The sequence below is a fragment of the Sipha flava genome, unplaced genomic scaffold (assembly GCF_003268045.1).
Source record: "Sipha flava isolate LNK unplaced genomic scaffold, YSA_version1 86_pilon_pilon, whole genome shotgun sequence".
Lineage (NCBI taxonomy): Eukaryota > Metazoa > Arthropoda > Insecta > Hemiptera > Aphididae > Sipha > Sipha flava.
Genome location: NW_020273628.1, coordinates 458,124 through 530,212, shown reverse-complemented (window position 1 = coordinate 530,212; position 72,089 = coordinate 458,124). Strand labels below are relative to the sequence as shown.

Sequence of the window (72,089 nt, the reverse complement as noted above, 5' to 3'; positions counted from 1 at the left end):
AAGCTCGTATACCGTACACATACTAACTGCAGGCTCGGTGCGCGTGTTAATCGCGCATTGTACACGTGATGCGCGCGTCGTGTACGCGTATATTATACGTATATAAATTAGTAAAACTATGGCAGAGCGCACAATAATTAACAAAGTTTTTCTGCTGTGCGATTAATCAGCGCGTATACGCTTTCGAGCGCAACGGTAACCGTGGTGTGCAATACAAACTCGACGGTAAACGTACACGATATACCGCGGCGAACCGGGGGGTTTCAGAGTATCATATAATAGAGGTCATCCGGTCGGTCGTGTCCGGGTACACTTATATCGAAGACCATTGCGGCGCATTTTTTTTTTTTTTTTTTTAAGAGCGCGGGCCACTGCATCAGCGACTGACGCGGGCACCGCGAGTATTCGAAACAGTCACGGGGATGAAAGGGTGAGCCACTCGTCTCGGCAATGTCTTACGCCACGACACCAACCCTCCTTCCCCTCCCCAGCGGATGTTGATGCGTCTAACGTTAATTTTTTGGAAAACCATCACTTACAAATGGATGGTTTTTCGTGCAGGTTGGCGAAAACCCGGGCTTCATAAAAAATACCCCAAAACACCCCAAAAACCCGATCGGTTTTATTGTAAAATATTAATGGCCGGTCTTATCGGGTTTTTTTAAAGAAAAACCCGTCCGAAAAAATCGGAATTTTTTTTCCATGTACTAACTGCACTGTTTTTTAATTCTTCCCTTATCGCGTTATCTCCATAAGCCCTTACTTACACTTACTGACTGACCTCGCCAAAACTATATGATGATATTATATAAGATATTGATATTCTGAACTTTTCCTAATAGCCAATTGTTAATTGTTAATTTTCATTGACGCCAATGGCTTTATTCAGTTTTTTGTTTTGTTGAATTGTTATTAAACCGTTGATTTATTGATCATGTCAGCCACCAGTCCCTGGTTAGTCCGGATTTTATGGGTTTAACGCGGAAAAGCGGCCCGGGTTTTTTCGAGCCGGGCTTTTTCGTGCTAACCCAGTTTTCGTCTGAAAAATGTATTTCGTTCGACCAACTCTTTAGGAAAATTATTTTTAATTATTTCCTCCCACTCGCACAGTAAATGTTATCGTCCAGTAAAAGTATGACGTTATATACACACACCGAATATCGTATTTTATCGGGTTTTTCGCCGTACGGGTTCGATTTACGCATCATTATTATTAATTATCGTCGTCGTCATCATCATCAACGCCGACGCACAGTGATCGGAAACGTAATCTAGCTTGCCTAAATGGAAATTTAAGATTATGTCATATACCACTTATGACATAAAATCATTATCGACTTTATATTTATTAGAGCTAAAATGAAGCTTATGATAAATTTAGATACTTCTAACCTTGCTGAATTCCCAGATAAGCGTATACAATATATAAATTTGAAGGTAAGTGTTATCATTGCGTTCTCTTTATTGTATCACGTGGTACTAATTGCACACGTTTTAGATTTGATTTTTTTTTTCTTTTGATATACATTATGGATACTGCGAAACAAGGAAAGTACATTTTTAGACGTTTTAAAAATGTTTTTATAGTATTTTTTTATTTACAACCTTGAAAAATTCCGATTTTTCAATATTTTTAAATTTAAAAGGGTGGTTTTAAAAATGTATTCGTTTTTACAATTTAACAATACATACAAATTATAGTTTAACTAATGGGCTACACAGACCAAAAAAAAAAAAAAAAAAAAAGCGTCTATTTGTGTTTACACCTTAAATGTATTTCTTTCTAGGTACTAGTAATGGAGAGTGACATAATAAATTTTACATTTCACGATCTATTTAAATTGTTCCAGATAAAAAGATCATTAAATCCTACTAATGTAGAGCCCAGGCTTTATTTATATGAGTTTATTAATAAGGAATGCAACGTAAAGGGATATAATACAGATAACGAAAAGGAAATAAAAAATAAATTATTAAATTTCATTATAATTTTAAATAAAAAGTGGAATAAATATTACAGAAATTATAGTAAAATTTCTCAAAAAACAATACCAATGGCTTAAAACTGTTTTTAATTTTTCGTCTAAAATAAAAACTGATAATGTTGGTCGTCCTACTAAAATATTTAGTGAATGTTCTAAATGTACGAAGAAAAAAAAAGGTACAAGCTTTATTAAAATCTTATAGAATATCTTATAAAATTTTCCATAATTTGAATACATACCTATATTTTTTTAATTAAATAAAAAAATAAGGTAATAAAATGGTTTGAAAAGGTGTAAAGATAGAGAATTGGTTGTGAAACATCTAATGACAATCCCGGTTCTAGTATCTGAACAAAAATAAAAAAAATTTAAAAACATTTTAAAAAAAATAAAATAAATAATAAAAGGGCAAATTATTCAAAATTTCCTAAGAATTAAATTTCATAAAGGTGTTTTTTTTTTATTTTCAAATTGACCTCTGTATACAGATTATTGCAAAAGAAACAGCATTCAAAAATATTGATTTTCTTCAGAGATATTAATTTAGGCAAGCTAGATTACGTGTTCGACCACTGTGCGGTGGTTATTTCGCGTTTATGTACCGTAATATACCAATTATGTATACTCGTTTACAGCGAGATTTGGTACATCAGGTTTTCAGGAGGTCGTACGCCAAAAAATATAAATACACACTCACGATACGGCGGTGCGCGTATAAAGAACCGTTTATCGAGAAACGGCTCTGCGTCGCCGTTAAAGCTCGAAGTAAAATCAATCTTATCGTTTGTACAATATACAGGGTGTTCCAAAATGATTCATTCTATTTCAAAAAATTACGTTTATTGAACAATTTTATTAATCGGGTTAAAATAAATTTTACATTTCAAATAAGTATTTTAAGTTTTAGGTACAATGCTTATAAATGTTCAATGTGCCCCCCCCCTAAACTTACACGACACACCTCTAAGCGACATTAAAATTCTTCATAAACCTGTTGAAGCATATCGACTGTAAGCAAATTGATGGCGTCTGTTATTCGACTTTTCAATTCGTCAAGATCTTTTATAAGAGGAGGTATATAACCAATGCTTTTTATGTAACTCCTGAGAGAAAAAATTACAGATTGTAAGATCCGGCGATGGACAAAACGTAGCGTCATTAGCGCACAAAACGCCTTTTGTTGCTCGGTTGACATTTCGATAACAAATAATTAAGTTACGTCACATGACTAAACTGCACATTATCGCCAACTTATCGGTAATCGATAAAAACTAGATAAACCCACCTTTCAAACGGTTGGTGCGTCGTTTACCTCAAATTACAGGAACAATATTTATAGACTACTAAAATCGGATGAAACATTTTGAAACACACTCAGGGATGCCGCGAGGGGGTGAGCCATAGGGGCAGTTGCCTAGGACCCCGCGCCCTATATTATAATTATTATAATTAAGGCCCCGCGGTTCTAATTTAACTAAACTTAAAATATTTTATTAATATAAATTATAAGACCCAACATTTATTTTGCCCAGGGCCACGCAAACTCTAGCACCGTCACTGAACACACTGTATAATAAATAAGCTCGTATGATTTATTGCTGCGAACTGCACGGGCGCGGGTAAATTTTCTCTCGTCCCGTATTACATACAATCTCCGCGTGCATACGCGTGCATGCAGTGCACGTGGAAAAGCTACGAAAGCCTCGGATTTAAAATATTACATTATTACTCTTTTGATTGTAAACGTGAGTCGCTCTTACGTACGCGGCTGTATGTAAACTGCGGCGAAAAAAAAAAATTAAGATTGCCTATACAATCTGCGACAAAATCGATAAGATACATTGTACAAACTACGGCAATTTATTTTATATACATACCTTCTATATATACTATTTATTATAGTACCTAAATCATATATACCTACCTATGGATATCTATGCACTTAAATCGTTTAATTAATTATGAAATGTTGCGGCTTGCGTGGTAAAGTAAATTCAAATGTATTTTTGGGCGAACACAAGTTCCTACACGAATGAAAAAGATACATAATCTGTACATTACGTGTTATGTAAGTTCCTACACTGTAAAAACTAGGTAAAACAAATAGTATACATAACATTCTCGATCGTTGTGAATGATATATACGGATATGTACGGACACACGGATGATTCGAACAATACTAACAATACTTTTAAGGTAGATGTACATTTTACGGTGCATGCATAAGCGGAAATTTGGTGAAATTTGTGGGGGGGGCTGAAAATTATTTGCTTATTACAGTGAAACCTCGGTATCTTGAAGTCATAAGGGACCAAAAAAAAAATTCGACATATCGAAACTTCGAGTTAGAGAGGGAATTTAAAACAAAAATAAAATTTGAAATAAAAATGTTTAATTATTGGGAAAAATGTATATTTATAATATAGAATGTATTTTTACATTGAATACATATTATGTATTAGTATTCATCATTTGGATAAGTATACATTATTTTCTATGAAAGTAGAAAATCTGACATTTTTGTTTGTTTTTGTTTAGTATTAGAAGTATTTTCAATAAAACTACCTAAAATATTAAGTGCAGAAAAAATATTGTCAGAAACTCCTGACTGTTGTTGAACGTATCTTCGAAGTTCATGTATATAGTTTTCAGCTAGGGCACCACGTATGAAAGGTTTAACAACAACAATTTCTTCCTCGTCGATTGCTTCATCGGCAGAATCTGTCTCTGGCTCACTGAGAAAATCAGATGTTTTAAAAATTTCCGCATCGGTTAAACTTTCTGATGTGCTCAAAGTAGAATCAATATCCAAAAATGATTACATACAACGTTGTGTGTATAAGCTTTGTCATTTAATCTTATATTAAATAGTCTGGGCATTTTATACGTTATCTAATCTGTCATATATTCGAGTTAGTGAATCATAATAGGTGGTAGGTACCGGATAATGATTTCGACTTATAGAAATATTCGGCATATGGAAATTCGATATAAGGAAATAACTGAGTACGTAAATCCAATACTGAATGATCGGGACTGAAAAAAAAATTCGACCAACAGAAACTTCGAGATACCGGAGTTCGAGATACCGAGGTTTCACTGTATATCTATAGATACCACTGTGCGCAATTATTTATTTCAACAAAGCAATTTACGAAGTTTGATAATTTGACATTTTTAATCAACAATTTAAACAAAAAAACTATTAGGTGCCTTATCTTAAACTTTTTTGGAGTAGGTATTCTAAACAAAAATTATTAATTAATTAACTTAAACAACCTTATACGGGTATTATTATATATATATTATTAATATTACATTAATTGCGATCGTTCCAAGTCATGACCAGAAGTTTGTAAAATCTTACAAATTTGATTTAATTTTTATCACTGAATATTTTTTTTTAATTCAGTTATTAAAAATGCATTTTAAAATTATAATAATTATTGTATTTTTAGTCACTTAACAAATTTTAGGGCTAGGGAGGCTAAGACATGTACTTTATATTTTTGGGAGGCTTAGTCCCCTCAAGCTCCCCCCCCCCCGATTTCCACCTATGGGTGTATGGTTATAACATATTATGATATTATCAAACCAAAATCAAGTTCTGTATCATTTTTATCCGTAATGAAAACATGGGAATGCATTAAAAAAACATGCAAGGCAAAATTGGTTTTCACAAGGAAAAAACTTTATTACAAGAAAAATCAATTTTGGATCATAGTCATGAATCGGATTCTACAATTGAACGTCAAGCAGTAAGTAATAACATCAAACAAAAAATATATATATAGTATATATAATAAATTGCCGATGTTTGTATAATGTATCTTATCGGATTTGTCGCAGATTATATAATCTTAATTTTTTTTTTTGCCGCAGTTTACATATCGACTTTTAGAAAAAGATTAATTTTGCTGCAGTTTACCAACCTTCCACGTACGCGAATAAACGAGTTATTGTTATAAATAATTATAACACAATATGAATTCAAACGTTCACTGTGTTTTGCTTTAAGATTTGGTAATTGTTTCGTCATAAATTCAAAAACGTATGAAATCCAACGTTTGATCAAATAACATTTTTACTGGAAGTGTTTAATCTCATTTTTAGGATTTAAAACCATGTTCATCCGTCAAGATGGTCGAAAGATTAACGCGGTTTTATTAGGGTTTTGATTCGACCGAACCGTGCGATTTATTCCCGTTGCCAGTGCAGTCGTCATATAATACCGATCAATTTCGGTTAAATGACCTTTCGCGGACCACTTGACCGTTGGGATTGAATTATAATATGTAATAAATTTCGGATGTGTAAAACTGTTCATCGTGATGTATACTAATATCGCACTGTTGCATGATTTACGGTGTTTAGACTTTAGTTTTATCATTTCCATAACCATAATCCACACGGAACACTCGAAAACCCCAAAAATACACGCGTTCGTTAACGTACGTTAGTTCTAGTCGAAAACTATACTTCAACCTTCATATATTGTATCCAATCGAGGACTGTGTACATAAATAGACTTGAAATACGTGCTTTGCAATTAATTTTTGTTTTACAATCGAGTAATTGTACATATTTTACAATATTATCTTCACTTCCGCACGACCACAGTTGTAAAACATTGCAGTTTAGGTCGATAAAATAGCGTTTTCAAGTGCACCTGTGTGTTTTAATCGAACATGTGTGTGCGTGCGTATTACATTAAATTATACATGCGTTGCGTTAACACGATTATTCTACAGATAAGTTTCTAAAAAAGCGGTATACTTTTAAAGCAATAAATTAAAAACACATTGAAATTATGGAACTGTATCCCGAACTTTGTGCAGTTGTATACATATAAATAGCGTAACCAAAAAGTCTTGCTGCGAGTTCTTGGGCCCGATCAAGTTTCCCGATGAGCGAAACTCCGCGAGAAATAATGTATTAAATCGACGGATGTTTCGCGCTCAAACAATATAATAATTGTTGCTCGAGATGGAAAATGAGTCACTGTGTGATATACATAAATATATATTATATATTTGTTCGCCACTGTATAACGGCGATCAATTCGGATAGATCTATTTGAGTACGGGGTCGGGATAAAAATACACGATTTTACAGTCGCAGTTTATGTGGCATGTTCATTGATATTATTCGAATACTAAATATATTACAATCATAGAAGTAAATTATTTTAGTACTCAAATTTTATTAGATTATTTATCAAAATATATATGTATTCTGATGAGTTTCCTGGGCATAGGTGTGTGCGCCTATACACGTAAATACCGCATGGTACACATATCGCATACTCAAGGGTGACTAGAACTTTTAAGGGGCCCTTTACTTAAACTTGCTTGGTCAAGATATACATACTTTGTCGCAGTAAAAATATTTAAATTTGCATCTTATGTTACGGCGAATGACAAAAATAATTGAGACGACGGGCCCCGGGGCTCCATCCTTCCTTGTCCCACTGGTTCTGCACATACTTACACACAACCATCATTCTGTATACCCAGCATTTACACACATTAGAAAGTAAACAAAAACGTTATATAATAATTGTCAGCCGATAATGAATTAAAATCGTCAAAGTAATTGCGGAAATCACATAGCATAAAACGATAGACAAGTGACGTGATCTATAATATCGCGTTGCGATACGTGTAGTTTTACACACCAGCGGCACAGACGACCAGTGTTGATCAAATTAATAACATAAATAAACTCCATATTACTTTCATTTTAATATTATTACGTGCGTGCGCGTTTGTGTGTGTGTGTGTGTGTGTGTGTGTTCGTGTTTATACGTATCATAGCAGTATTTATTTAAAGTTTGCACATGAAAATTGTAGTTATAATTTGTTTTATTTATAAGAGAAAAAAATTAAATCACATAAACGTGTAATGAAAGAAACCCAGTGGTGTATTTCACCTAGGACTATAGGAGCCATAAGTTTAAAACATGTCCTGGGACGGCAGGCTGCGAATGGCGGCAATTGCCGGCGCTTTTTCTTATAACCTATTAATCATAAGAGAATTTTGCTTTTTTTCCGTTAATTTATGGGGCGGCAAACCTATTGGCCCAGAGCTTAACATTTTAAAATACGCCTCTGAGAAAATTACTCATTAGTAACAACCTCTAACTTATAAACTGTAACATCGAAGTGCCGTTTAACCAAACGAAACTACGTTTAAATAAATATTTTCGCCAATCGTGATCGAAATCGATCTTACACTATTACATACAGGATATCTGTGTACCTCGCGCGCGGTCATTTTTGTCGTTTAAACCGTATCCGGTCGCACCGATTTCCGCTACACGCACAAGCCAAGGCGTCCATAAGCATATTATATAATTTCCGGTGTTCGTATTTTAACATGGTAATATTATTTACGGACACATTTCTTGTGTGAAAACTATAGCCGAATTAGAGACAATTCACGTATACAGATTCAAGGTGTACGCTACGCTATTTCCCGTCCGACACGCGGCTACGATTCTCGCGAGCACAACGATATTGTACCGTGTATCCGTTATAAGGACGATGGTCGGTTATATTTTTTTATTTGGGATTCCACAAACCGATAATACTACAGAACTGATTAAATAGCTTATTTTAATAGGTAATATTCAGCAAGAGCTTGCTATTATTTTGACAAATATTTTTTTTTTTTTTATTCATACACTAGTGTTTTATTATGTTTTTTTTTTCGGGCAACTTTTGATTTATTACATCGAGTACTTTTGCAGACGTATTATTATTTGTCTATGGTTTCAGAGATAGTCGTGTTCTGATATCGTATAATGGGTTTTTCGAGTTTTCGGAATTTCGTTTTGAATAACAATCATTTTTTTTTCATCAATTGTTTAACCAATAATTTGTTCGTTTTTAATTTTTATTTAAATATTTTCTTTACCGGTTGAACGATTATTGGTAATTTTTAAACGTTTAACAAGAAATAAAAACGAAAATAAAATAAAAGAGTTTCAGGTTAACCTAAAGCAAGTATTCTTATCGACGTAACAATCTAACGATACTAAATTTACATCCACAAACGAACATAAATTACAAAACCGAAGACCATATCTATTTTCTATAAACGATGTACTCGTATACTGGTTATGAATAGAATAAATACATAAATATATATATCACTTTAATATATGATAAAAGTATGGTCCGCACGATATTAAAAACGTACAGCGAAATAATTAATACTCAAACACGAGCGTAAAATCGATATGAAAAAAATCGAGAAACTCGAAATCTCGGAATTCTGTATAGGTACTATACGGAAGTTTAATTTAAACTTGTACGAATTTTAAACTGAACGCTTTTTTGCCCCGGGAGTCGATGGAATTTAGATTGAAAGAATCGATGTGCAAATCCGTGCCTATTTATACTTATATATATATAACAGCATTTATGGCAGTGGTCACTGAACGTGCGCAACATGCACGTGAAGACACGCGGTCGGCATTCGAGTGATGTATTTATACACACGGTGTATACTTGGTATTTGGTCAGACGTGGTATAACGGTACGGTAGTACGACGGCGGCGTGTCTTTGTATATTTTCACCGTGCGCATGCATGTGTGTACGTATTTATATACAAATAGGTATGCGAGGGGAAAGGAAAAGCGGTACGGAAAAAAAAAAAAAAAAACCCCTACTGAAAAAACGATTCGCAAACATGGCGTGCGACCCTCGTCGATCGGTTTAACTTTTCGCGAGCCGACTGTCTGCAACAGTGCGTGACCACCGGTTGTGCGCGCGTAGTGCAAGGACTTTGATATCGTACACGGTCGGCCGGCAATAACGTAATATCTATCGGGTCGTTTCGACTTTCGAAGACGATATATTATAAACAGACGGTGTCATCGATATACACGCACGTACTTTACATACGCGTACGACTATGCTATATTGTTCGTTGAACTTTTCGCCTTTGTGCTGCCGTCGTCGTCGTCGTCGGTTTTACTGCCTCGCGATGCGCGCAGCAGTTTTTCTCCGTTCCCCGTGCAATCGCGTATAAAACTTCCTCGCTTTTATCGGAGTCGCGTGTTCCGTATCTCTCGATCCTCCCCTGTTCACCGTCAACAAAACTTGTTTCCTCCCGTTCCGCCGTCGTCGTACTCGTGCTTCTACTCCTGTGCTGCTCTCGTCGTCACGAGAATTATAATTTTTTTTTTTCGCCAACGCTTCCCGAACCCCGCCCCCCGCCGTCTCGCCTACGCGTCGTCACCGTTCGTCGTCCCCTCGGTCTAACAACGGTTGTATTATCGTCGACGGAGAACAAAAACCGAGAGATAAAGAGCTGCGGTACCGCGGCTGCTGCTGGTGCTGCCACTACCGCGAGGGGAGAAAAAAAAAAAAATTGCAGATAAGATCGAGAGTGAGATGTCAGACTCGGCCGCCGAGGCGGCAGTACGTGTGTGCGTGTGAGAGTTCATGGTGCTGTGGGAGAAACGGCGGCGGCGGCAGTGGAAAGGCGTTTGAAAAATGGTCAAAGTGGCAATCTCGCAAAAGGGTCGAATTAATGGCTGTTTGGGGTTGCACGACCCCATGCCATAAACAGCGCACCTATACCCTGGCCTCAACCGCCGCCAGTCGAAAGTCGAAAGGGGTTGTACGCCGAGAGAAGCCGCCACCGCCGCCGCCGAGATTTCTGCTCTCTCTCCTTCACCGCTAACAGTCATCGGCAGGCGGCGATGGCGCGGTGACGACGACAATTGTCTTGGAAGGTAATTGTTGCCAAAACCGCACGCGCATAAAATATTATCATCGTTGCGCTACACACCGCAAAAACGACTTGTTGACTGCCGGCAATTACGTGTAGAGGAGTCGTCGACGAGAATAATTCGTACGGGTGAATAACGTGCAGTAGGTGTACCCGCCGACGGTGGGATCGTGATCGAGCGCGATTCTCTTGTGCGCACGGTAAACGCGCGTCTTGCACATTTATCATTTATACCGAGTACGAGCGAAATATGTATACGGCGCGCGAGTACGAGCCTTTCGGGATTTCGCGGTGTAACGGCAACAGCCCCGGCCGAGAGACGACGACGAAAACGCTCCCGCGTAACTCCTCGTCGTATTTCACATCGTATCTCAGATTATTTATTTTTTTTTTTTTATATAAAGTTTCGATACGGTAATCGGTATACAATAATAACGACGACGACGGTTACGAGCACGCTGTGCTCCGACGTGAATGTTTTATCGATATTATCGCGCGTTATTACGTAAATATATGTATACGTATTATAATAAGCCGTACACACGTACACAGACACTACCCTGCGTGACCTACACGAACGGTATTTGGTGGGTGAACTTTTTTATCCGCATAATTTATATTATTATAATATAGCCGTATTCGAATCGTGGTCGTTACCGCGAAAAGTTTATCGACTGTATAATAGACATGGAAAAAAAATAATAATAATAATAATTAATTTTTCGTCGTTTTGTTACCTAGTTCCGTGGTACGTTTACATGCAACGGGTATTATACGTAAATATATATTGTGTAATGGTTTCGGATGGTTATGATTCGCGACTCCAATTTAACTCTATATAGAGTAACATCGCATTGAAAAAAAGTACGGCCAAGTCATTCGGTTTCGATGCAACGGGGGAGGAAAAAAAAATTCATTAATAACGTCAACACATTTTAATGAATCATTTTATTACGAGTTAACTCACTGGAAAACGATGTAAAAAATATGATTTATACACACGATTCGTAATGATGTACGAAATAATTTGAAAATATTTTTACGCGCGTACGTACAGATGTAAGTAATTATGCATAAATTGTTCACGTTATAATGTATATAACTTTATTTCCTTTCAACACGTGTATATATATATATATATTTTTATATTAATTCAACGTATACGCCAAAATAGTACGCTGATCATAATATATATTTTTATAAATGTTTTGCGAGTGTACGCGTTTGCTGTAATGTGCTTTTGTAAACACAAACACGATGGTTTAGTCAGTTTCATAAATGTTGAAGTGCGCGGTTGTATAACCGAAAAGGATTAGCGCACTTCGCGGGATTCTTTGTTTGTAGTCGGTCTCTGCGAGATTATGACGCACTCTGTAACATGTCAATCCACTTTGGGGCCTCGTTGTAACATTTAATTGTACAGATGTTGACTTTATACACAAAGCACACCCAAAATTAATAGCTCAATAGCTGGCCGTTTCGAAGACATTTACAATACGAATTAGACATTTAATCACTTCAGCGGTGCCGATAATTTACCAACGCCCATTATTCTCGTCTTCACTAGCGTATGTTTATCTCTACTGAACAATAACAGTTACATTCAAATATCAATTTAAATTACAAAACACAATTAATACACAAACAGAGCAAAATGTAGAAACTGGATTTCACGAACACTCGTTCCGCTATGTTAATTTTATTCCGTTCGAATTAGAAAATCACTTTTGGAAGTAAAACGAAACGCGATCGATTCGTAAATTCAAGATTAGGTTTTGTGTCAGTCAAAGATCCGGAACATCCTGAAAATGTACTACCAAAACATCAAATCCGGAAATGTTAATACGTCGTAATAGCCGTATTATAAATTATATCGATTTCGTTGCGCATTATCGTCGATAAAATCCTATTACATGAAAATTGTGTACGGTTTATTTTCGTAACAGAAATATATATATGAACGTGACATAATGTATTCTACATATATTAATTATTATTACAGCAGATACATTCTAATGAAGACAATAATATAATTATAAGTGGTGAGACGAGTCAAAGGGTAATCAATAGTTAAATAAAATATTCATGAGAGAGAATATCTACACTATACGTACCAATCGCATCGTGATGTTACAAAGTAAAACGGTAATAGTAAACGAAATAATGGCGTAATGAGTGCTCTTCTGTATGTATACGTATGAGTATAGCTTACATTATACAGTAGTATACACGCTCGGGGGAACGACTACAAATTTCTATAACAATATGCAACAAAAGGATCTATTTGATGTTTGCATAATAAACTGCAACACGTAGAACGCGGGTGCATCGGTGCACACCCGTGGATAGACGGCGAATATTTAACGATTTGGGTATTGCCTGCAGTGGCTACAGTAAACAGTAATAACTTATAAACGAATGGATAGGTACTCGAGAAAATTATTTAGTACTTTTAGTACTCGTGCGCGCTAATAAATTAGCATTTTCAGTGTAGCAAGCAGAAAAATGTATGAGCTTAACATGTACATTTTAAAACTGTCAGCTGCATGTCTTTAGAAAAACAATTCAATGATTTGAGAACCAATGAAGGAATTGGACTTTGGTAATAACTTGACGATCTCGACTACGACATGAATATTCATAAGTATTTGGTATGTTACACAAAATTTAATCTAGTAGGTTAGTTGTCGGGTACCGTTTACGCGTAAACAAACACACGTTCCAAGATTCTAAAACACAATTCGTTTTTAAAAGTATTTTAACGCTTGGGGCGGTTTTCGTTGAATCCTCAGAATACAGTACGATATTGTGTACGTGCGTATTTACGAATTTCTTTTTGTTTTTCTCGAGTTTTTCGAACATTAGCACTCTTGGGTGAATTAATGTTGTACCTAATGAAAATCTGATTACAACCGAGATCTACACTGCACAGCCGAGTTATGCGCCCGTAAGTACCTTTCAAAATAATACCGAGAGTTATAGACAACGGTGTAACGTAATTTTATGCACACATACATTGGGACGGTATGAACACGAAAACTAATCGCTAGGACTGGAATTTCGAAGCACTATGCATTTTTTTCCAACGGTATACGATGGTCGTACTGTCACGAATTCGTTTAACATTCTGTTGAATAAGCTATAAGAAATGGAATTTTTTTTTTATCATTTTCTTCATTCATTTTAGAGAAGCGTGGTGTTTCCTAGGGAATTTTTCGTGATATTTCAGAGCATCGAGATGCCGGTTCTTAAACGTCACACACAGACGGTACGCCGCAAATCATCGATCGGACGAGTCGCACGTATCTATATCGATCGTTTTCGATAGACGGACAGAGTTTCGCACACGAGGAACGTTCGATCATCACGACTGAAACGTTGAACTCGAGCACGTATAAATGCAATATTAATATATTTATCCGTGTATACGAGTACATCCACGCGTGCACGCGTACACGGACACTCGGCGGCTCACGGAGCGTTGACGGCTTAAGTGGCCTTGGGCCGACTTCCTTCCGGCCCGCAATGCCCGCGCGGCCCCGTTTCGGTGCACTACTTATAATGGCGCGGTCGCGTGTGTCACAACGCACGTGCTAGGTTTCTTCCTGTGCACGGTGGCGCGCGCGCACGCACATGCCGCCTGTTGTCCGGCGTCGTTTCCTCTATCGCAGGACATTCGATACACCGGTGGCGGGCTGATCGATGACACAACGCGCGCGAGCCATAACACCACCGCCGTTTTTCGAAGGGGGAGGGGGAAGGAGGAATGGAGGGAAAGAAATCGAGATTTTGTTTTAAAACGCGACGGCGTATATACGGTGCACGCGTGTGCGGCCACTACTGTACTTGTCGATACGGTTTTCGGATAAAGTTTTATTTTTATTTTTTCCCCCCTCTTCAAAAACACGTGAATCCCCGCAACCTTGACTCGTCCTCGCCAGGCGATCAAATCGCCATCTCCCAGCCGCGTCGAGCGGCTTCAACGCTTTTATCCTTGAATACGCGCGCGCGTAGATAATATTTACTGTAGAAAGAGACGGGATTCGGTCCGATTTCAATAATCATACGGACGGCGATGCAACGGCGCGAACACGTTTACAACGCGCGCGCAAAACAATACCGCACTCGATTCGCGTTTTGAGGACCGAGTAGGTGCGCGTGTTTTTTACCGTTCGATAACGATCGTGTCCGCGAAGGAAACACCGTCGTCGGTTTCAACGTGCGTCGTGCGAACGCGTATTGAATTATAAGGTTCGGATCGGTGGCATACCTGTGGGGTGGGCAACAGGGGCATTTGCCCCCCCCCCCCCGAGAAGTTTTTTGATGCCATAATGCAAATTAATTGTTTAGCTTAAATAATGTAAATTATAAATATTTTTAATTTTCACTGATTATAATCGTGTTTGATATCATAAGTTTTTGATATCACTTATCAATGTAATATAAAATATCAATATTCGACCGAATTGGGATTAGGAGTGATGGTCACATATAGTCACTATTTTATAATGTGGTTATCATTGATATCAAGTGATCAACATGAGTTTTAAGTATTTAGTAATAATTTATAATTAAGTTTCAGATTATAATATAATCATAAAAAATTGTGCAATTAATTTATGCCCCCCCCCTCCAAAAAAAAAAGTTTCACAGGTACGCCACTGGTTCGGATGATGAGGCCGGTGCGTCGACGCGTAACGCCACCGCTGTGCTTTCCGATCGGTGCAGTAGATACTAACTGCGATCGTGTTGTTGTTAATATTTTTTTTATGAAAACAAACCCTCGACAGCAATGGCCATCGAGTGGTATTAATATTAGTGAGAGGTTATTGCTGAATTACATGTAGTATGCTTACAGATAATATTGAGACTAGGTAGTTTAATGTACGTGTTTAAGGTAATGGGAATTCGAACTTGAGACGGTCTGATTGTATTTCGTTTGTTAAGGCCAGTGATGTATGTTTTGTTTTGTATCGTCGAGTTTGGTGGACTTGGACGTCTATTGTTGGTGCCATGTGTATTTTTTTTTTCATTAGATTTAATACATCGACGCGAGGAGATAATTTGAAGGGGCGACGGTTGTGCGGATGTGGTAGCGTTTTTGGCAGCTTGGTCGAGCAGTCCGTTCCCACAGAACGTCCGGGGATCCAGAAAATTTCAATTTTGAATATTTTATTTTGTCGTTGCCGGTACCGTTATTTCTATTCGAACGCGAACGTTGCGTTTTACAACACGAACACATAATCCATGGCGTGCACACCGAACGTATTAATCGTTCGATCCGATAAAAAAAAAAAAAAAATTAACCAAATATTAAAAACGCCGGTGATTCTAACCGGGACGACGAAAATCTCATTATTGTAAATTACCGGCGTTGACGACGATAATACGAAAAGTAATAAAGTAAGTTTACCTACACACACGGTCTCGCGTACACGCAAACGGCGCAGCCGTCGATCGACCGATCACACGTACACAGTGGCAGTCGATAAACGTGCCGTCGTAATACCTATATTTCCGCCCCTACATCGTATAATGACATTATTCGTACTGTAGGCCGGTGGTTTATTAATTTTTTATTTTTTATTTTTTTTCGTACAAAGGTTAACCTCGTGCACGTTCGTAACGATATCATTACAAAACTAGGCTAACGGTGCCAGTGTATCCCGTATGCGCGTAACGGTGTCGAAACGAAATAATTTTTTGAAACTACATATTCTAGTGAAAACGAATACGCGCCAAAGCGTTGTTTCGTTACGACGGGAACGCAGAACTTTTAACGGAAATCAGTAGGTCCACACACGTCAGCTCCGAGGGACGAGGATACGGTTATTTGTCGGGTTTATGGCTTTGTAACGTAACGTGTGGAGCTGTGTGCACCCCATCAATGTATACTTTCGACTTGGTGCAACATATTTATCAAATTCGTATTGATTTATACATTTTTTTTTTTTTTAACTCGTACGTTAACCGGGAAATGTTTTTGTTTTTTTTAAACGTGTTGATTTTAATGGTAATTAATTGATGTATATATATATATATATATATATATACATTAATTAATTAGGAATGTTCCGTGAATCCGCATTGTCTGCAGATTAAAAAAAAAAATCCAAATTTCGGATATTTATTATAAGTCTGTATTGCACGATACAAAATAAAACTCTAGTTGTGATTAGCTGAATCGTATAAACTTATTTACAAATAAACAATTAAACGCGTTTATTTAATCCCGATAAATTTGTAGTTATTATTATGACTTAATTGTAACTAACGCATAAAAGGATCTTAATTCAAAATTTCAAAATCCAAAATTAGAGCTTAGAGCAAAATTAGAATTTTAGAACCCAAAATCCGGATTTTTTCCGTTACTACATTTAATATTAAAAGTATTTATTATAATGTATTATAATAGTAACAAATATCATTAAAATATACGGTGGTTGTGCGTGTTTTTCAATCTTCAATTTTTTTTTTTTTTTACACCAAAATAGTAATTCCTTCAATTTAAATTAGTAAAATAACTTCCGGGCAAGGCCGAGTAATTCAGCTGATATACAATATTCGTACTTATATACATAAATTAAGTGATTAGCAACTTGATAACATATTTTCATATTCTTATTCACATTGTAAAAATTAATTATATAGTTCGAAGCATACAACATTAAATGTATTAAGATATAAATTATCGTAATAATAGTTCGCAATATGTAGCAGTATGTCTATAAATTACATTGAGTCAGGATGGATGGATGATTTTTATTGAGAATTATTTGTATGCGAGTAACAACTATGTCATTAAGGACGTTGACGAAGTTACAAATTGTTTGTTCAACACTTTGGGGTAATAAGTATTTAAAAATAGTTATATTGTACAAGAAAATTGTATAAAATATAATCTACAAGTCTAATTCAATCAAATATTAAATAACCATATTTACGTATAGTAAATGTTATTATTTTTGATTATTAAGTATTCATAGTAATAATATACCAGTATATTCAGCACTTATTTTATTAATGCGTAGGTAGTTTTTATTATTTCAAACATATTAATCATCAATCGTCAGAGTTGAATTTAGGTTATAGAGTGCACATATAAAATATAAATTATGAAGAGAGAAAAGTAAAAAAAAACCAAAGTCCAAAAAAGTAACAAAATATAATAAGTAAATTTGTGTTATAATAATTGAATAAATAAATAAATAAATCGATAGACTATTTATCATCATTGTTATTAAACACGTATTAAACTATTTAGTAATTATATTAGTATTTACAATGTTGATTTTATTTTTGTACGAGTATATCAAAATCCGAGTAACCTACTGCAAAAATATCGACCTCGGTGACTACACCCATTGCATTTCCAGTAAATCTAGTCGCTAATGTTATGGATTTGTTGGACACCATTTTAAGCATTTTACTATTGTATGTTGCGCATACAGTTATCTGGATGTGCTTGCTTAGAAATTCGACCCGGGATAAAACATATAATTAAACCCATAATAAAAAAAAAAAAAAAATTAAAAATCCGTAAGTTTATGACGTTTGAAAATTTGTTCCGGCCAGATAATTTACACGTTATGTAATCACACTTAAATCGTAATTATACTCGTATAAATTATGGTCTGCAGTTATACATTTTAGCGAACCATTACTAAGTGTAATAATTGTTGATATAATATTACTTTTTTCACAATATGCGTGGTATATGTTATAATATACGTCGTTTATGGTGTGGACATATTTTTGGAGAGTTAGGGGAGGGTGAAACATCGGTAGACAAATGCTCGAGGCGAAAGCGGACAATTTTTTAATACGTTTTTTTTTTTCGCTAATATTGTAATGCACATTGATAATGGATATAATATTATGATGCAGCTATATATTATGCGTATATTGGACATTAGCAAAAAATGATAGGGAAGTATAGAAGGATGGCATAAATTTGTAGCCCAGGGACGCCGAAACTCTAAGTGTGGTAACTAATTATGTAATAAGGATACAATAGGTTACTAATGTATTCCATAAATTTTTTATCGAGAGAACGGGATTGGTCGAAACTTGAAAGTACTTAAGACTAAACAGTGTGTGTATTATAAATATACTAGTTTGAAATAAAAAGTTACATTCTTTTAATTACTGCTCGTAGTATGTTATACACACGCAATCATAATATAAAATTACGAATATTATATTAGGTTTGCCATAATCATAAAGAATGTATGGAGCTCCGGCTGTCGCGATTCTTCGTTCAGTCGTCTCAAAAATAAACAACCTTATTATACCCCGGTAATACGTTAAAACAATATAAAAAGGCGATTGTATATTTAATCTTGAGGTAATATCATAATACACACATATATCTCTTCGGAAAAAGGCGTGTTAACTTTTTAATAACCGTATGTATTATCATTACAAATATACAAATTATAGCTAGGGAACGGATTTATATGTAAATGCATATTTTTATTAAAACGAGATATTTAAGATTCGATAAGAAACGTTTATGATTTAAAACATTCCTATTAAAATTATGATACTTTTATTTTACATATTTTTACATATTTTGGTATAATTACATATTTTTACAGATTTCACTAATTTTTAAATATTTTTAAACATATTTTTATCATTTCATCATTCATACGTCTTCTTCGTACGAAAATACAAGAAATTATTTCAAAATTAGATCCAGAAACTTTTATCGCTATTGGAAAAGCTCAAAATATTAAGCAAAATGAAACATTGAAAATAATTTAATTTTAATTAAAAATAATTTAACAAAATTATTAATAAAAAATATGTCCCCAAATGATAGTATGCAAATTGTTGAATCAGCGATTAAAACTCGTAAGCAGACCAATAGATGTCGTAAAAAAGAAAATTCATGCTGTTACAGAAAAAAATTCCAGGCAATATTGATTTTAAAACAATCAATGACATAATGCATGGCAGACAACCTTTTAAAAATTTGGAATTATCGCCTTCTGATAGTATGCACTTGAAATATGTTTTTAATACATCGGTTGATGTGAAACGATAATTTAGCCGTTTTAAAAATATTTTGATACCTAATAGGCGACATTTAACATTTGATAATTTACAAGATATTGTAATAATACAATGCAACAAATCTTTTTGATAATTTAATAATAATAATCATTTTTTTTTTAAATTTTTTTTCCCCACATATTTGGATGTTTTTAGCACATATTTTATATATTATACTTACATATATATGTACATATTTCTGTATTTTTATTACATATAAATCCGTTCCCTAATTATAACTATTGGAGCGTGATAACCAGCATATAATCGTGTACTTAAACTGCAAAACCGCAAGTATACGAGTATAATTGGAACAAAAAAAAAACCCCCCGAAATGTTTATTTAAATATGTTGTATAATTTTTTAGAAAAATATTGTCTTCCGATCGGCTACCTCGCCTTATTTTACTGATAAAAAAATAAAAAAAAAACAAACCCCATAACAATTTCAAGTCTTTATTCGAGTTCCTTCGCATAATAAATAATAATAAGTTCTACACAATGCGCACGGACTGAGGTAGAAGTGGTGCGCATATATGGGTTAGTGTGGAAAATCGAATCGAGAAAAAAAAATCAAAGGTCATTCGTTTTTCTTTGAGTAGCTCATTTTGACAGTCGCAAAGAACTGATTTTTAGGACAAACGCGCGCACAAGCTTTGAAGTGATTAATGAGGAGCCAACCCACCAACAGTGTTAACTATAATCGATCGTTATCAAATCACAATCGATCGTGAGAATCCGTACAGCGTGGAAACGTATCGGAAACATCACCGGGGACAATAACGATCAGTGGCGTGTTGAACTAATTTTTGGTGAAGAGCAAAAATGTATACACCATAAGGTACCCCTTATTCATCCTAATGGCATTTCCACCACTGAAAAACATATACAATTTAAAAAATATACGTAAATTAGACTGATTTGTATAATCAGTTGTGCTTACTTAATTATCTAGTAAATTTATTACACTCATTAATTATCTTGTATCTTGATCTATGCAGTGTATGTGAATTTTGAATAATGTTTTTAACATTGGTATTGCAATTAGTTAGTACTAATTGTTTCTAGTGTAGCGGATCATGTACAGTATATTTGCGCGCTAAATATTTACTATGAATTAAAACATTTAATATGATGTTATGTTATATATCTATATTATTTTTATACTTATTGTTAAGTATTTTTTGGCAGGGGGACCATCCACCTACCGAACATTTTGAAGGAGCAATTGCTCCAAAATAATATCAACACCACGCCACTGATAACGATCGTATACCAATGGAACATTTGACACTGCAAACGGTACGAACGTATTTTGAAATGCGCATCTCCGACTGAAGTTAGACGACGGTGGTGGTGGTGCAACTGAAGCGCGTCCGTCCACCGCCGACGCGTTGTACTGCTCGATCGATATGCGAAGTTACTTCGACCGTTCGGACTCGTCATTCGGTTCCCGGCGAACCGGTTGCAATATCACGCGGCTCCTCGCAGGTTTCGCAAGGGACCCGGGACGGTATTGCGATTCGGGTCGGTCAACATTCGCATGAACGTTCAATGATCGGCGGGCGGACAATAACGGAATCTTGATACGAAAACGAACACGTCGATTTATACCGCGTTGCAGTGGTATCGGTACCGATGCAAAATCATGTAATCCGCTGTGCTAACCCACCTCGACGTTATCCGGAACGATTTTCAATTTTGAGCCGTCGCAAAAGTGTTTGGAAATATTTTTATCTCTACAACATATACGTGTGTTATTTTATACGCGCGAGCCGTTGGCCCGTTCGCCGCGCCCTCGGCACTGTACCTGTAGCGACCCGAGAGAGAGGGAGAACTTTTTTCGACAGTTCTTTGTTGCCTTTAACGTATTTGCAGGACTCCGCCCAAGTCCACGTTACGATTAACTCGACACCAAAGTGTCCGGAAGCAGGCGATTCCGTCCGCGGGGCCGAAGTAGACGAAAAAACTCTCGCGCACAACCGTTTTTACCGTACAAGTTTAGAAACACGATTTCTGATTTCCCGTCTCTAGTCTTTCGCGGGGACAGACAGTTCGATATCGGTAACAGCGGCCCCCCCCCCTCACAGGCGTACCAGGGACACGGACGGCAATCCTGTCCGAGCGTCTGTAATTATGGAACGACACAGTGACGCGCTAGCAACTCTTTTGAAACATTCGTTTCTCGCGTCAGGTCTACAGCGAGTCGTAAAAATGTATGTATATACTTACGGTCTTGGCTACGGTACGAGAAAAAATCGCACGAAAAAGTAAAAAAAAACCTTCGGCGGCCGCAAACTTGAAGGCCGCGGTGGATTTGTTCGTTTTGTATTTTTCTCTCCGTGCGTTCGAGGGTGTTACCGTTCGAGGCGCGCGCGAAAATCCGCGGAATCCGGCTGCACTGCGCGGCGTGGTTGATTTTTCGAGGTTCGGGTCGTAAAACGACGTCGCCGTCCGCGCACTGATAACCGTAATCGTCGCCGACCGTATTCAAACGTCGGCCGCTCGAACACGGCCGTGATGTCGACCGTCCTCTGCTGCTTCGATTGACCCGACCGTCAGACAAGTCCGTCGAACCGTATCTTCGCAGCGGCAGCAACTCGGCCGCGATGACGAAACCCAGACGTTCGACGGGACCGGCCGTCAAGTACCGGTCGTGCGACGCTTGCCGGTCCACGATGTACTTCACCGACTTGGAGGCCCATTTCTCGGGCCCGTGTCCGCCGACCCCAGGTCGCTGGACGCACGCGCACGTCAACGACCGCCGTCTCTACTCGTTCGCGAAGCTGTACACGAAAGGTTCGCTTGTTGTTATTATCTGTTTTGCATTCATAACGCGGCGGTCGCCTAATACCGTCGTCTGCAACGCCGCAGCTTGGAAACCGTTTATTTTTTTCAACGTTACCGTATTACAGACGACGAGTACTTGGTGGGCAACGACAACGTGGTCGTCCCTGTTGCTGCGATTCAGCTGTGCGGCTTTGTGCTCGGCGAACCGGTCATCGTCAGGAGCGGCTCTAAAACTCTCATCAAACACGTCTGGCCGTCGGACGATTTGCCGTTGTCGAATGTATATTTCTCCAAAGAAGGTTTGTTTTTCATTGTTTCGTAGGTTTCTTTCTATGACCGTAAAGTGATTCCACTTCTAATTTGTTTACAGTATTGATGGACGAGTTGGAACAGTTGGAGCACGTTTCAGTCGAGCGTTTTACAGTTCTTCCCAGTGAAGCGCATGACATAGAAATACGCTTGAAGGACAGTGATCAGCTTCCAGATGGTGAATTCGAAAGGCATCTGTTAACTCACATTTCTAATAAATACGAAGGACGAATTATTAAACAGACTGATTTTTTATGTTTTGAGTTCTATGGACGTAGTCTCTTCATTGAAATTACTAAAATTAATACTTTTCCTAATATTGAACTTAATCATAAAATGCAAAGTATGAGTATAAATAATGAACAGTTTTTTCATATTTCATCTTCTACCACATGGAGTATACAAAATAATCATAGTAACAATGATAAAAACATGTACCCTTTTTCTAATGTTGGTGGATTATCAAATATCTATGAAAGAATAATGAACACAATACAAAGTACAAAGTATCAAAGTAAACAATTGAATATAAATATTAAAATATTTTTTTCTGAGTTATGTTTCTAATGTACATTTTTGTTTTAGATGTATGTGGCATTCTTTTACATGGTATTTCGGGAACTGGAAAAACATTATTAGCAAAAACAATAGCATATTCATTAAATAGACATGTGATCGAAATTAAAGGTTGGGAAATTTTAAACAAGATATATGGACAGACAGAAGCAAAGTTAAAAGTATTTTTTGAAGAAGCAATAATCAATTCTCCTAGTATTATCCTAATCGATAAACTTGAAACATTAAGTAAATCAAATGATTCTTCTGATCTAGAAAGAAGGATTTTAAATACATTACAGACACTTTTTGATTTCTTAAAATCTTCAAATCATAATGGAGTAGCTGTATTGGGTACTACTAGTGATTTGAGTTCTGTAGATAGCAATTTGCGCAGACCTGGAAGGTATGTTTAACTACTAGTATGCTTAAATTATCTTACAAAAAATGTAATTGTTTACTTTGATTTCAGATTTGATTATGAGATTGAATTACCTATTCCTAATGAATTACAACGTAAAGATATTTTAACTAAACAATTGTCTTCCATTCAACAAAAGAAAGAAATTGGAGAAACAGAAATTACTTCTATTGCACATCAAGCTCAAGGATTTGTAGGTGCCGATTTATTAGCTGTAGTAAACCGTGCATTTACAGAAGCAGCGGTGAGTGATGAAGATATTACTTATAAACATCTGTGCACCGCTCTGACTCAAGTGAAACCTTCAGCCATCAAAGAAGTTATAGTTCAAGTACCAAACGTAAGGTTTTTCCTATAAATAATAACTATGTGATAGTTCAATAGCTTTTAGCTTATTTGATTATTTCAATAGGTCAAATGGACAGATATAGGCGGTCAAGATGATATAAAATTAAAACTAAAGCAAGTTGTGGAATGGCCACTTAAACACCCAGAAGCTTTCAAACGCATGGGTATTACTCCTCCTCGTGGAGTATTGTTATATGGACCTCCCGGTTGTTCTAAAACAATGATTGCCAAAGCTGTGGCAACAGAGAGTCACTTCAATTTTATCTCAGTTAAGGGACCTGAACTGTTCAATAAGTATGTTGGAGAATCTGAACGTGCTGTTCGTGAAACCTTCATGAGAGCTAGGAGTGTGGCTCCTTGTGTTGTGTTTTTTGATGAGTTGGATGGCCTAGCAGGTGAAAGAGGCGTAGGAGACAGTGGTTCTAGTGGAGTTCATTCAAGAGTCTTAGCTCAGTTATTAACTGAATTGGATGGTGTTCAACCTCTAGGAAATGTCACAATTTTGGCTGCAACTAACAGGCCAGATCTTATTGATTCTGTAATTATTGCATACACTATTTATTTAAGCATAAAATAATAACTGAAAAAATTACATTTTTCTAGGCTCTTCTGAGACCAGGAAGATTAGATCGTAAAGTTTATGTTCCATTGCCTGATAAAATTACCCGGTTTGAGATATTAAGATTAAAACTTTCAAAAATGCCAATATCATCAAATGTAGATATTAATAAATTGGTTGAATTTACTGAAAACTATTCTGGCGCAGAAGTAAAGTTTAAAATATTTATATCTTAATATTAAAAAATACGTTTTGAATATTGTTCTTAAAGGTAATTTCAATCTGTCATGAAGCCTCATTAAAAGCTATGGAAGAAGATATAAATGCAGATCAAGTTGAAATGCGCCACTTCGAAGCATCGCTTCAATCATTATCACCCCAGACTCCATTATGGTTATTAAAAATATATGAAAAATTTTCTGGTATCAAAAAGTAAGAAAATACTTTTTATTTGTTTAAAACTGATTTTTATAGAAATAATTTATTCATACTTATATAATTAACATAACAATTCATGACATGCTGGGACTTAGAGCAAAGGCATATGAGAGATGAAAATCTAGACTAAATTAATGGAATGTCCTTCACTATGGTAGTGAATCACATATTTTCAGTCAAATTTGTCTCTCAGTTTTGCTTTGAATAGTACAGGTAGTAATGACAGGCTAGCAAATGTTGCCAAGAGTAGTACGGAAGACCAAGACCATGAGCTTGTGGTTGAAGTAAGTTCATGTAGAGTTTGTCCAGCTTGTACAGCTAATACAGATGGCACTGCAACTCCTATATGATTAAAAATAAATGTCTATAAGATTACTTATTACTTAATCAGAAGATAAATTTTAATTTAGATTATTTTTAGTTAATTATAAACATGGGCTACCATATGTGTTATGAGGAGGAGTAAAGCTTTTTTTTTCAAAATGTTATAAAAAATATTCTGTGGTCATAAAAATTATATTTACCTAATCATAAGAGGATAAATCATGTATTTTTATACTTATTTCATATGGTCACATAGGCAGCACTTGGCTCTTATTGTCCAGAGGGGAGATGAATCATAATTTAATAGCCAATTTTAAAATCTACTCACATTCGACTTATGTATATATTATACGTTTTTACTTATGTGTATGATAACTGATAAGACGATAAGTATATCAATTAATACCAATGTAATATGTTATGTTTTAAAAGTGTTGATTAAAGCATTGATTAAATATACTGCATTATATATATTCAATATACATTAATGCATTAATTTATGGTAATATTGATCTGTCTTAACATGGGGAATAATTTTCTTATATAATTATACAAACGTAATTTTAACATAAATATTTTATAAAAATTAAAAATTGTTTAAATAATATTTGACTTAAGAAGGAAGGGGGCTAAAATAATAAGTTTGCCCCTTCGTGCTCCCCTATCAAATGCTACATATGTATGGTGATATCTAAATATTATAAATAATAATATTTATTAAATTACAATTTTTTTTTATTTTTCTAGAGGGACTGGGTTAATTGGCGTTCATCATTGTTAATATAATTCATGGCATGAAATTATATATCCAAACAATAATAAATTTTATTAAAAAAAAAAATGTATAACATGCTTTTTTACTTTTATTTTGTTTAAATAATTTTAATGTTAAATTAATTGGAAATATAGTAAAATTTGTTCGAAAAAAAAGAAAATATTTTAATTTTACAAGTTTAAATAATTTAAATAATTACCAAAAAATGTTCCCAACCAAAATGGTATAATTGGAACGTCAACTAAAGGTGCACACACATTTATAAACCAATTAGGCAAAAATGGAGTTATTCGCAGAAACATAATGTAACTGAACATGTTGTCATTGTGTTTTTTCACCTAAAAAAAATATAACATTGTGTGATATAATTCAGCTAATAGTATACAGACATCCACTTACTAGTTTTGCATATGACTTGATTCTATCAGGAAAATATCTGTAAGCTAATCGTCTTCCGATTGTCATGGATAATAGGTAACAAAATGAAGCACCCATCGCTGAACATAAGCATATGATTGTTAATGCTAATAAAAATGGGTACAGAAATCCACATAATATTGATAATGAAATTGAACCAGGTATTGCAAATGTTTGCAAACTAATTAAATTATTGGTCAAGGTAAAAATATTAATAATTAAATGTAAATTTGAAATTAATTTTAAATGTATTCAAAGGATACAATATATAGCAGAAAAAAATTGACATGAACACTTGAGTATAATAAGTATCCTTGTAATGTTCCAAAACTTTACCTAAATTTTGGGCATCTTTGATATTAAATGGGAGCTTAATATATTGTTTTTCCTCCCTTAAAAAAATTAATAATATTTATAAACACTACATTGAATTAGTCAAGATTCTATTACTCACTCTGTCATGTGTGGGAAACTATAATACAAATAACCTAAAATCAATAATGACGATATAAATATAGCCACCAGTATGAATACTGCTTTTGTAGTGGACATTGTTTGATCGTATTCAAACTTTGTTTCTATTATTGACTCCGGACTGTCCATTATAGATTCTGTAATATAACCACAACATAATAATTTTTTTTTTTTTTTTTCAGATGAAATTAGTTCTGATATCAAACGAAAACTATTCTACGATATTATTCAAAAAGAATCAGTTGTTATTGTTGTTAAGTTCAAATATTGTTGATGTATGTTAATTTAGTACTATATATTACCAGATTTATTTTGCACATCTTGGTCCACCACAGCCATGTCTTAACTATTTTTTTATAATTTTTTTTCCCCAAATTTTATTCTCTTTCTATTTGATCCAGTATTAAAATAGATCTATTGAAAAATCTGTTGAAGAAAGAAAACAATTATTTGTAAACGGATGACATAACGTCGTCGTTCCATGAAACGAGTGTCGACTCTTCACGTAACATATTTGATTTATTAGCTTTTTTTCGTAGCCAGAATCAAAGATTTAATGATAACAAATATTGTAATGATTAAACAAAATAGTAACGATGACGTTATCATAACCGACGCGTTCTCGCACGATCTGCAGATGAAAACCGCTCGTTGGGCGGATCAAATACGCTTCGCACCACTGTCGAGACTCCGCAGTCTCGCATAACTGTCCGCTTCTATCACAGAATAAATCCGCTGTTATCATTTGCCGTTATCACGTCGCGAATTGTAATAAATTTTCCACGGCGGTCTGCGGCGTTTTTCTCATTTTCGTTGTGTCTTCTGGTTTGTTGTCCTCCACATGTCCGTGATGCAAAAGTGCGTCATGATTCGGCGGACAGCAAACGCTATACCGATCAATTACTACCAGAGGACTTGGTGTTCGACCAAAGCAGCAGCGCCGACAGGTGAGCTATAGCAAACCATCTCGGCCAGTTTTGCTTTGACCGGAGATGCATCAGAAACGGTTTGCGAACCGATGCAATTTCATCGTTCAATACGATCCGCAGCGGTTAATGAGTCGACAAATACAATAACATTTATCGAGTTTATTGGACATCTTTTTAAAAATGCAAACGTTTAAATATGCCTCTTTTTTTGCCTTCATTTCTTCTAGTCTTCCTATACTGTTTAATTTGTTGCCGTCAAACTCATCTGATATTCTAATTTAACTTGTATCCGTAAAAGCTGGAACGGATACAATACTGGATACTTTCATTTTTTTTTTTTTTAATAAATGTCTGATCAGGATTTTGGGCATGGAAGCTCTAATAAAACTTACATGCATTTAACCGTACAACATTTTATCACTACTATTCACAATAAATGAGATATCAACATTTTCAGATGAATTTCGTGTTTTGAACTTGAAGAAAAAATTTGTTCCTCCACAATCCAAAAAGAAATATACCAAAACCTTATTGTTACCTCCTAGGTGAGTATGATTTATTCTTTGTATTACATAATTTTAACCTTTAAATTATATAAATAGTAAAAATGATTATAATGTAAAAGTATTTTCAATCATCATTCATTTAGAACTCCCTTCATACTTGATTTTTAATCTCTAATTCAGTTGATTTATATAAAACAAATTTTGCCAATACTAACATAATTGTTGTTATGAAACATTATCAAATGTATAGTTTTTAATTGACCTATGTATATTAAATGTGTATTATTAGCATATATTTATAATCAAGTGCATACATAAGGGAGGTTTAGGGATTCAACTCCCTTCCCCCTAAATTCAAGGAAATTATTAAATATGTTTTTATTTTGGGAGTGTTTTAGATTATATGAGAATGAAAGGGTACAACCTCAAACTTCCCATACAAATTTTTTGTATTCACGCCTGTTTATGATTGATTTAAGTGTTAACTTATTATAATGTATTATATGTCAATTCGTTTAAAATTAATTTAATAACTTACTTGATTTAGTAGACTTCCTAGATTCTTGTTACATATTTCGATTATGTATAAATATCATGTGATGTGGTATTTTATCATTTGACTAAATTATGTGATTGATGAGAATAGAAATAAATGATGTCATAAGTGAGTTGGAGATTATTTTAATATAATAATTACCATTAAATCTATAAGTTTTTAATTGTTAGGCTCATTAAGAAATTATATTTCCTTTTATGATTCAGTATTTTAAATAGTTATATTATAAATTGTAAAAATAAATATATATTTATATATATAAAGAAATAGACGAGTGAGATTATGTTTTGATGTTGAGTGTGGTTCAAAATTCAAATACTTGAAAAATTTGATTACCTACCAATCTGTATAAAATGTCATTATCATGATGATAAAATATCAAAGCAATAACAACCTATTGTTATTAATTTAAACCATCAAACTTTCTAGGATTTCCTATCGTAAATATTTGGATCTCAGTTATTTTTCAATAAAGTAGTGAAATAAACACGAGGACTTGATAAAAATCTAATATTTGATTAAAGCCAAATAAATACTTGATTAAAGTCGAGTACTCGTATTTACGAATACAATTATTTTTGTCTAGTCTCGACTTACTCAACTCATAAAATTTTACATGTCGAGTACTCGTTCAACTCTTATATATAATATTTGTTAAATTTTGTGTTATTAATTTGTTAAATATGTTTATATTTGGTTTTAAATAATTAATCATTTCAAATTGATTAGAAAATATTAGTGTTACCTTATGTTTTATAATATTTTAAGAGAAACAGCGATGCCTGTTGATCAAGATTGGACTAATGTATGGCCAGGTCCAAAAACATTTCATCCAGCCTCAGTGCCTTTGGCTCTACGACAAGGGTATGATCAGAAAAGAGCACCACCAGGCAAATATGGTAATGCTGAGCTAATGAAAATTCCTAATTTCCTTCATCTTACACCACCGGCTGTGAAAAAACATTGTAGTGCTATAAAAAAGTTTTGTACTGAATGGCCGAAAGGGTTAGAAACAGATGAAGATTTCGATAAACATTTTCCTATGACAATAATAACAACCGATTACTGTCATTCATCGCCAACTATTAAAGATCCAAAAGCCAGAATAGTTACTATAAAAGTTAGCAATCATAAGAAAATAGTTATTTTTTTTTTTATATCAAAAATATTGTTTTTTTTTTTTTTTTTTTGTTAAATAGGTAAAATTGAGCGCATTCGATTTAGACAAACACGCTAGAGATAAAATGATTAGATTAGTTGGGGAAAGATATGATGAAGAAACTGATATACTTACTATTGTCACCGATCGATGCCCTACAAGGAAACAAAATTATGACTATGGAATATACGTTCTCACAGCTTTATACCATGAATCTAATGTTTGTATTACAGCAATTTAGAATAGCATTAATGAAGACTGCTAATTTTGTTATTAATTTGTTTTATAGACCTTTGAAGAATGGGAAAAAGAGAAACAGGAAGCAGATATGGAGCACTACATCTGGGACAATAATGTCTCCAAAAAAGCATATGTTGCATTAGTTGAATGGCCAAAGAAAGTTTCTGACGATGATGTTAAATCGTTTTCTATTGAAAACGATTTGGTGGGACAAAAGTACAAAGATGCTGTAACAGAATTATTAAACAATGGTAAAATAAATGTTTATTAAACAAAATTGTTGTCACTAGCATTAATATAAAATATTATATGTTTAGGAGAAGATACATATACATTGAACAAATACAAAGAAGCAGTAGTTGGCATGTTATTACCTCAAAATGCCCAGGCATAACTAGTTTAAAATTAGATATTTATGTTTAAATCATTATTTTGTACAATAATATTAAATTTATTCAGACTCGACCTCTTCTTTGATTTTTATTGGTAATCTATCGCCCCATTTACTCGATCGTGCACACCAATAAGGAATTCTGTAACATAAGAATTTAATATTGAATGATTATTTTTAATGTAAATCGATCTGATTATGTAAAATGCCATGCCCATAAACCATCATGTTAGCTAATGTATACCAATTATGCAGAATTTTTGAACTTCTTATTATTTTTTAAAAAGAAACAATTTTTTTAATTGTATATTTATACAATCGTTACATATAAATCGATGGGATATAAATATTTAAATCAGGGTATTAAAAACTCTTATTTTTAAAATACCAACATATGTTCATAGCATCAGCACCTAGTTCTTAAATATAAATATTATATGATTATAATTTTCAACAATAAAATTAATTTCCGTTCAGTTTAAATCATTTTAAACATAATAATTGACCAGTTATAACTTAAAATACGTACTTTCCATTTCTAGCAGCAGTGAATATTATTTCTTGCAATTTACCACTACTAGTACACATTCGACAAATGGAATGTTTAGAACGTACTAACACTGGTCGCACTATTCTGGGCCACTGTTCATCTGTTTCTGGTCTCTCTCCTGTAATAAAATTGTGAATAAAAATAAATCAATGTTAAATATGAACTAAGATCAATTAAAATTTACTAGCCTTTTTTAATCACTATGTAAGAAAAATGTTCTTTTTTGATAGTAGATTGTTGACTTATTTTCGGTGTATAATAAGTTACTATAAAATTACAGGGCGTGTCATCAGTATCGTAACGGGGACAAGAGTATTCGTGGGCACACTGTAAAAAAAATGTTAAAATGAAATTACTACACAGGTTAAACTAAAAACATTAAAAGTGGTTTTTAAAAATGTTACCGGTGAAAACACATGACTTTTTATGTTGTTTTGAGAAGATATTTCAAGGAGAAGATCCCTGGCTTCATTTATCAAGTTGAATCCTGCTCTTGTTCCCATTTCAACGAGTATGATATACTGTTTCGTTTTATTCCACAAATTCAGTATGGTTTCAAAACGATTTTTAATGTCTGGCAGCTCAAACAATGAGTATGCAGAAACGACGAGATCAAACTTCAACTGAGCAGTATACAAATAATTATTAAGAATTGTTTTTACATATCCATTTTATCGAAAAGTGTGTGTGTTGCATACATTTGGCGATGCCGGTAAAAATTGTCTATAAAATAAACCTTTGGGCAAGATTTGATTGTTATTTGGATTTCCTTCTTGCAAGAGAAGCTTGGACAAATCATTCATAGTTGATGACGTGTCTACACAATAATATTCTTTTAATGAATTGCCCCAGAATTTTATAGCGTTCCTGAAAACATTTTAACTGTCAATAGAGAATTATTAGAATCGTGTAACAATTAAAATGTTGAGTATTTTATGATAATAATGTATATTTTAGTTTTTTAAAATTATTGACAAATTACAAGACTATGTATGTAATTTATACGTTTAGTTGTTGAAAACTATTGTTAATGTAGGTTAAATTTATTTTATATTATAGTCAAATCAAAATTAACTATTATTAAAAGCTATCCATTCATAGTTGGTCAGGACTTTTTCAAATTTCACAAATAAATCATTTTAATTTAAAACCACATTCAATATAAACATAATGATGAATCATATTGATTTATCAAAAAGGAATATTAAGATTAAAAAATAATTATAAGTAAAATTAATACAATTTTACATTTTTAATTTCCAACACCAGTAATTTTTCACACCATCAGATACAACACTTTAATTGCAATGTACAACTGAATAATATAAACATACATGGTGACTGTACCAATACCAGAGCCGAAATCAAACAGGCTTTCAGGTGAAAAATTTGGATCTCTCTGTTGTATTTCATTAAATATCATTTGTATTGTATTATACTCCGGAGCAATACGAGACAGCAGATATTGATGACATACGTGTTTGTTATTGAAATCAATTGGTTTCCAATTGTATGTTCTTTGTGCTATAAGTTTTTCAGCTCGGTTGTTAATAAACTTCTCCAACCTGATTTCTTGCTCAGCGGTGAGATTTTCTTTTTTATCTGAAAATTCCTTATAGTTTTATTTATAAATAAAAAATTAAAATAGTTTTTTCAGGGGCTTGAATAAACTTGAAATGTTTGAGTAAACAAGCTGAAAAATCGTGCATATAATAATATGTTGTACATACATTTATCTTCCAATTCGGCTTGATGAAATTTCTTTTTTTCAATTTTTTCACTAGCTTCAACTGGGCTGTGCCTGCTATGCATATAGTTGACCAATAGCTGGCTGTCGGTCATCAAGGATTTCAATTGAACGTCTACAACAACATTATTATTACAATCGGTAAGAGCCGAGATAATGTTGTCGACCCGGACACTTTGTAAGTGCTAATCGTTTTGTTCCTGACCTTTAAGGGTTTTAACAATGGAAGCGATCAAACTGTCGGGCAACGGATTGGCGATCACGGTGCACCTGCCGGGATGTCTGCGCGCTTTGATTTCTTCGCGCAACACCATCTGATGTACATCTTCGTTGAAGACCGTCGTCAGTTTCGTTTTGGTCACGTACTAAATTTGCAGAGAACAAGAACGGACGATCAGAAAACGGAAACCCTGTACCGTGATGGCGGGGGACGAATACTCACGGATCTCTTCAGGAAACCCGCCCGAGCACAGTTCATCGTGGTCGTAAGCGGGCAGAGGCGAGTGTTCGCAGCAACGCTGGTGTTTCAAATATTGTTGTTTTCTCGCGTCCGTTATCACACGTGGGCACTACCATTATCATTACCGTTATCTTTTATCTGTGGTTGTCGTCCCGACCGGCGTGCGATACGCGCTCAGAACATATACCAGTACATTTTTGGACAATAGAATGATACCTAAATTCATAGACGTATAAAGAATTGTGTGCATTGTTATTAAGGGCCGGATTTATGTGCACAAAAAAATCCTCAAAATATGCTTCTAGATATGCTGTAATATGCTATAAAATATGCATTTATTTTTAAATATGTACTTAAATATTCACTTAAAATGTTGTTTAAAATTATGTACAAACATGTGAAATGTATTGTAAATATAAAAATAATCATTAATTAATACGGTATTAAAAAAAAGTATAAAAAAGCTTTTAAAATATTTTGTCGTCTTTGTCGCCATTTAACATTATTATCTTATATATTATCTTATTATTATATTATATTATATTATATCTTATTATTATTATCTTCAATCTATAAAGTATAAATACCCACATTAATAAAAAGTGAAAACAAAAATTGAATTCATATTTTACCTTATTACATTGGATGTGATATGAGTATGTAATCTTATCTTTGGAAATGAACACCGGTCGCAATTTTATCGATATTGTGTGGCAGTGATCGTGAAAATTCGACGAAAACGAATATATGTGCTATAAATAATATAATAATGTGTATTATAAAACTATAAATATGCATTGAATATGCATTTAATAGGTAAAAACGTTGAAATATGCAAATTAAGCAAAATAAAATTAGTTTTATTTTTTAATAAGAAAGATCTGAATCGGGGACAATGCTCATCAGATTTCAAAAAGCTTATTCCAGTACATATATGCATTTGCATATAAATCCGGTCCCTAATTATAATTATGTCCGTGCTATGAATATATTACTCAATTACCTATGGATACGCGTTTTCTTATCGTCCAAGGCTTATATCACGGTATTCGCAGTGGTCGAAATGGCTCGAGATAAGTGAAGGGATGCCTTATAATTCACATTTCCTGATATCATCATAACATTCTTCACACCTTGTGTACCTGTAACATTTTTATTTTTTTCTATAGTTCACATAAAGTATATTATCTTAGTCCGTGGCTCTAAATACGGGTATAATACGAGTTGCGAAACGGCTTATACTAAACAACACGATAAGCCGGGCGCCCGGCCCTGAAAGTTAAAAACAATTATTTTCACTGAAAAAAAAAAAAAATGTCTTATATATAAATATAAAAATGATAAGTATATCATTTTAAAATACAAGTCTTAGGAGGAATGCGTTATTCTAGACAAAACAAGTAGAGGGATGAAAAATGTAAATACAAAAAAGTAGAGGGATGCCATCTCACCGTATCCTCCCCACTTCGAGCACTGGGTATTAAAGATAATGCTTGGAATAACAGTTTTAAAAATCCTAATGCGGTTTTTATAGAAAACAACATGTTGACCAAAACCGTACCTGTTAAACTGCGAATTCGTGTCCATCATTCGAGGTATTTCCACGTTAAACGCGTATTGACCAAAGAAACACAAAGATATCTTATATAAGATATCTTTATATGTCTATGACATAAAACTTGCTTATCAACGAACGGTGCTTCGCAGAGGAGCGTCTAAACACAGGAATGCACCTTGTGCAGTATGCATGAACAAATTTGTCACCATTATGTTTGGCTGTTATTAATATACCATATCAAATGGTCCATTTAGGTCCATTGCCGCAACAACCAACTGCCTCCATCTATCTCTATCATGAGCTACTTCTTTTCCGTCGTTTGCTCCCAATTTCGATACATCTTTTATAATCCTGTCTTTCCACCGCTGTCTGGGTCGTCCTTCTTGTGTTCGGCTTCCAGCTCGTGGCCAATCCTATAGGGCCTTCGGACCTTCACACATGTCAAGCCTATCCCAGTCTACTACTCTTAAGGACTCCAATTATATTTGTTTCACCATATAGTTCTTTTACTTCTCGGTTTATTCTTAATTTGAAGTTCCCTAGAGTGTTTCTTTTTGGCCCAAATATCCTTCTAAGAACATTTCGTTCAAACGTAGCTAGTCTATTTTCATCCGTCTTTGTTATTGTCTATGCGCCACAGTCGTATAGTGCTACCGGTCTATCAGAAATAACCTGCCCTAACCTCAAATTATACTGATTCCTCTCCTCCATACTTAACTTTACATTTCGACCTATTCACACCATAGATAATAGAATCTTCTATTATCCATGATCACATATGCTCGAATAATTCTGATTATCTTTCTTGGTATCCCCAATTGCTCCATTACTTTCCATAGTCTGTCTCCTTTTCACTGAATCGTATACCACGTTGAAGTCCACAAACAGTAAATGGACATCTTCGTCAAACTCATGGCTTTCGATTATCTGTTTGACAACATGGATTTGGTCCAGAGTCGATTTTACATTTTCACACACAATATTCTCCAATATTTATGGGGAAACATTATTGTAAGTATTATGTGTTAAATTTAATTGTATAATACAGCGGTTCTTAACCTTTTGTAGATCACGGACCCCAGATGAAAGATTTTTAGAAATAGCGGACCTCCTTTTTTTTTATTTTAACTAATTTGACTAATTTTTTTCAAATACTTTTTTTTACAAAACACCTCATGTTATTAAAATCAAAATTATAATAATTATTTAATTACATTAATAGACATAACAAAACATAGATATTTATAATTAATTTTATTTCATTTACTTTTTAAGTTAACTTGAATTTAATTATCTTAGTTTTAATTTCTTTTTTCAATATTCTTAAAATTTAATTTATATTAGCTTAATACAATGGTCGAGACACAAGTTTTATATTATCGTATAATGATAAATCTATCTATTATATAATAAAAAATATATGAAAAAAAAAAAATAATAATATTAATCCAACAATATTATAACAATGCACTCATGGCATGTATTGATGTACATATGTAATGTGTTAGGGCTGCCGCGGACCCTAGAGGGCTACGGACCACGGGTTAAGAACCACTGATATAATACAAATAATTTCCAGGAATAAGCGCTACGATCGTAGATCTAGATGTGATAAGAAAATTGATCGTACAAAAATTTTTTCTGCCAAGAACCGTTCGTTGCTTATCACCGTCCCGCGCTCTTCAACCACTCGCCACGTGTATAGAACCGCGTCTTCTCTTCCATGCCTCGTCCGTCGTTGTCCACCCGATAAGGTGGCCACCGTCGGCCGTCTATTGGTCGGTTTACACTCGTTTCAGGGGAGGGGGAGGTTTTTTTTTTATCAGTCAACAGCGCTCGCGTGCGCCCGCAGCGGCAGCTGCTCGTCCACTCGTATCGATTGGAGTTCGTGGTTCGCAAACGGCGGGCAATTTGAGCGCCTTCTGGCCATCGACCGTTGTACGCTGACTGTTGGTTGTTGACGCGGCAACGAGCAGCACCACTACTCGGACCCGAAAAAGGATATAAAGAATTAAAATGAAATTTGCCGAGCATTTGGCCGCGCACATCACTCCCGAGTGGAGAAAACAGTACATCAGCTACGAAGTAGGTCATGTCAGGCTCTGCAATGTTCACTTTTTCCCCGTGTCGTTCCCTCCGTGGTCATGTCGACGGGATAAACGTCTTTGGTTTTTGTGTGTTGCAGGAGATGAAGGAAATGCTGTACGCTGCTGTCGAACAGGTGCCAGCGCCTGACCAAGTCGATCCGGATTCGCTGTCGCGTTACTATGCCAAATTCGACGAAAAGTTTTTCAGCTTTTGCGACAAAGAACTCGCTAAAATCAACACTTTCTATTCAGGTTTCGAACTGCATTTACGATTTTGTTTGATATCTACAAGCGTATGTTTCTTCGCGTTCCTGTATTATTGCTCAACACCGTTCTCACCTAGTGTTGTACTTATCACGTCTTGTGCATGTTACGGCCGCATGAATGTTACAATATACCACTTGTGCATATCCAATAAACAAAAACTATTCACACAACATTTTTCCATTTTTTTTTCCTGACTTTTTGTCTAACACTATTGCCGATTCAACTATCTGATGGTTTTGAATACAAATATTTAAGATTTATAAAGAAAACAATACTTCTAGTAAAGAAGCTCATGGTTTTTCCTATTAAGAATGGGCTGTGAAGAATTAAATTTGTTTATTAGTTTTTATTTTATTGCTATAACTAACAAATGGAATACCATTTTATTTTCCAGCTGACTTGGTCGTTTATCATACCATTTTTTTAAATGTTAAAAGTAGACCAACATTTTAGAATTTTTGATTAACAATAATTAGACCTCTTGTAAATTAAAATCTTATTTATTTAATTCAATTTATATAAACTAAATAAAATTAAGAAACTTATCTAAACATTATTTTAATTTTAGTGCGGTGTATTGACTTATTAATAGAGGTGCCTCAGTATCATATTTCAAGTTATTTAAAAATATGTGGTGTTAAATAATATGATGAAAGTTTTAAATGAATGAGACTCTGAGACTCAAAATAAATATCATATATTAAAAAAAAAAAAAAAAAGAAAATGCTTATTATATTTTTTGGCAAATCATTCATTTACTTTAGACTAGAAATTTATTTTAAACAAACCATTTGCAAAAAAACTTATTTTTACCAACACCATTTTATTATTGTATTCAATATTAAACATCCAATGAATAATGTAATGATATAATTTCAATTTCTATATAAAATACACATTTAATTTGCTATAGTAATTTACGTTTAGCAAAAATATTTATATTCGAGTGCTCATGGAACAATACCTAATAAGTATATATGGCATTAATAACTTACTTGTTGAAAATTATTTGTTACTTTTTAACAGTTGAAAAAAAAGTACTTACCTTACATAAACGTTGAAATATGGTGATTGCCCATGAAAAACAATGTATACTAAATCACATTAAATGCACACAATAGTATTCTATTTGTTTTCATAAATACATAATATGATGCAACTGTTTTTAAAAGTCAATATGTTTTGTAACATTTAATGACCATTGGTTTTTGGTTTTTTTTATAAACAAGGACAAAAATTTAAAATTGAAGGCCCAAATAATTTTTATATTCAAAAAAAAATTAGAGTTATTACTATAAAACATGTGTAGTTCCACTTTCTCAATTTTTCACCTTGACTGGTATTAATCGACCTTATTGGTTTTTATTTATATAATTTAAAAATTGAACAAGGTATATTTATACGCATTATTTTATTATAATAGTCAAATTTGCACCTCAGTATTTTAATATACGCAAAAGAAAAAAAATGTCCATTACAATAATAATATAGTTAACTTGTAAATTCTTTATGATGAAGTGTTCAGTAAAGTATGTATTTATTAAATCAAATTACAATTCACAAAAGCTTCAGACAATTTAAAATGTTGATACTGACAAAGGAAGTGAATAAAAGCAAAGTAGTTAGTTAAAAAAATTAATATTTCCCAGTGGATTAATCAGTTTCAAGTTTAAATAAATATTTATTTACAAAATGATTAATAGTAAATATTATATTTTTTTTTATTTTATATTATATTACATTGAGGGCTAATGCCCAAGGTGCAGATATAAGAACAATAAACTGACATATATTAAATAATATAATTAAGTATTATTACACAAAGACTAGAGAAGTTCTCGTTTGCTGGTCACATACAAGAAAATGAATAAGAAAATGTATAAAAGTAAAGTGTACTTAAATTGACTGTCATTGAGGTCAACTGTATATATAGGTATATATGAATTTACTAATATCTATACTTAAACTGTGGATTCAAAAATATATGACATTAATTTAAATATGTTATCTACTTATCAAACCATTGATAGTAATTATTCTAGATACTTGGTAAAAATTCAATGTGAATATTATAAGAATTGGCAATAATTATAAATGTTTAAAGTCAATTAAATTTCATACTCGTTTCTCCTCATTATAAGACTTACTTTGATTGTTGTGTTGATAATAATTACTATTTAACTTTATACTATTTTATATCAAAGGTATAATAGGTACATACAAATGTAATTGATTTACATATAATTGTAGTATAGTTTATAATTAAAAAATAATTGTTTTTATAGTTGTATTGAAACTAATATTATTTTTCATTATAATATACTGATTAATATGTTAAAGGCTAAAGGACGTCACGCGAAGATATAAAATGTTTAATAATACAATTAGTGTATCCCTATTAAAACAAATATAAATCTTCATTTTATTTCTCTTGCAGACTTTAAATTGTGCTAATGCCGATTTATTAAATTAAAACGAAGAACATGTTCCTTCTAACAAAACATAAAATTAATAGTTTTCTTAAGCAAAATCATAACCGTTCTTAATTAATTCTACTTCATTAAGTAAGACCTTAACTGTAAGAGGGATAAAGTTGTGTTATTATTGGACTATTCGAAATTTGTTCTAGATCAGGTACAGCCAAAGGCGCTCATCAAGAATTAAATTTGTTTTCGCTTACCGCTGTATAGTCCACTGGAATCGAATAGGAAAAAAAAAAACGAAAAGAAAAGTCTTTTACAATTTTTATTTTAATTATTTCCTAAGTTATTGAAATCAGCTTACAGCTAATTTAGTATATTCATTTACATCCACATGTTACATATACAAAAACGATGTATGAAAATAAAAATGAATATCTACTGATGAACTTAAGTTTCAAATCCAATCAAGTACTTTTATTACGTAGTAGCAGAGAGCATTATTTTCTACGAATAGAAAAACATTCAGTTAATCAAAATGTTCTCAATGCGAATGTATTTTACGACTGTACATATATTCTTTATATATTGACCTTTTTTTTTATTTACCATATGTATCTAATAATATTTTATTATGCTGTTTGAATCACTAAATTTACTCTTTAAATGAGCCCGCGTGTATAATAATAATAATAACAACGATTCGTGAAACGTTTTTAATGCCAGATTCTGTTAAGTAACTGGCGAGATATATTTTCGTTTCTTTTTAGAGACTATAATCGTTGGCAGCAATCGCCCATACGTACGTACTCATGTACGGTATACATATACACATTTAAATAGAAAACACAAATTCGGAAAAAGATTTATTAATAAAATACTGTATTAAATTTGTCGACCATAGCAATTATGTTATTTACCATCTTACCTCGGCCAAATTTTCAATACGTCTTATCCGCCTATTCAAATAGATCTTGACATATTTTTCTAGTAAAATATGTTACCGTATGTTAGAAATATGATGTGTATTTATGTACTATCCGATTTCCATATCAAAACACATTTTTGAGAAACTACGGTTATTTCGTTTACCCATAAACCTTGCATTATTATTAATTAGTTTACCGTAATTATTATTGTTTTACAAATGGAATATATATGTTTTGATGTTTAGAGTTTGATTTTGTTTCATACAATTATACCAATATCAATTTACAAGTGATCGAAGAAACTCGACTTAATTTATATACAGTATAATCCGCTTATAACAATCTTCAAGGGCCCTCAAGAATCAGATCGTTACATCCGAAATGCATTGTACCCGGTTGCCAAAAACATTACCAACGTGAGATATAAAACCAACAAAAATCATGGCTAAGAATCGTTTTATCCGGAATATCGGAATATATACAGCACCGTAATAAGCGGATTACACTGTAAAATTATTACGTGTGTATATGAGTACAGAGAAAAACAACATCAAAAGAATTTATAGGGTTTAGAAAAAAAAAAATCGCAAGTGAAGTAATTTTTAGTTTAAAACTATATTTGTTTTCATTTTTTGTCGAAGCAAAAGACTTGGATAGCGGTTCTCCTATGTTTTCTTATTATGGGGCCATGATGATTGTCATCGATCTCTTATATGCTTTGTTTTGCAGGTCGAATAATTGTTTACTTAGATCAAAAAAAAAAAAAGAAATCAAATATAAATTACAATTTGTTTAAATTACTAGATTTCAGTATACTACTGAAAAATGTATAAACCGGTTGGAGTAGTCAAGTTAGTTCCTAAAATTAATAAAATAATAATAGTAGGTGATTATACTTAGTAAGTAATCTATACTTATACTAATTGAGTTGAAAATCGGTCGTTAAAATATATTGAGATAATTTTATTTTATATAAAATACTAAAAGTTATGCGACAGTAAAATAGTTTTATGTTGTATCTAGTCTAAAACAACGAAAAACGAATCTTATAACTAGTGATGTAGTCCTAAAAAAAGTCTTGAGTATATGCCAATTGTTAGTAAAATGGGTAAGTGAAGTTAATTCCTATCCTTCCACACATTTTTTATCCATGAGCAATAAGATTAGCTAAACAAATAAAGATCCGAATTTTAATTTTAATAAAAACAATTTAAGACTATTAAAGCAACTTGTAGTAATGTAACGGCTTTTTAAACTATATTTCCGTGCAATAAAATTAAAAATAATAACTGTTCCTAATAAACGTAGTAAAAAGGAAATGTGGTTAGTATTTTTGATTTTGGTAGAAAAAAAAAAAATCAAAATTCGTTAATACTCTATAGCAGGGGTGGCCAAATTGCGGCTCGCGAGCCTCATGCGGCCCTCGTCATAGTCGTATGCGGCTCGCGGTCTTATTTACAAAAACCAAAATATTTTAATTTTTTTATATACATTTATAAAAAAAAAATAAATTTTTTAGAATAATAAATTAAAAATTAAACATAAAGTTAAATTTGTTTGCGTGGTATTTTTTTCATTTCTACTTTTGTAGTAAGCTTCTTAAGATCTGGTTGAATTGATGTAAGAGTAGTTCTTAGTAATTCTGTGAGATAATCATTAGTCAAATTTTAACGATATTTTGACTTAATTATTTATATATATATATATATGTTTATCGACTGTTAGCTTTCTTAATTACTTTTGTAGTATAAAAGTATCGATTAGATAGTTTGACTCTTAATATAATCTTATTAATACATGTGACTCGTGTACATAGTCATGTTGGCCACCCCTGCTCTATAGGTATAAAAATTTTAGTAAAACTGGTCGTATACGTCCGTATCACAAATTATATTATAAGTATATATTGTAAGTCGTCGTATGCGGTATACCCGCGCATATGCTCCACTATTTATAACTTAATACAACGATCATTAACTATAAAAGTAGTCGACCGTAATTAAAAGTGTATGGTAATATTATATTGAGTGAAAATAAGACCACTTCGAAATCGTCTGAAATCGACCTAGTTACTTCTAACTAGCTGTTGTTCAGAAGTATTGATTTATTTTTTAAGTATGTTCTTACCCATTTTGCATTTTTATAAAACCTTTTTTATCTAAATAAAATCTAGAACATAGTATTAATTCATTTAGTTACAGTATAGGAAATACTAATTTGTAAGAACTAACCGAAAAAATAACTAATTTTCAAAATTTTGACAATTTTTATCTTAACTTTTTATTGTTATTTTTCGAATAAGAATGTGTAAATTTCGTGCAAAAAAAAACTGTATTCAAATAATATAAACGTATATTTATTTCGACGTGCGATGAAAAAAAGTCATGCGTTTGGCCCTTAAGAATTTCGATATGTTGAACTCTGTAAAACCAATGTTAACTTCAGGGGGTTACTAGAGGAGGGTATTATCCCTTAAAGAAAAATCTTTACCTTTCACTCGAAAAAATGTATTAATTTATTAATTATTTACTTCTGTGGCAATCCGCATACCATATACTCTCCCGAAAACGTACGACAGACGGGATAGATCTAATCCTGGATAGACGACTTGAAGTAAACACTACTGTAAAATTATGAAAATTATATCTGTAAACGTGAAAACTGGTGATGGGAACAATCGAATGATTAGTTGTCAAATAGTCGAAATACAATAATCGATTGATTAGTTCTTACTCCAAATAAAGATAGGTAATCAAATGTGTAACCGATTAAATCATTTTAATGCATTACGATTAACATTATTTGAACTAGCTAATGGTTATATAAATAATCGAATGATAATCTACATTCTAACTATTAATATTGCGAAATACTGAAATTCCTTTTCAATACAATAAATTATATTATGATTTAATATTTCTTCTGAGTTTTAAGTATTAACTATTAGGTATAGTTTATAAAATTCAATATTATAATTTATAAATTATAAATCAAACTATTAACTATAAACTATTGTAATGTCACATTTATTTGCATTCAATTGTTTTATCATTCGAATTTTGACAAATTATTAATTTAATTCGGTTCGATTATTTTATTATTCTAATGATTTTTAAGTAATCGAATTAAATCAGTTCTTCGAAAAATCGAATAATTCGATTATTTCATTCGACTATTCCCATCACTTGTGAAAATATGAATACATACATATAGATTTTATGGTATAACAGAACACAATATTAATAATAAAAAGTTATTCATTTTCGTTTGTAACTATAACTAAAAATCGTACGTAATATATTACATAAAATATAAACATACGTAGAAGATAAAAATATGTACATACGGATAATACAGTCATTAGTAGGGAACGGATTTATATGTAATAAAAATACATAAATATGTACATATGTATGTAAGTATAATTTATAAAATATGTACTAAAACCATCCAAATATGTAGGAAAAAAATGTAAAAAAAAAAAAAATTATAATTATTAAATTATCAAAATGATTTGTTGCATTGAATTATTACAATATATTTTAAATTATCAAATATTAAATGTCGCCTATTAAATCTGAAAATATTTTTAAAACGGCTAAATGATCGTTCCACATCAACCTACATCGGTTGATTTAAGCATATTTGAAGGGCATAATATTAGAAGGCGATAATTCCAAATTTTTAGAAGGGTGTCTGCCACTAATTATGTCATTAATTGATTTAAAATCAATATGGCCTGAAATTTTTTCTGTAAAAACATGAATTTTCTTTTTTACTACTTCTCCTATTGGTCCGTTTACGAGTTTTCATTTTGCAATCGTTGATTCGACAATTTGCATACTTTCATTCAAGGACATATTTTTGTTTCTAATTTTGTAATTGTATGTGCAATAAAACTAAAATTCACTAAGATGAAAATTAAATTTGTTTTCAATGTTTCATTTTGCATAATATTTTGAGCTTTTCTAATAGCGATAAAAGTTCTGGATCTAAATTTGAAATAATTTTTTGTATTTTTGTACGAAGAAGACGTATGAATGATGAAATAATAAAATATGTTTAAAAATATTTACAAATTAGTGAAATATGTAAAAATATGTAATTATACCAAAATATGTAAAAATATTTAAAATAAAAGTAGCATCATATTAATAGGAATGATTTAAATCATGAACATTTCTTATCAAATTTTAAATATCTCGTTTTAATAAAAATATGTGTTTACATATAAATCCGTTCCCTAGTCATTAGTAATAGTCAGGTATACACTCATGTTTAATAATAAATTGATCTTAAACCACTAGGTAGCATAAAACATTTATTGAAATGTGTAGGTACCTTATTGCACAAAATGCAATCTGCATGCATATAGTAATTAATTACTTTATTATGAATTGCGTACTGTAAGTGTTATTTTAGTACTGATATTGAATATGCATTATAATTTATACGAGTAATATCGTTGTGATAGATTTTTGTACATTTTTAAGTATAAAATACCTACGTATGTATCGGTATGTATTAATCATGGATACACACGGGGCTCACGTTTACATAAAATATAATCGAATTTAAAAATAGGTACGTTTCGCGGTCTAAAAATACGATTCAATCGAATATTAAAGTAGGTACACGCGTACTAGTCAGCTGCGGTACTTATGATCTGGCAATGTAACTAACGGACGTAATATTGTAGCTGTGCATGATCTTGTGTCCAACAGTAGCCATATGTGTTAGATAATGTACTGCATGGAGAATACCCGTACCGATTCGCAGTTGATGCATTTTATAATGATTTATTTTTTCCTATTCCGATTTTCTCAAATATTATCGGGCAAATCGAAGAGATCGAGTAAAAGGTGTTATCGTTTTTCTGCATTAATAAAACATTTTTCAGATGTCACAATGAATTAGGCAGGTAGGTATTATAGTACATAGCGAAGACATTAAATTGTATGCTTTGTGGAATAAAACCAATAATACGTCGTTCTTTTGATGTCCTCCTTAATAACACATTGACTTTTATACATATTCCCGAATGATATAATAATATCCAACAATAAATACCCGTGTAACTTTTAATATTTTCTGTATTTTCTTTTTAAAGGTCTCTCTTCGGCTTGTAAACCGAGAATAAAGCGTTGTATAAATTGCTATACTGCTGGTTATAATTGATAATATCGCCGCGAAGATCACCGTTGCCTTGTTGACTTTCTAAAAGTTCGATCGATCCATGTTTAATTACTTCCACTCAATAATATAATACACTATATTATTGCATAATTATAATATCGAATAACAAAATATGTGTGTTATTACGTAATACGTAGTTGGATCACAATTAAACAAAATCCTATATAATAGTAATATTAATAACAATACAGCATATTTTTCATTGATATTCTAATTTTAACTTTCGGTCTTAATATTTAATCAATTTGATTTAAACTATCACGGTTACGTATTATATGCGTATAATATAAACATTTAAATTTTTAGTGTTATGAATATTTTCATTAATTTATTTTTTCATCGTAGAAAAATTGGCGGAAGCGACTAGAAAATTTGCTAACCTCCAAAGTGACCTGAGAGAGTCGCAAGATGATAAAATCAAACCCAAAGATTCCAGTGGGAACTTGAAGCCGGTAAAACGGAAAATACTCAGGAAGAACACAACGACGCGTAAGACGCAAGAACTAAAATTGGCTTTCAGCGAGTTCTATTTGAGTTTGATTCTGCTGCAAAACTATCAGAATTTAAATTACACGGGATTTCGGAAGATTATGAAAAAACATGACAAGGTACGTACATAACATTACTGTTACGCGATTGGTGCATTTACGTAGTTAATTAAATTACAATATTGAAATTTTCCATATTCGTGAATTTTTATCCAGTTCGAATACAATATTAGTACAACTTTTGAACTTTTTTATTAGTCCTACGTTATTTGAGTCATTTCAAATTAATATTAAAAAAAAAAACTCTACATATTTCTAAAAATACATACTCTGAGAATAATACTTACTAAAAAAATGTTTTTTCATCCTATAGCCAGTAGAAATTTGCATGTATTCTATATGATTTTTCATAATTTTTCGCTAGTCTTTCAATCGTATTGTTTGAAATTTGAAGTATTACATTTATAGATATCGGACCGTGAACGAAATAATTGCTTAGCGAATATTAATATCACAACCGTAAAACTGAAATATAGTTTAAATACTACCAAGGATTAGGTATAAAGGAATCATGCTTCCTGCCGAATTCGACGTGTATATATAAATTATATTAATCCGCTGTCTTATGCGCAGCCCGCGAGTGTAGTTACGATCATGTATATATCCTGTATTTAAGTTGCTGGGTTCCGAAGGCGGTTCGGGTGGCCGTTGGAGATCGGAAGTAGTGGAAAACGCTCATTTCTACTGCAACAAAGATATTGACAGACTGATCAGCGAGACTGAGGCTACGGTCACGCAGGGACTGGAAGGAGGAGACCGACAAAGGGCTATGAAAAGGCTACGGGTACCGCCTCTGGGCGAACAACAATCACCGTGGATCACTTTCAAAGTCGGCTTGTTTTCTGGCGCTTTTGTTGTTATGTTGTTGGCAGTCATCATCACCGGTTAGTAACCTCACAGAATCCGCTCATTTTTTTTCAACTACTTAACCTTCGACTTACATGTATATATTTACAACATTCTACGCGAGTTCCTACATAAATTCTACGGCCGTTTTGAAAATCTGCCGTTCTTCTTCAAAACCATGGGATTTGATCATAAACGAGCTCAAATAACTTATTTTTATGTTTTTTTTTTTTTTTTTGGTTTTAGGTAATTTTTTATTCTTTCGAGATCATTTTTTTAAGTTCAAGTGTGTTTTTTTCAACGCTTTTACGAAACCTCGGTACCGTTTTCGTTGCATTACTTACATTTGACGGGCGATCGTTGCAACGAGTTGTGACAGAAAAACCATCGCAATTAACTTTTATTAAGATTAGGCGCGCGAGATAGAGTAGTAACCCAATGGTTTGTAATAAACACCCGTTGCAGGTCCGCTCCGATCGATTCGATAGAACCGCTTAGGGCGCGCGAAACAATAATGCTCGATAAATGATCGACGACTACCTCCTACCGACTGACCGATTGTTGTGTTATTGTGTGCAACCGCTCGCAGGCATCGCTCACGGGGACAGGAACACCGACTGGCGGGTCATGGTCAGGCTGTACCGGGGCCCGCTGCTGCTGGTCATATTCCTGTTCCTCATGGGCATCAACGTGTACTGCTGGCGGTCGTCCGGCGTCAACCACGTGCTCATCTTCGAGCTGGACCCTCGGAACCATCTCACCGAGCAGCACATCATGGAGCTGGCCACCGTTTTCGGTCTGGTGTGGGCCGGCTCGGCGCTGATATTCCTGTACAGCGAGGCGCTGCACATACCGCCGTACATCAACCCGCTCATCCTGGCCGTGCTCATGATCGCGTTCCTGTTCAACCCGACGAAAACTTTGCGGCACGACGCTCGTTTCTGGGTGCTGCGCGTCGCGGTAAGGATCACTCGACTAATATTTGCGACGCGCGCGCGTTTCGTTCGATTTATTCTTCCCCGAGCGTTTTCGCTTTTCGTATTGTTTTTTACGTTGCACACGACTGCGCAACTAGTGCTACGTACTAGTGCTCTGCACCACGGTCCGTTATTTTAAAGACCAGACCGGACTTCAAATTTTACCATGGGACCGAAGTCGGACCGGACCGCACGCAAACGTTAATCAAAGATCACCATTGGACCGAACCGACGTCTTCATATTATTTTAGACCGGATCGGACCAGTAATTAAATAACATTTAATAAAATAGACCGGACTGTCGGTCCGATCTTAAAACATTTTGGACCGTTTACGGACCGGTCCGTAAGGTTCAGTCTGTATTAGCCCAGGCCGTATCATATGATGCGTTTAGTATTACACTGGACTGGACTGCCCGACTTGCCCGACTTTATAAATAAAAAATATATAACTAAATTTGCAGGTTTTTTTCGTTTTATTTGTTTACGTAACAATATCTGTATTTAGATTTTAAGTACCATGATTGGGACCGGACTGAAAATAATGCGTTTGATCTAAGGACTAGACCGAACTACTCCTAAAAATTATTTAACCGGACCAAACCGACGATTCGATATTTTTTGTATGTTAGGACCGTAATAGACCGGAATACTAGACTGCTCCGGATCGGATTGATTAAAACCGGACCATGGAGAGCACTACTACGTACGTACCGAGGCACGATGGTGAACGATTTGTTCGATTGCAATTGTAATTTTTCTCGTTTCAATGTGGTAACGATTTTAGTTACGTCTGTACATACACAAGAGGGACACGTTTTGGTTATACCTAATAGACATAGAACGAGGTCGAAATTCTTAAACCTACAGTCGACGAGAATGATTATTTTAAAAATTTCGCACTAAATTTGAATACATTTAATTCGTAAACGGAATCTTCGCGAAAGCATAAGGATCTTCGGGCCCGACCAGATAACTTTCTTAGTGAACGCGAAGAGGAACGTCACCGTCGCCTCCGATCCTTTCTTATCTTTGATACAATCGTCTTCGGCCATGTAGGCGATTCATAATGGCGTACTCTTGTGTTTTAGGTACGCATACTGTTCGCCCCGTTTTTCTACGTGGGCTTCGCCGACTTTTGGTTGGCCGACCAACTGACCAGTCTGGTTCCCGCGTTGCTGGACTTTCAATATCTCGTGTGCTTCTACCTGACCAACGACCAGTGGATGACCAATAAAAGTAAAATCGCGTATATTATATCCGCGTAGTAGAAGTTGGTAAACGCGAGGCCCCCGGCATATTTTTCTCGCGACTCGTCTGACAAAACACCGATTCGATAACGTATTACGCGGTTCGGTGTCTGTTGACACAAAACGCGCAACCTAATAAACCTCTCGACCGACTTCGTCGTGACGGCATGATCACCGCGGCGCATGTATCACACGAATTCCACCGCTATAAATGTATTGTTTTTTTTTTCGGTTTTTTATTTTTTTTTTAACCGCTGAGCTGCAGTAGACTAGTGTTTTCCCGTCGGCCAGGTGTATGCGTTGTAGGGTTCATGACGTGTAATACGACGACGAACCGGCATAAACTGTTCGTCCCTGTACGTTGCAGCCATCGACATCGACGGTTCGAAGTGCGTGGAGCGCGTGTGGCTTCTGCGGCCGTTCGTCGCGTGCCTGCCCGCGTGGTTCCGGTTCATGCAGTGCCTGAGGCGGTACAGGGACTCGCGGGAAGCGTTCCCTCATTTGGCCAACGCCGCCAAGTACGCCACCACCTTCTTCGTGATCACGTTCTCGTTCCTGAACCTCCAGTACGCAAGTAAGACGAAACCGTCCGGCCCGTGTCTGTGTGCCCGCGCGCTAATAATACGCCTCGTCCGCCCGTTGTTTTGTGCGCACAGAGAAACACCCCAAGGAGGACTCGAACGTGTTCTTCTACCTGTGGATATCCGCGTCCGTGTTCAGCTCGCTGTACTCGTACGTCTGGGACATAAAAATGGACTGGGGACTTTTCGACCGGAACGCCGGGGAGAACAGGTTCCTCCGCGAAGAGATCGTGTACTCGTCGACGGTGAGTAACGCTTAAACACCCGCGAAACACGAACAGTTGCCGGATTAGGAACGACTGACGTCCCCGAATCGCGACTAGTGGACCGCGCGGATCTATGTGCATTAAAAACTAACTGAATTCGCGGTGAAAAATCTTAAATATGCACTGAAATGTGCGCTCAAAGTTTAGCAAAAAAAAAAATATTTATTTTTTGCTCATTTAATTAAAACAATACTTAATAAAGTATATTTAAAATTGGAAGTACTTTTCTTTCTTTTTAAGCAATTTATTTACCAAAATCATTTTGTAAGTAGTTTTAATCTATAAGAAAAAAAAAAGGAATTGATTCATATCAAAAATATGTCACTAAAGATTGCATTGTATGACGATAGTTTTAAACATATTTTCAAAAAACCATTGAGAGGTGTGTCAGTCAACAAATTGTTATACCTTAAAAATCATCTTTCTTCGTCTACACAATAAGAACGTATTTAAAAATATATAATTTGGAGATGAATCTTCGCTGGTTGGAATTTATTCACTTCCACCATTTAACATTTTTTATATTTTAGTAATAAGTGTGTCCTAGCCTTCGTTTTCTATAATAATTTTATAAATTTTAAATTTTTATCAACAAGTTTACCACTTAAAATGTCTAATAAATATTTAAAAAATATCTAAAAAAAAAAAACATCAAAGTACACACTAATAGATGTTACAATAGATACAATTAAAATAAACGAAAAAGTTATACACCGTTTTAATCACTGACAACATAACGATATAATTGTAAATAACGTAAAATGCAATTATTTTTTCAAATGCAAGCCCTGGTGACATCCTATACACCGATAAGGCCTCTGAAAAAAAAATTGTTTAATATGAGTTCGTATACGAGTAGCTTAACATTTTCCGTTTCCACATTTTAATAATTTTTATATATAAATATTGCTATACAGCTAATTTTTTTTTTTTTTCGAAAAAATTGATATTTTAATTATTCGTGCCATATAATTGCTTTTTTATCGATTTTTTGTGGCATCCCTATAATGCAGTTAACACAATATCCAAAAATAAACTGAATATAATTTTGCAAAGGCCCTAATATGTTGTTTTTATTTTTAGGCATTTTACTACATCGCAATTGTGGAAGATTTTGTCTTACGTTTCGGTTGGGCGCTATCAATGTCTTTAACCGAAATGGGTTACGTTCACGGTGACTTGATGGTGTCGATTTTGTCACCCCTTGAAGTAATGAGGTTAGTTTTCGATTTTGTTTAAATGTTATTCAGTTTAATACTATTTTAATTACAATTAATTAATGTTGTTACAAGTTCAATAGTTTAAAATCCATTATATATTATTTGCCTTCAACGGTATAGGTATATAACTGAATTTGTTAATGTGTTCGCATTCTTTGATTTTCGCAGAAATCTATTGACTCAATAGGCAATTATTCAAAGCACCTTGTGGCTTAAACACGCATAACTCGTATAGTTGTATAATTCTGGTGTTATGTAATAAATTTGAAAAAATATTTCGAGTTATATTTTCGTTACCTTTACACCCAATTTAACATTAGGAATACAACACTATCTGTTAAAACGTAATTCTTTTATAAACCATGAACAAACCAATTAATCGTTGAAGTATCATCATTCATTTCTATGATTGAGAAAATATAGTATTCGTTTTCAGAATTTCAGAAATACTTAACATAATTTATGAAGTATTCAAGGTAAAAGTAATTGAGTTCATATAAGTTATGATTTCTTTTTATACTTGAAATTCTCAATTGATTACACTATATGCATATCACTTGAATTTTCAAGATAATCTTATGTTATTATTTTAAATTTTAGTCTGTGAAGAATAAAGGTATGTGAAGTTGGCCTCTCACTTTGTCCTATTAGTTTCAAGCATATAACAAATAATTGTAAATGCAATTTTGGAATTTGTTAATTGCCAGGGAACTTGGAAAATCAAAATCAAAATGGGGGGAACTACTTCATGTAGCCCCTCATTTCGTCCCATCATTGAAATTTGTAAATCCCCAGGGGACTTGGAAAATTAAAATTGTTAATTGTTAAGACAAATAAAGGGGGGGGGGAACTTCACGTACGCGAAGAACAATTATCTTTAAAACACCTGGGTAAAAACATTAAAAACATTAAAAAGTGTTAAATTTGTATTTTATATTCCAAAGTAATTAATACTTTGATTGTGTCATGATTATTAATTTGCATTGAAAAACGTGAAAGTATTGTTGGTACAGGTATTCGATTTTGAGGATTAATAGAAAAAAAAACAGAGAATTTAATTATAGATAACCTATTAAATATAGATAAGATAATTTTATTTTGTGAAAAAAGAGTGAGAGTATAAACCTAACATAATAATTCATCACTAATAATTAAACACAACAGGTAAGTCATCAGTTTATCAGTTATAGTATAAGGTTAATTGAGTTTTTAACCTAAGTTAGTAAATATATTATGCGATAAGTAATAAATAAAAATATGTTCAATACTATTTCGTTCAATAATTAAATTAACTGATTGATTACAATCACGTGAAAACTATTTTCCTAGGTTTTTTGATATTTTTTAGATACACAGTTTTAAACATAGTCATATTTTATTATTTAGTGCATAATATTTTATAAATTAGTGGATGTGTACATTTTGGAACTAAAAAATCGTTTACGATCGATAAAAATTAACAGCATATATATTTTCTTGCGTTTTTAAATGATTTTTCTAAAGGAGAACTAAGATTGTGCATATAAACTCATAAACAGTTATTTGAATGCCTCCATTATCTATACAGCACTTTAATAAAACATACAAATTGTGATGAATGTGTAGAAATGAATATTAGTTGATTTAATCATTGAGTCCAACGTGTTATATTAATTATTTGTGTTCGCCTTGTTTTCAATTAAATCGCGATAAATCAATCACAACAATTTCTCAACCTTTTTCTTAGAATTTACGGTTTGATAATCGTACTCAAATTGCTTTCGTGTGTTTAGCAATACTCTTGTTCGTGGTTTCATCGGAATTATGATGGATATAACGCGTGCGCGAATCGAGTAAAACAAAATTGTTTTTACGAAACAGTAATGTATTTGAGATTAAAATCGAATATTTAAAACACTGATTGCAGGAACGTGTTATTTACGTATCGATAAATATTGACGATAAAAACAATAAAATTTCTCATTGCATGGCATATGCCATCTGTACATGAACCGTTTACGCTCGTATTACGTAACGACGTGTACGTGTGACTTTTTTTTTGCCATTTATACTATAATTTTTTTTTTTTACGTCCTCGGCAGGAGATTTGTTTGGAATTTTTTCCGTCTGGAGAACGAGCACTTGAACAACTGCGGTCGATTTCGAGCGGTCAGGGACATATCGGTGGCGCCCATCGACAGCTCGGACCAGACGCAGATCCTGCGGCTGATGGACGAGCGGACGATGCTGCCCGACTTGAACCGGAACCGGAGGAACAAGGTGCCGGGGACTGGTGGGATCGGCAAGAAAATCCCAAACCTCACGTTCCAACCGAGTCGGTCTGTGGACGAACAGGCGTCGCTCATCCTGGCCAGCCTAGGCACCCGTTGATTACGGTGACGTGCAAAAGCACATGACAGTAATTGTACACGTGCAACTGTCGTTGCGTGGCTTATACATACTATGATAATAATAATAATAATAATACTAATACTAACAATAGGTGTATTATTAGTATTGACCGATCTAAGGCGAATGTCCTGCGACCACGTGTTGCCCACGATGAGGACATCCGGTCATCCGGTTGCATTCGCGATCTGCGCGCACTGCAATCTTCGTTCCGTACAATTGTTAATTATTTTATTTTTTTCGTCTCCTATTTTTTCCTCTACCAGTTTCCTAATAATTGTTTACTAGACTTTCGTGTTAATGGATTACGATTTATGACCATACGTTATATTGTAATTATTTTTTTTCATTTTTTTCAACCATTTTGTACTTCGACTATGGAACTCCATACGGGGTTCGCGTGAAACCCTATCACTGTCGTTTAGTACTTGCATTTAAGTGCATTTTAGTGCGCTTACACTAAATCCATGTGCTGCAGGTGTATTCAAAAATCGAGGTAAAACTTGTTGGTTTCTCGTCGCCGTGAATGCACAACACATTTCAGTGGCGCCCACAGGTTTTCCATGAACCAATGCATTTATATTTAGAGGGCCTCCGAATTAATTTTGCTCTACATCCATACGACCATATTAGTTTGATTGAAATAATTTTTTTTCAAATGCATTTTCAAATGCATGTTCACCTTAAATACATTTAAAAATATTGCGATTTCCAGTATAACATTTTTTTAATAGGGGTTTGAATTTAAAATTTTACCCTGACACTAACTACAAACACAATCAAAATTATTATAACTATCTATATTAGTTATTATATATTTATATTTCTTTGCATATTTGACATTGCCAACTGTTTACGTTTTATTCAACGATCTAAAGATCCAGATGAATAGTTATGTATTTATGGTGTTTGTTCCAGAAACCAGAGTGGGGCCCCCAAATGTATGTAGGTTCCGGGACCCACGAGAAACGAGTGCAATTGCACCACTTGTTACCCTACGTGGGCATCACTGACACGTTTCTATTTCCACAAACTGCGTTTCATTATAATATTTATATGCATTTATCGTTTTATTCGTATTTTACTGATGCCAACATGAAGCACTCATCGAAAAATGTTCAAATCATTTGCACGTGAAATTATAAATATTTTCTCAAACATTTCTTTAAACAACTGAAATATTTATAAATACGTATTTCTAAATTTCAAAAGTACAATTATTCTTCATGAGTCGGTAAGTTCTCTCGATAGTACTACAATCGATTGTAATAAGATCAACATTTATAAAAGTGAAAATCAAATTTTAATCAAACAAAAATACTCGTCTTATAAAATGTGTCTAACTTTATATTTTTTAAATCCATTTTTTCAATCGTTAGTCATTAAAATATATATAAAAATGTATGAATGGATTAACAGTGAAATACATTACTACACATTTATAAAACTATTGTGAAATGAGAGATTTTATAGAACATTCCTTAACAAATCTTGATAAAAAAAGAAAAAAATTAAGTTATTTACGTTCATTGTTCATTTAAATAGTTAGAATTAATTTAATTTCAGTTATTTGTACTATCTTTAACGTTTCACCATATCGACTTGGACAAAAGTACCTCACAAAAATCATTGTTTTATATTGGAATAAAACAACAGTACCTATTATTTTTTATTTTATAGTTATTAAGTTTTAGTTGATAACAACCGGGAAATAATTATTAAACGTATTATTATTTACTTTATACTATTAATTTCAAATTTAAATTATTAGAATATTGATATATCTAAGTCATTGTCTCTACAATTTTACGTTAAATTCAAATGGACTCAACGAAAATTGAAAAATTACTGAAAACATTGTATTACAATAAAATATTGGAAAATTAAGTTTTAATATCGAAAACGATTTTACATTCGAGTTCATAAATATAAGTCAGAATTAAAGAGATAATGGATTTATCATAAAAAAATTAAATTTAATACAAAACCTTTTGAAAGACTTATAAAATAATATTATATTTTAATATTTATAAATATACTATTGTACACTGACAACTATTTTTGGTCATTAGTTTTATATCGTATTCTTCGAAGGAAAAAGGAAATAAACTGTGAAGTCGTGTAACTAAACGTTTTCTTATTCTACCCGTAAAACATATAACTTCTTATTTTCTTATTAGTTCTTCAAACGAGTATTTATAATTTGTAATATACCTATATATAATGTATTTGTAATTATGAATCATGAATATATGTCGTAATCCTTACGGTATGTAAAATAAGTTAATTTAGTGTCCTAATACAATTTAAACACAATAACTTATCTTTATATGTATATTATCTTTTTAACTTTTTATAATTGTTTTTTTTTTCCAAAATTTAAATATTAATTTAGTATACACTCTTAGTTTACGCTAGCATTAATAAGAAAGTAACGAACAAATTCCTATTTTTCTATTTCAAAAATAACAAAAGTAATAATGTCAATTTTTTTAATTCTTATCCTTTATAAGGTATATAAAAAATAATATATCTTTATTTAATCAAATAGTGTATGTTTATGTATGTTACCTTGGGATAATAATCCTTATAAAATAGAAACATTTAATAGTTATCATTGAGATACAATTTATTAGTTGTTAGTTATTACTATTAGAACTTACAAGGTATTGTTAAGTAATAAAACAATTTTAAATTTTACAAGCCAAATGTTACGCTCATTATTTTTATTATTGGATATAATTATTATGTTAAAATGTTTATTGTTTTTATTCATTCATTGGCGACGTTTAAAGTATTATTCAAAACCATCACTAATGCTGGTGTTAAGTATTATAAAAATAGTTTTGTTTGTTAGCAATTTATTTACCTGAATTCAAAAATAAAATGCTATTGGCATATTTATGATCATTAACTTTGTATATGTGTATTTGTGTTTATGTTTGAGTGTACGTTTGCTGTGTCATATACGTTTTCAGTATATGTTTCGCGCAACAGAGCCGACAAACATCGTTTGATTGGAAAACAACCAAAACCGTCTATTTCAACGCGCGTGAAGGTAATTCGTTTGTTTCACAATCAATTCAATCGAATATGAATATTCGTAGTCCTTACAGTCCTGCGAGTGTCACGAAAAAAAAAAAATCGCATTATCTGTATTGTCTCGGGTTATACCGCTATAACTTCGCGGGACGCTGTACAATCGAACGTCTAAAGATTTTGTAGATCGAACGATTTTTGCGTCCGAGGCACGCGCACGCGTCTCTAGCAACTCGTGTTCCGAACGTTATTTGCAATCGTATCAAAACGTAAAGAGAACGACGCGAGCGTGCGAAACGATTAGTATACAGTTCGTTTTGTTTTGGATCGCTTCGATTTTCTCAGGTACGAGATCAGTCGATGAATAATCGTATCTCCGTGTACCGTGTATCGCATTAGCGATGATTTAAATTCGTTTTTTTTTCAAAGCGTCGTTAGCTCCTAGACGTGTAGAAATATTAACAACTTTTAATGCGTTGCGTTTGCTGACCTTATTGCCGCGTTGAACCTGAATAATTGTCGGTGGAAAACGTTTACAACCGTTTCGAAACGAGCAAATTGTTTTTCATCGGTATGCGTGTGCATTTGAATACGATCGTTATCGGCCGAACAGACGTGCGACTAAAAAAAAAAAAAAAATTATTAAAAGAAAATCCCCGTCGAAGTCCTTCAAATGTACGTTTCGGGTCGAACAATAAAACCGACTGTTAACGTGTACGCACGCATTGTGTTGTTCACAAACGATTTCAGCTAGTATCCATGTGCATCACTGCCGCCACCGCTGCTATTAATTACGGTTCGTAATCGTTTATTAACTCGCGAGCCGTTTTCTCGATAGCTAATGAACTCGCCCACGTGAAGTTTGCCAATTATTACCGGGTGACGCAATGGGCTAAAAGTGTGAGCGAACAAGAAAAAAAATAAAAATAAATCCGAAAAACGTTTGCGAAAACTGTATGCCATCAATAACATACGTTAATACTACGAGATAAATCGTGTACACCCGTCGCACATCCTAACGCGTAGTTATAACGGCGGGTGGTTCGTCGGACGATAAGTGCGTTTTATTCATCACATTACGGGCGTGCCTAAAATGAAAATCGCCGAACAACTGTTTATCCGCAATACCTACTGCATAGCGTCGTAATACGTATCACCTTCATCGAGGACCGGTCTTGAGACCGTCGAAAGTTTCCCGGCGTTTTTCGCGGTAACAAACAGCGCAACCCCAGCAGCCCGCAGTGAGAACCGCGAATATCAGACGCACATCGGTACACGTGCCCATTTATAATTGTAACGTTCACGTCATATTTCTAAACCGCTTTCAAAAAAAAAGTACTTGGCACTAGTCCTCCCCCCTCCCCTAGTGATAATCGAATGCTGCCCAGTGGTGGGCGATCGAGCCAGCGAATTCTCATTACGACCGTAGTGACAGGAATTGATTTTCCTTGTACGTTCGTCTGCAGAAGAACACCACGTCCACGAACTACGATGGTTACCATGATGTGCCACTTAGTGAAAATTACTTAAAATATGTTCTGGAGCACATTGCGTGGGTCACGGGCGGAGTTTAACACACGTGCACGGTAGGCGCTTAAATATATATGAGTGCGTGTTATGTACGCAGCACTACCACAGGCGCAACTAGGGGGCGCAATAGGGTTCAAACGTAGCACTCCTGTTTTTATTTTCAGATTCTATATAATCTATAGTAGTTACAGTAAAATACCATTTAATTTTATTTTCAGCAATTTCAGCACCCTCAATATTTGGGCTATAGCTGCGCCCGTGAGTACTACGTGCGCTGATGTACAGTCGATTTCCACAACGTTTTCGAACCCGCGTTAGGGCTTTCTTCGGGTTCGTGACCGCTCGTTACACGCGAACGCCGTACAGTTACGTGGTTAACATACGGCCGACGAATCTAGGCTCCAGGACGAAAAGTAATTTTTCCCGGAATTTTCATCTAACCCGTTCGTTAGCGAGGGTGTGGGTGAGTTGCGACCCGGCGTGTCGTTTCCGGTGTTGGAGACCGGTGAATTCCGGCCCGATAATGTTTTAGCCGCAGGTTAGTTGCGGCCCGACAATATTTTAGCTATATGTGAGTTGCGGCCCGAATAATTATTACCTATGTACCTATTGGCTAGTAACTATATGTACGATGCCGTGTTGGCTATACATTTAGTGATAAACGAATTGTATGGCAAGCTATATCTTTATACAATGTAATAAATATAATATTGATTGTTTTATTGTATTATCTGTCGTAATAATATAACATGTATGAATAATAATTTATAATTATTATATATTATATTCTAGAAACGCAAAATATTATTATATTTATTAGCTTATTTTTCACACATTTTCTTTTTATTATTATTATTTTAACCAAAACAATAGCTAAAAAATGAAATTACTATACGGTATTATTAATTTACGAATATTTTTTTTTTATTTATATTCTTGAAATGACAAATATTAATTGTATATGACAATATTAGAAAATATGTAGTATTAATAAATGTATATTGTGATGTTTACATACATGTACTATGTATAGTATATGTTATATATGTAGTATATAGATTATTGTATGGGCCGCAACTCGTACGTTATTTAGGGTTGGGCCGCAACTCACCAACACCGGTTAGCGAATAATCGAAATAAATCGGAGGATTTTTTTTTACGATAAAAATTGAAAGTTAGTACAACAGATGTTTGGTTTTATTACGCGATTCGACTACGTCTCCCGCGTGACGAAAATGTTGAGAATATCACGGAAATATAAAATAAAAAAAATTTAAAAAAAAAAAAGCAGAAACACCCGAAATGATAAACCAAAACGATTTTTAAATAGGGTTGTCACTCCTCCGGGTTTCACCCGGATAATTCGATTTTACATATAAATCTATGGAAAACGGGTACAGTGAATTATTCGCCGGGTATTCTTAAAATTAATACTATCATTGATTACAAATACTAGTATTAACAAAATAGTTAAGTTTGTTTAAAGCTGATAATTACTAGACCGATAATGCCTTGGCCTGTTATTTCATCGTATTCTAAATGCCAAGGAAAAAAAACATGTCATAAAGTCATATGGAAGTTCGTGAAAAATAACGTTGTGACAAAAATGACGAATTCGTCACGTAAAGAAACTTTACCAGAATACTTTTTGTATTTTGTTCACCACTTCTAGAGATACATGAATATACTAAGTGAGGCAATATTAATACTCAAAACAAATTCTGTAATATCTATTGACTTACACAACGTAATGCAAGGTTTAAAAGATAAAATCAAAAATCGATTCAATGATTTATTTTATGGTGCAAAAATTACGAAAAGTATTTCATCACGTTTACCAAACGAGCAGGTAATGTTTAAAAAAGAAGCTAATAAAGTATGCAAAAAAAAACTATTGATCATTTAAAGACGTATTACGATTTCAACTATTTTATTTTTAAAGTATTGTTGAACTTGAATTTCAAAAATGAAATAATTGTGTATACAATAAACGATACAATAAAATCTGTGTACCTGTCAGGATTAAAAAATATAGATGAAGACCAACTCTATGACGAAGTAAAAAATGTTAAGGAAATATGGGCGGAGATTTCAAAGATTAACTAATCTTCAAACTTAATATGGGTGGAGTTGTTTCACCGAACTCCTAGAAAAATGTTTTCAATTCCTATAAGTAATGCTTTTGGTGAACGCGTATTTTCTTTGATGGTAAGTTTGTGGTGTGACGAGAAAAATAGTCAGTGGAAGTGGTGAAATCAGAGCACGATGTCAAATTAAATTATGATACGAATTGTAAAAACGATTATTAAAAAATGTGTAACATAATATACAATACATAAATATGGTTTTAAATGTTATTTGTTTATTTTTTACATTTCATCGGCTATTCTTTCGCTTCACACACTTAGCCGTACAGGATTCACGAGTGTGTAGGCACAGTATCTTTTGCTCAGGGCCTAACCGCAGTGTTCGCCCGTAAAGTTTTGCGAGCGCTTTGGAGTCGTGTTCAGCGGAAGTTTCGCAATCGTACGAGTTGTACGGCAGTCGGGGTGATAACATGCCAATGAGCAGTGTAGACAAACGCGTGTGATTGCCGTTACTTATTTTGCGCAATAATTCGTTCGGTTAAACAAAAGTGAGCGGACGGACCGCAGGCGGCGCAGTTCGCAAGACTGCAACTGCCATCGATAGTCGCACGTATGGTGTGTTGCATTAATCGCCTCAGGGCGAGAAATTTCCAAACGCGCGACCCTGTACGTATTATTCTCGTCCGAATCGCTATTCGTATCGGATACGTGATATGATAGGTATTTTTCGTTTTTGTTTTTGGGTTTTTTTTTCTTTTGTTTCCACCACCGTAAAACATCGAGTTACGCGCCGAGTTGACTTGGACGATGTACTATTAGCATAATTCGGGGGCGTGGAAATTACGCGTTCTGCTTCATCGACACGGTGTCACGGATCCTTAAGGAATTTTCGCGCCGGAGAGAACATCATCGCGACCAGTTACCGTGTTACACTAAATTTAATCGTTTCATACCCAATTAATGATCAAACCAACCGATTAATATTGAAATTTATTTTGACGTATTAATATTTAATTTATATTTGATCGATAATAGATGCATTTGCGTTTATTGACAGTGAAAAACGTTTTAGAATTCAGATAAAAGTTCAACGCGTTTAATCGTGTGAACGTTTAAAAAAATAATGAAATTTATTTTAAGATTGTAGGACCACTGTAAATAATTAGTGTAAAAGATAAATAACTCAGGGCCTGAACTTAAACTATTTGTTTATTTGTATTCAACGGGTTTGATAACACCATTACTAGTGTAGTATTAAATAAAAGTATTAGGTTCATATAGCACAAGTGCATTATGTATGAAATAGATAACGAATTAATTATAAAATTATTTTTCATAAATTTAAATTTAAAATTTTTCATAAATAACACTTTTTCAAGAATTCGACTGATAATCCCATTGATTTCGTTTATTCAGCCAAAATCGTATCCATAAGTCGGTTAAATTTCTCAGTGCTCTTGCTGATATTAGTTTCTCCTTTATTCACCATTATTTATCCGTTCGAGGGCATTATTTTCTCTTATGTGACCATGGTTTTGCGGCCGTCAAACGTGTAATCAAACGCTATGATCGAGTCTGCTCTGTCATGCGTTCTGTTATTGTGACGGCAAATAACAATCGTTTAGTGAAAACGTCTGATATGTTCGATTTTAAGAGTTGGTGAATGGCTTACTATAAAAATTATACGTTTTCGATATCATCCATGGGTAAAAACGACTAACGAAGCTTAAAAATTTAAATTTATCGCGAATTTCGGAACTACCTGTTAACATAAAAACTTGACGTCATCATTCAAGGGTTTCTCATGGACACACGAATAGTAAAAACCTACTCCACTGCTATCCCCGAAATGTGTCGCAAATCCTGATAGCGTATTGATCAACAAAAACAAAATTGCAGATCTAAATTCATCTTTTGTGAAGTTTTATCAGAGGATTTTTCAGTGAAAAACGACTGACATGGTTCTAGATGAATATCGAATTAATAATAGTATTTTAATAGTATCATAAAAATTGTTTTATCTTGCTGGAACCTACATTATGTAAGTTTTTTTTAATATATCTAACTACTGTACTTAAATAATAATATTCTTTAAGTTTATTATTATTGTTATACTAATGAAATAAATTTCAATTTAATTCAACGAACAATTAACAATATGAATAATCAATAAAATTAGTTTATTGCAGCAATCCATTTCTTATTGTCCTATCATAAATGGAAAAATAAGACAATATTTTAACAATTATATATTATATAAACATAATTAGGGATGACTATGCATATTTGAAAATAAATGAGTCTTGTATAAAGCTATAGTAGTTCAGCCATGCATTTATATCAGTGGTTTTCAACCCGAGGGTCACGACCCCCTTAGGGGTCGCTAAAGATAGTTCAGAGGCCTCAAAAATAATGAACAAATGGTTATTCATATCAAAATGTATTGATTTAAAATCAATTTTATTATTACGAATGTATAATAGCTAGGGCTCGGAAGTTATTGCATTTGCATGTTTTTCTTGCACCATTGGATTTATTGTTAAGTGAGCTAGAAAGTCATTCCAAGACACTACGAAAAATATATCAAAAGTTTATAGAGCATATTTTTGCATATTTAGTGATTTTTAGATTTTAAAACATATTTCTTGATTTTACAATTTTTTAGAGCATATTTTATAATTTTTGAAGATTCAGTATAAAAGTTCGAAAAATAAAAAAATAAATTACATTCATATTGAATAAACTTTCTTGATATTCTTGTATCATATTTTTCAAATTTCCATTTGATATTAAAAACAATGTTTTCTCCTATCAGTTAAATAATATATATATATAAATTATAACTAAATCTAGCTTTATCTAAAATAAAATATTATACAACTATCAAATAGGTATAGCTGCTATCGAAATACGATGATTTTCTATAAATACTTTTCTAGGAAAATAACTCAATGATTACTGAACATTCTCCCAGGGGATTTTTTTTTTATTCAAGAAAAATTTTTATTGCTAATTTATTATTATTTTTTTTTTTTAAATTATGATTGAAAATTAAAAATCAGAATTATTTTTATTACTTTGCTTTTTCTATATTTATTATTTTATAAAATATTTGTGCAAATGAAAATTTTGTGTACAAAATTAAATATAAGTGCATATTTTTAGAGCATATTAGTACTTTTTTAAGCGCATAAGTACATGCATATTTAGTACTTTTTAAGTGCATTAAGTTCCGAGCTCTAATAATAACATATCGAATAAAAAAACGTGTAGTGTAATCTTATCTGATGACAGATTATTGAATATAAGCTATTGTGGTCATTGATTTAATTGGATAACCTTTAATATCTGGTCATTTTTACGCTTGTGCCGTATATTTGTATTTAAAAAATTTTAGTTCCTGATTATAATATTTAATAAGTTTGGTTAAAAAACCAGATTTAAGAATAGCAATTTCTAATACAAAAGTTAATATAGAAATTATAGTTTCAAAAATTCAAGCACAAATTTCCCATTAAAATAAGAAAATTGCAAACATACATTTTCATATTTATTTAAGTTTACATATTGAAAAATTATTTATACGTGTCTTTTATTTATGTTATATATTTTTTATTTATTTAAATATACTAATTAAAAAAATATTCATTATTTGTTATTTGTGGGAGTAACATAAAAAAAAAAAAAAAAAGGTCGCGATTCAAAAACCACAAATTTACACACGGAGAAAACACACGATTGAAGTCGAGAAACTCTACTATGCACCCCTTCGGCCAGACCGTAATTTTTTTTTTCTAAATTGCTTAACTTGCCCAATTCTTTCCATTAGACCTCTCGGTTAATTCACCATGTGTATAATTGATAGCTTGAAAACAGTTTTTTTGTTTCTCAAATAGGTGGTTCAAATGTACTGTGTGCAAGAAAGACAAATGTTCACACCGTCCAGTATAATATAATATAATGTGTTTAATGCAACAGATGTGGACGCGTTTCCGACCTTAATTTTGTAATCATTTCGCGCGCACATTTATTCGAGACGAATAAACGTTTTTGTCAACCGATGCAATTATGCTTGATCGTGTGGAGCAATAGGTACTCGTGCAATACAAATCGTTTCATCCTTGAGCGATTGACAAATTTTACATAACGCGATTATCTCAACAGTGAACTTGTTCAATGATAATTACAATAATCATTGTATTGTAATATCAATGTTACGTGCGGTCACTGTTCATCATGCTCAACGGTGAACGCGTTCAGTCCGGCGATGATTGAATGAATACGGATTTATAATTTCCATAAATATACGTATTTCGTTTCGAAAATATCGGTACGTATTGAAAACCGAAACGCATCGTTTTCGCTCATCGTTGAAATCGCGTGAAAATATATTACCGAATCCGAGCTTATTCAAGAGTTGATCGATTCTAATCAGAATTAATCGCGGACGAAATCGATCAATCAAACGTCAATTACGTTTCGCATGGTTTTTTCGCACAACAAGTACTCGGACGTATCAGTTGTTATAATACCGCGACACTTTTGTAATGTAGTTTATGATGTATTATTGTATTACTATAATGCAGAGTGCAAGCAACAAACATTTTAAAAACGTTTACTGTAAAAAATCAGTAACTCCGAATCGAATAAAAATTTTAATTCAAATTATATTCGGCTCAATATCTGAGTCGTCGTGTAAAATATTAACACGAATATGATACGTACAATTTAATACCTATAAATCAGTGCTCTTCAAACGGTGTTCCGTGGAATTTACCGCGGAGTTCAGTGGAATATCAGTGTTTACTTCTTTTCTTAGTATTCAAGAAAATTACTTGAAAAAATCTCGTTTAAGATCAGTGACGGCTAGTGGAAAAATTCGTGATGGTCGTGCATATTTATAAAATATATTTTGATAATGCATCGAGATCTATTGCAGTAAAAAAAAAAAAAAAAGTTGTTTGCAACAATTAACATCTAGTATTGCCCAGTAGTCGAAAGTCAATTATCAGGTTTGCTTATCTAAGTTCAAATAAATTAAACAAAATAAAATTTATTACATACAATTTTATTCATTTCTTTTTTTTTTTTTTATATTGACTTGTTTACATTATTTTTAGAAAAACATTAGTTTAAAAAAGTCAGTTTATAACTAAAAAATTCCTCATAAACTATATTCTTGTACAGATTCTACTCGCATCTTCATAAAGTAATGTATTTTGATTGTCATTTGACACACAAAACTTTAAATTATTTAACGTTTGAACTTTACTTGCAGCAACATAAAGTTGGTCATGCAAAAACACCAATTTTATCGATCGTTTGCCCCTGCGATTTGTTAAACCTGTTTAAAAGCGCCACAAAAAAAAAAAAAACAGTTTTGCCACCAAATGGCTTATTCTTGTTAGCATTGTCAATTTTCACGCGTGTGTGTGCGCGTATGTATTTCAAGTACTTATCTTCTAAGTTCGTGGTTCTAAGTATATGATGACACTTCTACTATTAAATATCTCTTACGGGAAAAAACAATGATCAAAATCGGTTAACGGATTCTTGAAAAAAAGGGATTAAGAAAAGAAGAAAAAATTTAACCTAATTATATGTAGATGTAGTCAATAGTAAACAGAAGTAATATTTGAACGTCATTGACGAAAATAGAATTGTTTGTTCTGGGAAACGATCGTCAATAACGATTTTAATGTCGATACCGTTCTAGTAACCACTCCATGACACATAGGCTGGCACTCATTGCAAAAAAGTTATCTACCATTTATAAGAATCCTCTTGACGAAGTCTTCGAAATCTTAAACTTAATAAACTCTCGACCTCTAATTAATCGTATACTCAAAATCCTACGTAAGAACATGGGAAGCATGCATTATGTTCTTATATTACTTACTGAGGCCAGGTGGTTATCTCGAGGAGAGTAATAACTCGTCTTTTTTCACTCAAAGTACTAGGTGCATAATTTTTTTTGGAAACACAATAAGATCGATTTCTTGATGATATTTGGCTACTTAAGATTGACTGCTTAAGCGATACTTTTACAAAAATCAATGAGTTTAATTTCATCCTTTAGAGCAGACAAGTAAATGTATTTACATACTTGAAAACAATTTCTTGCTTTTAAGAAAATTTTAGAATTTCGGAAACTTGTATGCGTTCCAATGAGTTTGATTGCTTTCCAACAGTGGAATGATTTCCAAAAAAGAAAGGGTTGAGATATTTATCGAAGACATTATTCAGCCCCTTGCTGAATAGAGTGAACAATTTCATCATTATTTTCCAAATTAACAGTAGGTTAAACATCAACATGTGTCGTGCATTAAAAACCCATTTATTGTCAATGCACGACATGTTCGACGATATCAAAAATAGAATATGAAATTTTTATTCAAATGCCATCTGACACATCGTTATATATATATATATATATATATATATATATATATATATGAAACGGGGTTCTTGTCTTACGTAACGAAATACCGCAACAAATTTGTTGCCAAAATGACATGAGAATTTTTACAAATAAAACCCAATCCTATCATAGAAATAAAAAGCGATTTCACTCATATCTTTAAAATTGAAATTTAAAAGTCCGTTTTTTTTTTCAAGCACGTTTGGTTAATTTTTATTTTACAGAATTATTGTCGTTTTCGTAGCAATGTCATAAATTTGTCGCATGAAAGCTATCGAAATATAGTACGGGTTATACGATAAAAGAGGACGTAAAAAAAGTTCAACGGATTAAAAAAAGTAAAGTAAGAAACGCTGATATTAATATAAGTTACTAGTATTGGATAAAACAAAGTAGACGGTGATTAAACTCGAAGAACGTTTTATTGATTACACCCAATCCGTGCGTAGGTGTTTATTGAATGCGAACCAATTTCCCAATGGACTCTGTTCCCAGATCCGTGATTAACGAGGGGCAAGGGAGGCGATTGCCTCGGGTCGGCACATTTTTGAGGATTAACATTAAATGAAAAATATATAATTTTATTTTTTCCAGTATGACTGTATAATAACTATAAAACGCACTCGTATTATTTCGTTCATAAATACCTCGAAAATCTGCAATCTACCGCTGCATTTCACAGGGCGATAAGAATCGAGAACTTTTACAGTAATCGTATAAACTGTTTTCGTTATTCGTGTACGTTATTTTCTTCGAAAACAGTCGGGTACAAGTATATCGTTATATTTAATCTCGGCAGTCGGCACATTGTAAACATCTTTTCAGTTAGACGATTTTTTTTTTTTTTTTGATTGTTAAAATATTATATTTCTTAAGGGTGGAATATTTTTGAATTTGTCCTCGGGCAGTAACATAACTTAACGCGGTACTGTCTGTTCCGCTCTTCCTTCCGCTTTAACGAATAATAATAATATTATTTCCATGTAAGCACTTGAAACAAAATTTCGTTTTACGTTATTTAAAATTATAACGTTATATAACTTTTGAGTTTTATGTTGTAACGTAAAAAAATTATTTTCTATTTATTTAAATATCTACAATTTTTGTGTGTGATCCTAAGTTCCCATGATATCTCGGAACAATAGACTCTAAGGGCAACAAAGACAGTCAATATACAGTGCTTTAGTATGATAACTTGTATGGAGCTAGGGTGACTTAAATTATAGCAAGAAGGCCAGCACTTGGCCAGCAATTGGCCAACTATACAAACCAACTCTGCATATCCATAACCTTTGCAACAGGTTTATTTCTACTTGTCTGCTTAGCTTAGTTGATTGGAGTGATTAAAAAATATGGACTACGGACAGGGACGGCCTGGGAGAAAAATTCAGGCCGAGAAAATTTATTACCTAGGCCATATATTAATGTTTAGCTTATAGGCCGTTACTATAGTGGTAGGGGGAGGTAGAAGAGGGCTGAGCTTGTGTTCTACTCCTCCCCTCCCAACAACACTACCAGTTTATTTAATAATTATTTATTTATCTTATCTTTTAGTTTTTATTATAAGTATAAGAGGACATAAAAAAAATAAACCTTCAATCAGTATCAATATTTTTATAAGACTATTGTCTGTTCATATCATTTCAATTTTGAAGGCCTAGTTACGCCTATCTCTGTGACTCTATGTATTCTCTTTAAACAATCGAAAAAAAAGTTTAATTAGCCATTGATTTTTATAAATAAGCAATACCTACTATATGAATGAATTTTTTATAATAAATTATATTTTATGAACAAATCAAAATAATATACCTACATCAATCAATCTTATATAATTAATTTTATATTTTAAATATAAATAATAAGTTAAGACATTTTAAAGAAATTTTGAAAGCTTACTTTTTTGTGACAGTAAATCAATTATTTGATCACTATCAATATTTATCGAAATTTCTATTTCAACTGACATTAACATAAACGCTTCAGTATATTCATTAATAAGTTTATTTCTTAACCTATTTATTATATACTTTAAAGAAGAAAAAGATCGTTCACAAGCAACTTGGGTAACAGAAAGACACAATAAATACTTATAAGCAACTGTTAAGACTTGATGAGCGTTACTATATAAATTGCATTTTATCAATACTTTTAACAACACAGTGTACAGTTTCTACAACTATTACACATAACTTGACTTAATTTCTCAGCAACCCCGGCCCCCCCATTTGTGTCGACGAAACATACACAATAATAATAATGCTTTTCTGTATCCCAAAATACCTACATTATCCTTCCAGCGGGCGCGCCATTGTAAATAATACAACATTTTATATTTATTTGTTTATTCAACTTATATTATATTTTTATTTTATCAGCGGTCATGAATATTCTTCTGAAATGTTATTAACTATGTTTTAGATAAATTTTGAAGTGCAAATACTTTTTTTAAAAACTAATTAATTATTTTTAAAAAAAGTGATACGTCCGTCAGGTCAATGACAAATCCCAATAAATAGATCAGGCCATCGGGAACCTCCCGGTATCCCGATGGGCCAGGCCGTCCCTGACTACGGACTACGAAAGCACGGACTACCTATATACTAATAGTAATATACCTATAATTGTACACTAATATGGATTATACACTGATATAGATAATTATATAAAAATAATATTTCTTTGTTCGTATCGTCATAAATTAAGCATTTTAAAAGGTCCTCTATAATTACAGAGTGTTATTCTGTTCAATTTTGATTGGCAAACACGTTTGCCATTTTCGTTTGTATTGATATTGTGTTTAGAAAACATTCTTATCGCTAGATTGGTATTTGTTCTATCCGGAGCATCCGAGTTGGGTTCCGAGTACTAGGGGCTAATCGCAGGTAGTGTACTAGTTAGGTCCCAGATTTTTATAGGTACTACACTAATTGGGTCCCGAATTATTTTAGGTACTACACAAGTTGGGTCTCGGATTTTTATAAGTACTACACTAGTTCCTGAATATTTTTTAGTAAGCACTACATTACACTAACATTTTCCTTCCCATTTTAACAAACTTAGGACTGTATATGATCTATTTAGACCACAGGTATGGTTAAAAATGTTTTTATAGTTTTTTTTTTTGTTTTTTAGTTTCTTTTCCATTAAAATATAAATTATTAGAATTGTGTTGGTAAAAATATTAAAAATGTTAAAATCATTATATAATATAAATATAAATGAATGGAAAAAATACTATAAAAACATTTTTAACCATACCTGTGGTCTAAATAGATAATTAACAGTCCTATGTCTGTTAAAATGGGAAGGAAATGTTAGTATTGTTAGTACAATATAGTACTTACCAAATAATATTCAGGAACTAGTGTAATATTTATAAAAATCCGGAACCCAACTAGTGTAGTACCCATAAAAATCTGAGACCCAACTAGTATAGTACTTAAAATAATTCGGGACCCAACTAGTGTAGTACCTAAAAAAATTTGGGACTCAACTAATGTAGTAATTTTAAATTCGGGACCCAATTTGGATGCAGCCATTCTATCCATGATAATGGTATTTAAAAAAATAAAATAATGCACTTATACCAGGTCAAATTAAGAGATTAGGGCATTGGATTAGATAATGGATTAGATCCATTAAATGTCAAATGAGTAACAACATTTGAATACAAACACAACGATAAAACTTTAAAGCCTACGGATGGGTAGTTTATGAGTGAGTGATTCAAAGATTAGACTCTTTTAGGTGAATTGAATAAGTTGAATCATTGTGTCATAATTCAATGACTAAATAACTCAATGTACACTCTAGTTCTTATCATTTCCTGACTGCATGTTATCATTGTTAGCTTATGACTTGTGAGTTGTATCTATTGAAATATATAGTTCACTGAATTAGTGATTCATTAATATCTAAAATAAAACATATAGTTCATAAGAACTTATTAAATTAGGAGTTGACTCATTGAATCAAATCAATAAAATTAATTAAAAAATTAATTTCGTCGAAAATATTTCCTTGAATATCAAAAGCTTCAGGTGAAAAAAAATATTGCATTGTTTTATACATAATAATAATAATAATAATAACAATAATTTCTTTTTAAACATAAATTAGTTTTTTTTCTTTTGTTAATCGTTTAATGGTATTTTATATGTTATGTATATATTGCTAACTTTTATGTATTATTTAATGATATCTTGTATTTTTTGTTTTATGCTATGTTCGGTTTTGTGGTATATTATTTTTTTCCATTTATCGTTTTTCCTTATTCATTACGAAATTTCATTCGTTATTTGTCATCTCTAACGATAAAGTTATAATCAAAATTGTATTAAAATGTTTGAAAGCTCTGAGCTTATCAATAACTGCAGCGAGAGTATAGAAATACTGTGTTTTGGATTTGACAATAAGTGAGATGACATTTATAAACATAAAATAAATACATTTTCCTGGTGATTGCTTAGTGATCACATGCCCCTAAGTAAATTTTTAGGGAGACAAACTTATAATATGTGTTCAAACACGCATTTAAAGACTTGCGAGCAAGTAGATCATAGATTCAAGACATGTAAAAAATGTTGTTAAATTATAATATATCCATTACGAGAGGATGAACCAATATATTTTAAATTATGTAACTATTTAATTTTAATATTATATTTTAATAATTGTATATTAATCTGAATATAACAATGTAAATTTTGATTTTTCAATCAAATCATTTACGAGTTACCAA

General features: G+C 33.0%; 5 protein-coding genes across 8 annotated transcripts; 3 read left to right on the top strand and 2 right to left on the bottom strand.

Moving 5' to 3' along the window:
• Positions 1-20,984: 20,984 nt before the first annotated feature.
• Positions 20,985-27,515, top strand: LOC112693393 (spermatogenesis-associated protein 5-like). 3 transcript variants are annotated; one of them, XM_025568434.1, is made up of 9 exons: positions 20,985-22,587; positions 22,704-22,877; positions 22,949-23,401; positions 23,473-23,848; positions 23,915-24,203; positions 24,276-24,749; positions 24,815-24,979; positions 25,042-25,202; positions 26,280-26,344. In XM_025568434.1, exons 1-9 carry the CDS (start codon positions 22,398-22,400, stop codon positions 26,311-26,313), a joined length of 2,316 nt encoding a protein of 771 aa, XP_025424219.1. In that variant the 5' UTR covers positions 20,985-22,397; the 3' UTR covers positions 26,314-26,344. The 3 variants fall into 3 exon arrangements, with proteins under 3 accessions (XP_025424219.1, XP_025424220.1, XP_025424221.1); XM_025568435.1 differs by lacking the exon at positions 26,280-26,344 and adding an exon at positions 27,381-27,515 and having other exon boundaries at positions 20,986-22,587; XM_025568436.1 differs by lacking the exon at positions 26,280-26,344 and having other exon boundaries at positions 20,986-22,587; positions 25,042-25,213.
• On the bottom strand, positions 25,236-27,736 carry LOC112693398 (transmembrane protein 41B-like). Its single transcript, XM_025568442.1, has 6 exons — positions 27,501-27,736; positions 27,179-27,335; positions 26,988-27,116; positions 26,707-26,905; positions 26,507-26,645; positions 25,236-25,550 (listed from the first exon to the last, which is right to left on the bottom strand). Exons 1-6 carry the CDS (start codon positions 27,535-27,537, stop codon positions 25,381-25,383), a joined length of 831 nt encoding a protein of 276 aa, XP_025424227.1. The 5' UTR covers positions 27,538-27,736; the 3' UTR covers positions 25,236-25,380.
• Positions 27,737-27,948: 212 nt separating this feature from the next.
• LOC112693397 (28S ribosomal protein S35, mitochondrial) lies at positions 27,949-31,053 on the top strand. The gene is made up of 6 exons (XM_025568441.1): positions 27,949-28,145; positions 28,585-28,672; positions 29,958-30,309; positions 30,389-30,568; positions 30,638-30,839; positions 30,906-31,053. Exons 1-6 carry the CDS (start codon positions 28,040-28,042, stop codon positions 30,980-30,982), a joined length of 1,005 nt encoding a protein of 334 aa, XP_025424226.1. The 5' UTR covers positions 27,949-28,039; the 3' UTR covers positions 30,983-31,053.
• Positions 31,024-33,983, bottom strand: LOC112693396 (methyltransferase-like protein 17, mitochondrial). Its single transcript, XM_025568440.1, has 9 exons — positions 33,719-33,983; positions 33,482-33,641; positions 33,260-33,391; positions 32,864-33,131; positions 32,228-32,396; positions 31,934-32,152; positions 31,718-31,856; positions 31,509-31,647; positions 31,024-31,121 (listed from the first exon to the last, which is right to left on the bottom strand). The coding sequence occupies exons 1-9, from the start codon at positions 33,752-33,754 to the stop codon at positions 31,040-31,042; spliced, it is 1,344 nt and encodes a 447-aa protein (XP_025424225.1). The 5' UTR covers positions 33,755-33,983; the 3' UTR covers positions 31,024-31,039.
• Positions 33,984-36,011: 2,028 nt separating this feature from the next.
• LOC112693395 (xenotropic and polytropic retrovirus receptor 1-like) lies at positions 36,012-54,359 on the top strand. Of its 2 annotated transcripts, XM_025568437.1 has the most exons (11): positions 36,012-36,305; positions 36,874-37,379; positions 37,480-37,633; positions 46,539-46,801; positions 47,358-47,625; positions 48,177-48,547; positions 49,655-49,802; positions 50,181-50,387; positions 50,470-50,639; positions 51,744-51,877; positions 53,962-54,250. In XM_025568437.1, exons 2-11 carry the CDS (start codon positions 37,311-37,313, stop codon positions 54,248-54,250), a joined length of 2,073 nt encoding a protein of 690 aa, XP_025424222.1. In that variant the 5' UTR covers positions 36,012-36,305; positions 36,874-37,310. The 2 variants fall into 2 exon arrangements, with proteins under 2 accessions (XP_025424222.1, XP_025424223.1); XM_025568438.1 differs by lacking the exon at positions 36,012-36,305 and having other exon boundaries at positions 36,707-37,379; positions 53,962-54,359.
• Positions 54,360-72,089: the final 17,730 nt, after the last annotated feature.

Bases quoted from the DNA above. Each gene is read 5' to 3' on its own strand.
- LOC112693398 (XM_025568442.1), bottom strand. From the start codon at position 27,537: ATGGCTGTGGTGGACCAAGATGTGCAAAATAAATCTG. The intron at 26,906-26,987 runs GTATCCTTTGAA...TAATTTAATTAG, and splicing joins ATTTTTTTCTGCTATATATT to TTTGCAAACATTTGCAATAC. The intron at 25,551-26,506 runs GTAATTATTTAA...TTAATCATATAG, and splicing joins TTGGTTGGGAACATTTTTTG to GAGTTGCAGTGCCATCTGTA.
- LOC112693397 (XM_025568441.1), top strand. From the start codon at position 28,040: ATGTCCGTGATGCAAAAGTGCGTCATGATTCGGCGGACAGCAAACGCT. The intron at 28,146-28,584 runs GTGAGCTATAGC...CAACATTTTCAG, and splicing joins CAAAGCAGCAGCGCCGACAG to ATGAATTTCGTGTTTTGAAC. The intron at 30,569-30,637 runs GTTTGTATTACA...TTTGTTTTATAG, and splicing joins CTTTATACCATGAATCTAAT to ACCTTTGAAGAATGGGAAAA.
- LOC112693396 (XM_025568440.1), bottom strand. From the start codon at position 33,754: ATGAACTGTGCTCGGGCGGGTTTCCTGAAGAGATCC. The intron at 33,642-33,718 runs GTGAGTATTCGT...CTGCAAATTTAG, and splicing joins CGGGTTTCCTGAAGAGATCC to TACGTGACCAAAACGAAACT. The intron at 31,857-31,933 runs GTAACATTTTTA...TTTTTTTTACAG, and splicing joins AAAGTCATGTGTTTTCACCG to TGTGCCCACGAATACTCTTG.
- LOC112693393 (XM_025568434.1), top strand. From the start codon at position 22,398: ATGACGAAACCCAGACGTTCGACGGGACCGGCCGTCAAGTACCGGTCG. The intron at 22,588-22,703 runs GTTCGCTTGTTG...ACCGTATTACAG, and splicing joins CGCGAAGCTGTACACGAAAG to ACGACGAGTACTTGGTGGGC. The intron at 23,402-23,472 runs GTAAACAATTGA...TTTTTGTTTTAG, and splicing joins ACAAAGTACAAAGTATCAAA to ATGTATGTGGCATTCTTTTA.
- LOC112693395 (XM_025568438.1), top strand. From the start codon at position 37,311: ATGAAATTTGCCGAGCATTTGGCCGCGCACATCACTCCCGAGTGGAGA. The intron at 37,380-37,479 runs GTAGGTCATGTC...TGTGTGTTGCAG, and splicing joins AACAGTACATCAGCTACGAA to GAGATGAAGGAAATGCTGTA. The intron at 46,802-47,357 runs GTACGTACATAA...CCTGTATTTAAG, and splicing joins TTATGAAAAAACATGACAAG to TTGCTGGGTTCCGAAGGCGG.